The 72,089-nt window shown below is 37.2% G+C and overlaps 1 protein-coding gene across 1 annotated transcript; it reads right to left on the bottom strand.

Annotated features, from left to right (window-relative positions):
• Nucleotides 1-19,157: 19,157 nt before the first annotated feature.
• LOC149831651 (indole-3-pyruvate monooxygenase YUCCA1-like) lies at nucleotides 19,158-65,388 on the bottom strand. The gene is made up of 6 exons (XM_090013058.1): nucleotides 64,636-65,388; nucleotides 63,498-63,746; nucleotides 62,986-63,108; nucleotides 62,210-62,415; nucleotides 19,321-19,597; nucleotides 19,158-19,232 (listed from the first exon to the last, which is right to left on the bottom strand). Exons 1-6 carry the CDS (start codon nucleotides 65,386-65,388, stop codon nucleotides 19,158-19,160), a joined length of 1,683 nt encoding a protein of 560 aa, XP_089869184.1.
• Nucleotides 65,389-72,089: the final 6,701 nt, after the last annotated feature.

The raw sequence follows: 72,089 nt of genomic DNA, 5'->3' as shown, positions 1-72,089 counted from the left end.
TACGACCGAATCTCAATCAAGATCCAAAAATCTAGTTAGAGAGTTTAAAAGATCTAAAGTGTATTTTAGACCCAACTCAAATTTGAGATCTGAATCTCAACCCGATTGCAATTAGATCCCTATGGATCCAAATATCTTGTGGTCCCTATTTGAAAACCGAAGAACAATTAATAAAGATATCGGGGCAATTGTGATCGTCACTACAGACAGTGCCATGAGACCATATCTTCTTTGGATGTCCTGAAGAACTTTGACTTTAAATTCATTAATTGTATCATTTATGATTGTATTATTTCAAACAAGACTTTAATGCACCTAATGAGATTGAGTTTGTGTTATCACCTGTAACCGGCCCAAATTATTTGATCAAGGGATTAATAAAATATTTTCATTGTGGTTTTAAAAAAAATTTATTTCAAAAATTTTGAGTTAAATATTTGGGGTGTTACAGTTATGGTATTAGAGTAGGACAAGAATATATGGTTCATGACCTTTTCAGCGATCCTGCAAGAGCTCTGTAAGTACATAGTATTTGAATTTTGTTTTTATTGCCTGAAGAAATTGATTTATTGTATGAAAATCGAGAACCTAGATATATTGCTATGAACATCATTCGATATACATTGTGATCAAGATAAGCGAGAGACGTATGCTATTTTGTTGTTCGACTAGATAGCTTGGGAAGCTAGGTATGATGATCTCTTAGATTCATTGAACGACTTATCTAGGGTTATCTAGGGTTGTGTCACGACAAGCAACCATATTGTCAAGTCGGGATGAATGACGAAGAATCTTTAAATAGTGAACTGGAATAAAAATGTAATTCAATAATTTTTGCTATTTATGTTCTTTAGAAATAAAGGTGAATGTTTTGGAATTGTATTTCAATTAGATGCTTATAAGTCTTAACACTTAGATTTGACTAATTTAAATTCTTATAATTTTATGCATTAATATCTAAGATTTGTCGGAGGTAGAATTCACTCATTCAACAATAAATCCTGAAACCAACACCAAACTTTAATCGAATCCTATCAGGAATATAGGATCTGACAAATCAAGATTAGATATGTGTTGTACACTGAATCATATTTGAGTCAATGAATATCTTTAAGTCATACATCACTTCCTATTAAATATAGCTTGTGCCACTATGGATTTAGAAAGGGATTTTTTATATATCCTGAATAGGACTCTATACATACTTTAAACACGATACAAGGTTCAAATTTTAATTTGTTTTGAAGTTTTCATTTGAAATAACATACATACTACGGTTCCTTGTATAGTGATAATGATACCACATGGATAAGCATTATAAGATTTTGCACAACGCATAAATGAGAATATTATTTATTAAAAAGACACATGCTTCTCTTCTTATAGTGTTTATAACTAACGATGAATAATAATAATAATAACATATAATAAAGCACATAGATTGGATCTTTGAAATTACTTGAGAGGTTTTCATTGAATAACATACGAGGAAAAACCAAATTTTTAAAATACAAGAAAGATACTCTAGTCTAGTTGTTTAGTCCTTGTAACGAATTTCGATGACAAGATTCCTTTTTAGGGGGAAAGGATGTAAAACTTGCAAAATTTTGGTAATTATCGAAATAAATAAATGTTAAAACTCTTTAAAATAAATACGATAGTATGATATGGATTTGATCTAAATGGATCTTGAATCCGAATAAGATCAAATGAATCCAGTAATTGGATTCAGTTAGGGTGAGTGGATTCAGATCCTTAATGGATCTGAAATTCAATTTGAATTCAATTGGATCTAAATGGATCCAAATACGATCGAATCTCAAACAAGATTCAAAAATCTAGTTAGAGAGTTCAGAAGATCTAAAGTGTATTTTAAATCCAACTCGAATTTGAGATCCGAATCCCAACCCAATTGTTATTGGATCTCGATGGATCCAAATATCTTGTGGTCCCTATTCGAGAACCGAAGAACAATTAATAAAGATATCAGGGCAATTGCGGTCTTCGCTGCAAACAGTGTCATGAGACCATATCTTCTTTGGATGTCCTGAGGAGCTCTAACTTTAAATTCATTAATTGTATTATTCATGATTGTATTATTTCAAGGCAAGACTTTAATGCGCTTAATGTGATTGAGTTTGTATTATCACTTGTAACCCGCTCAAATTATTTGATCGAGGAATTAAAAAAATATTTCTGTTATGGTTTTAGAAAAAAAAATTTATTCCAAAAATTTCGAGTTAAATATTTGAAGCGTTACATGACCCCTCTCCCCCAACTTTTTAAATAAACATCTTCTGCGTTTATGTTCTAACCGTAACATGGTGGTAGAGTGAAAATTATAGTTCTAACTGTTTTGTGCATCCATTGTATTCCGCATGTCTGTCGTGTCCAAGGTTTGTTACATCCCCACATCCCGAGCATGGAGATGGAGGATCAAGCAATCCCTTAAGAAACCCCTAATGAAAAGCTCTAAATTTTTTGAGGAAGTAGCAATCGATTTTCCGGGGCTATTTCTGTCCTAGCTTTATTATTTGGTGTGATCAACATGTTTGGTTTAGTAGGAAGTAGCAATCGATTTTTTAATCTGGTTTCGTGGTGCCCTTACCCGGCTTTCCTTAATAAAGAAAAAGGCTTTTTGAGTAGATTTTGTAGGGTTATAAAAAGCAACTGTACAAAATGTCTTGAAATTTTAACTTTCAAAAATTTATATTTTAACATTAAAAATACAATTAAAAAGCAAAGTCCCACGGTTTTGACCAATGTTGTCAGTATCGGTGCGATATTGGCCTGTATCGGCCTATACTTATCATATCAGCAGAAAATCGATAAGCTTTGCCCGCTACTTTCATTAAATATAAAATTATACTTAAAATTATTTTTTAATATTATTTTAATAGATTTAATACTTGTCATATTATGATTGGCATATAATATTTTAATTTTTTTTTGCCGATTCAAAACGATTTACGTGAGTATAGTATCGGTTGATTCACTTGGTCAAACGATACAGGGCAGATACTGATACCGAGAACATGAATTTTGACCACACTGATCATAAAGTCAGATTTAAATATTGTTCGGATGACACCCAAAACCAGGGTGAAAAGCTGGTTTTGGTCTAAAACCTGGTTTGTGCAAAACTTTATTTATAACAAAGTTTATTGGGAGAGTGATTCCAACCAAAGTTTTAGGCTCATCCATGATTGACTCGTGACTCATGAGCCAGGTCAATCCGGTGACTTGATCGGGTTATATATATATATATATATATATATATATATATATATATATATATATATATATATAGAGAGAGAGAGAGAGAGAGAGAGAGAGAGAGAGAGAGAGAGAGCAATGCCCCGGTGCTTTTCTCAATATGCCCTGATAGGCCCTTTAAAAATTCACAGTTTTTTGTGTTTTTTCTCGCATCTAATACCATAGATGTGATTTATAGGTTTTGATTAGTGGGAATTGACATTTGAATCACCTGAATTTCACCTGTATATAAGGTTTTTTGATAATCAAAATTCAATGTCTATGAAAACATCAATTTTTACCCGCTAATAAAATATATTTTTTGTCCAAAAAGCATGATCCAAGAGTTTATTCCCACTAAATCGAGAATGCTAAACACATCTAACGGTTCAGATCTATCATAAAACACTTAAAACAATGGGGCCTAACGAAACAAAATATCAAAATGAGGCCTAATATGTTCAGTTCTCATATATATATATATATATATATATATATATATATATATATATATATATATATATATATATATATATATATATATATATATATATATATAAACTTAGTCAAGTCATGCTAAAACTCGACTGACTCAATTGAATCAGCTCATGGGTCATCCAGTTTTGTTTATTTAAAGGTCATTCATTGGTTTGACCTAATAAATGACTAAGTCAACCAAGTCACTAGGTTGATTCAGCGACTTTTTAAACTATATTTCCAACACCCCCACCACTCTTCTTTCTCCACTATTTTGTCATCCCCTCCTGTACGTTGCAATATTATGCCTATTTTTTTTGCTAGAAATGGTAAAAAAAATTTACTTAAAAAAACCATGGTTAACTATCTACTATTTTTTATTTTATTTTTGGTTGGCTAAACATTTTCTGACTACTCAAGGACTGGGAAATGGTTGGCTATAGTTTCTTTTTTCTTTTCATTTTTTGAGCATTGAGGTCAAGCCACTTCCTATAATGTGGTTGGTGCTAATTGTATTTATTTTTTTAATTTTTGATAAAAAAACTTTCTTTTTTTTATATTTATATGGAGAAACAGCCCCAAGAACATAGACTTAGCAGCACGAGCTCTACCTGCCATACTTTTTTTTTGAAAGGTAAGCTGAGGTTAAGAAGACTCCCCACCAGTTATTATTAAGCATACAACTGGGGTTTGAACCTGCAACGTCTCACCACATGGAGACATGCACTGACAGCTCCTACCAACCACTCGAGCCCCCGTTCGTCTCTACCTGTCATACTTACGGTCACTGTCTTGGCAGCTTAAAACATGAAAACCAAAAACTCCAAGTTTTTGGTTAACCAAAAAATTCTAACGGTTGGTTTCTATTCTATAAAGCTAGTTTTTTGCTTTCCATCATCCAAACAGTCTTTAGTTAAAACAATTTCCTCATATGCGTTTCAAAATCAAGGGTTTTTTTTTACAAAAAGAGGGCAGCCAACAAAGAAAGACGCAGGGCAGGGTCTTCATTCGGGTTTTTTTTGTTTTGATAGGCAAGCTGGGTTAAGCAGACCCCTAACAGTTATACAACCATACCATTGGGTTTTGAACATGCAACATCCCAACACAAGGTGACGTTCCCTAGCTGCTCCTACCGTCCGTAAGTTTTTTTTTTTAATTGTGATCATTACGGTGGAGACGAAACGAAGTCGCACTTGACCACGTAAATGACCAAAATGCCCTTCTCACTTTTTTTTCAACATGCATCTGTTGTTGGAACGTACGCTGTACGAGAAGTCTCTAAAACCTGACGTGAAAATGGAGGACTTTTACGTCTTTGACCAAGAAACCGGTGGCCGAGAATTCAAGACCTTTTTTGTCTCTATGGTCGCAGTCAACGGATTGGCACTTGCCACCATCCATCGACGCGGTTTTCTTAATTAAATTCTCAACAGTAATCACACGCTCGTATCACGCGGTGGTGGACTCAACGCTGACGTGGATATCTGCCAGCCCAAAGATAATTTCATAAGATATTATTAAATAGATAAATAAATGAGTAAATCAAAGCTAAATAGAAGGATTTTTAAATTGATTGGTTGTAATATTTTATGTGACTTGTTAAGGCTATAAATATAATATTTGGCTACGGCAACTTGTTTGTAACCCAATCACACCTCACGGATGTGTTCCATCATGGTCTAAATTTTTTCCATGTAAAAATATGGTGTTTTGAGTCACCAATTTTTTGTATATTGTGGGACTGTTAAAATTTTTTAAATCATCGAGAGCCCTACTTATACTAATTGCATGATCTAAAACTCATTTTCTCACTAAATAAACCTTGTAAATCACATATGTGGGCCTAATATATATATATAAAAAAATAGCAATTTCTACCAACCTGACCAAATTATAGTCGCAAGAGATGGTGAACATTGACCGAGAAAACTTAGCATAGGAAGGAAAAGAAAAAAGAAAAGGAAAGAAAAGAAAACTTAGCATAGCAATTTTGCACATACCCATTCTCTCTCTCTCTCTCTCTCTATATATATATATATATATATATAAAATCTAACTTTATTAGTCTACCTAAAAAGAAAAATGAAAAAAAAAGATATATTAGTTGGGGACACAGAGTACGGTAGTCACACGTGACTTGGTCGAGCCTTCGATTCAGACGTTGCAGACTATGATCAGATATAAAATATTGAAATAGGATATGACCGGATTCCTTGAGGCATCTTTTTTTTTTAATTTTTTTGTGTGATTTAGATCTGTACTTCTTGTCAGATTTACATTCGGATCTTGATCGAAGTCAAACATTTTGCATCTTTTACATGTAAAACGCTGGTTTTCAACCTTTTTTTTTTGGATCCGACGCAAGCATAAAAAAATTCAGATGCTGTTGGATTCAGACTTGTTGTCCAATATTTGAATTTTATACCATGATTCGACCCTATGCATTAACATGGAATTTTCATATATAAGTGCAGGATTGATCAGTGTGGTACCTCTTGGCCCGTAACTGGATGTCTGAACCACAACGGTGGTTTCTTCTCGTTACTAAAAAAAGATTGATTATGGGGCTGTTAGTATGTAGGATTAAGCAGGTTAATTAGTAGCGTGTTAGAAATGATTGGATATGGACTAATTAATCTGATTTGAAATCAGATGGAGTAAATGTTGCCTAACCCGAATGCGATCGGTTTATATCCAGTGTCCAATTCGGATCCAAATTTGGATGATGTAAATGACAAAGATGAACCTTTGACCTGATTAACTAGTCAGATCTAAACAGGTTCAGGTGCTGTTGGATATAAGACACAAACCGGTACACACTTTACCAGCGCTATCAACTGGCACGTGAGATCCAAATCAGATCTGATCTGATCTGATCAGATCAATGTAATATAACCCGTTGGCACGTGATATCCAAGTAGCATGTGGGATGGACCAAGGTATCATTTTATAAAATTGTAAGGACTCTAACCCTCATTTGAAATAGGATGGGTTCCATCATAATTTAATCTTAACCATCCAATTAAGGGCTTGATGGTTAGGATTGAATCTAGAATCGGCGGTTGTGTTGTGGTTTTCCCAAGGCTCTCATACTCTCTTGCTGTTTGGGAGCAGTGATGTTGCTGAAACAATGCATTGGGACTGGTGTTGGCAGGCTAACACCACATTTCAACACATTTGACCAGAGGATGTTGGCAACTCCATCTCTCAACATCACACACATTGGCAAAAGGATATTTCGCCAACACCAAAACCGTGTTTGCATCCCATTGGGAGGCTTCCAAACATAGCTTAGTCACATTCACAAATCGCCACTAACTCACGGGCGAACATTGTTAGCAATAGTAACAAATTCATGTCTTCGTTAACATGAATATCCAAGATATAATACCAAACAATGCCAAACAACAAAGGTCAAGAAGTGTTGGCCTAGGATGCCCACGATCCATTTTTCACAATCAGGGATCTTACTCCAAATGATATGTTTATGAAAAAATAGTGATTTGATCACTGATGTGATGCAGAAATGGCACCAGGAATCCTCCAAGAAGCCCAATGTCACAAATCATGTTCTTAGTAGAATCTCAGTAGGGAATGTTCTGGCTATATTTGATTTTTTGATTCTTTTTTGGACACTGTCACACACACACACACACACACACACACACACACATATATATATATATATATATATATATATATATATATATATATATATATATATATGAAAAAGGTAAGTGTGTGACCCTTTTTGTGCCTACTGCGTGCTTACTAAGCCCAATGTAACGTTACAATTTCACCTCTCTTAAAAAAAGATTCATCCTGAATCTTATTCAAAAATAATTGAAGAAATTTTGCGCAGATGTTTGCATCATTCTTTCATGTAGCTTCATTCTTACTATGATGCTTCCATTTCACCAGGACCATCAGAATAACCTTATTACTCAGTTTATGCTTTTTGAATTCTAAGATCCCGGTTGGTTTTTTATGAATACTTAAGTCCTCTTAGATATCCAATACCGATTCTACCGTGTCCAGTATATGCGAAGGATCTGACACATACTTTCTTAACATGGATACATGAAACATTTTATGCATCTTAGAGAGTGATGGGGGTAATGCCAACCGATAGGCTATAGACCCTATCATTTTCAAAATTTTGAAGGGACCAATATATATTGGACTTAATTTGTCGTTCTTGCCGAACCTCATTACCCCTTTAAAAGGTGATATCTTCAAGAAAATGTGGTCACTTTGCTTAAATTTCAGCTCATGTCTTCTCTTATCTGCATAACTTTTTTGACAACTCTGAGTTGTTAGAAATCTTTCACAGATGAATCTGATATGCTCTTTCATTTGTCAAACCAATTTAGATCCTAAGGTTTTCCTTTCACCTAGCTGGACCCAATATAGAGGCGTTCTATAATGTCTCTCGTATAAAGCTTCGTAAGGAGCCATACCAATGCTGGCTTGAAAACTGTTGTTATAAGCAAATTTCATTAATAGTAGAATCTCATGCCAAGAGTTGTGATACTCTAATATACAAGCTTGCAACATATCCTCCAACATTTGGATGGTCCTTTTCGACTGTCGACCTGTCAAAAGATGAAAGGTTGTGCTCATCTTCAATTGAGTCCCTATTGTTTCTTTCAAGCTTTGCCAAAACTTGAAGATAAAATTCGAATCTCTGTTGGATACAATGGAGTCTGGCACTCCGTGCAATCTCACTATTTCTCTAATAAAAAGATGAGCCAATGGCTTGAAGGAATACATTGTCTTGCACGCGAAAAAATATGCAGACTTTGTTAATCTATTGATAATCACCCAGATTGCATTCAACAATTCCTTGGTATTAGAAAATCTTGTGACAAAATCCATTGTTATATCCACCCACTTTCATATAGGGATAGGTAGTGGTTGCAAGAGTCTACCCAGCCTCTAATATTCAATCTTTATTGGTTGACATAAAAGGCATGTACTAACAAAATCAATAACATCCCTCTTCATTTCATTCCACCAGATGCCATTTAAGTACCTATACGTCTTCGTACTGCCAAGGTGAATGGAGTACCTGGAATGATGTGCTACGTTAAGAAGATGTTTCCTAAGTTCCTCATCCTTAGGAATACATACTCGATCTCGAAATCTCAAAATGCCTTGGTCATTCACTTTGAAATCTGGATCTTCACCTTTAAATATTGTTGATCTTATTCTTTCTAATTCTTGTTCTAAGAGTTGTTTCTCCTTAATTTTGTTTCCAAATTTCATACCCTAAGGTTGTCTAGACAAACATTAACCGACCTGGAAAACATTGCACTTTTGATTTTTGCTCTACAATGCTAACCAACAGGTTTGACATAGATAGCCTCATGGCGGACTCTGCTTTCTGACTAAGTGCATTAGCTATTACATTGGCTTTCCCTAGATGATACTTTAATTCAAAATCATAATATTTGAGTAACTCAAGCCATTGCCTTTATCTTATATTTAATTTCTTCTGAGAAAACAAATATTTTAAACTTTGATGGTCAGTGTAGACTTTACATTGTTCTCTATATAAGTAATGTTGCCAAATTTTGAGTGCAAACACTACCACCACCAACTCCAGATCATGAGTTGGGTAATTCATCTCATGCACTTTTAGTTGTCGAGATACGTATATGATAACCCTGCCATGTTGCATCAAGATACAACCCAATCCTTTATGCGACACATCGCTATAAACGATAAGATCGTTAATGCCAGAAGGTAAAACTAACACTAGTGTCATGGTTAATCGCTTCTTGATCTCTTGAAAACTTTGCTCGCACTTCTTGTTCTACTCAAACTTTACATCTTTCATTGTCGGCTTAGTCATTAGGGTTGCCAATATTGAAAATCTTTTAATAAAGCGCCTATAATATCAAGCTAACCCCTAGAAACTTTGAATTTTCATGGCATTCTTGGGTGTAGTCCAGTTGGTCACCACTTCCACTTTTGCTGGGTCTACCATCACTCATTTTTTACTGATGATATGTCCCAAAAATGATACTTGATCTATCCATAATGCACACTTAGAGAACTGGACATATAGTTTATGCTATCTAAGTATTTGCAAAACTATTCTCAAGTGTTCTGCATGCTGTTCCTTATTGGCCGAATAGATGGGAATATCATCCACGAACACCCCCACGAACTTGTCCAAAAATGGTTTGAACACCCGATTCATTAAATCCATGAATGCAGTTTGGGCATTCATCGGACCGAAGTGCATGATAAAAAATTTATAATGCCCATATCTTGAGCAAAAAGCTGTCTTGGCCACATCCTCTTCTCGATTTTTTTACTGGTGACACCCAGAACGTAGATCCAACTTAGAAAAATAGGCTGCCCCTTGGAGTTGATCGAAAAAATCATCTATCCACGATAGTGGAGAACTGTTCTTTATTGTCACTGCATTCAATTTCATGAATTCAATGTACATACGCAGTGACCCATTCTTTTTCATGAACAAGATCGGTGCTCCCCAAGGTGTTACCGATGGTCGGATAAATCCAATATTCAATAACTCCTGCAACTGATCTTTGAGCTCTGCAAGTCTCATCCTATATGGTGAAATAGAGATAGGTACTGTGTTAGGAGCTAAATTGATCTGGAACACGACTTCCCTATCTGGTGGAAGTCCTGGAAGTTTTTTAGGGAAACCATCCATGAATTCTCGCACAATATCTACTTTCAAGACTGAGAGGTTATCATCAACTTTGGTCTTTGTATAAGCCAAATACCTAAGATAACCCTTCTGTAGGTAACAGTTGGCTTGAAGACATGAAATAATTGTCGGCCTTGCTAGTTTTCTAACAACCTGAAAGGTGAAAGTTGGGGCTTCGGGGTGTTGAAAACTAACCATTTTCTCCAACAATTGATCATCACATGATGGTTAGATAACCAATCCATGCCCAAGATAATGTCCGCTCCCTTAAATTCTAATATCAGGAGGCCTACCAACAATAGACGTTCTTCGATTTGTATTATGCATCCCTTGATAACATTATCTAAACAAACAATCTTTCCCACTAGTGTGTCTATTTGATATTTTTTGTCTAGAGATGCAAATGAAACGAGTAATAGTGCTGCAAAAGTAGGGGTAGTAAAGCTGTGTTGCACCCGAATAAAAAAGAACATAAGCACTAACACCATAAATCAGAAGTATACCTTCCACCACGTCTGGATTAGCCAGATCTTCCTACAGAGTTGCCACATAAACTCGGCTTGAAGCAACTAGTTTTTCTCTGAGTTTTGCTCTATCTCCTTGCACTGACTGGGGGCACTTCCTAGCGATGTGTCCCGTCTGTCCGCAATTATAGCACTTGATATTCTTCTCATCATAGCGGACTTCATGCCTGAAGCTGCAAGTCCTACAATTGTTGTTCTTGGAAGGTGGTCCTTGGTACCAGGGTTTCTTTGCTTCTTGTTGTTTCGGCTTCTTCCCTTGATGGTTATGGTTGCTTTCCCCACTGCTTTCATCACGGGCATTTAAAAATCTGCCATTGTTTTTCCTCTTCTTGAAGAAACTACGGGATGATGAACTGGACTGTCCTTACTGTACTTGCTTTGGTTTCTCTTCTGTCGTTGGCTTTGCAGTTCAGACATCCCAAAACTCATAACAAGATGCCATCTCCACCAATCTGACAAATTTCTAAATTTGCAGTGCTCCCACCATTCTCAGAATCTCGGGCTTTAGTCTGCGCTCATAGAACTTGCATTTCTGCTTCTCTGTATATACTAAAGCCGTATCAAATCAGGGCAATGAATTAAACTTGGCGATGTAGGCCGCCACACTCATACTTTCTTGTTTCAACTTTCTGAACTCTTCTTCTTTCTCCATTTTCTCAATCTTGGGAAAAAACTGTCGGTAAAACTTGTTCCTAAAAGTGATCAAAGAAGCAAACTCTCCATTACCCAGGACATCTCTAATGGATCACCACCAGTACTCAGCGTCTCCAACCAAGTTGGATGTTGCGACCCAAGCCTTTTGGTTCTCTAGGCACTGTATCGCACCCAGTGCCTTCTCAGCTTGTATTATCCATTTTTTGGCTACCTATCCTCCAGGAGTTCCGTCGAAGGTAGGCACTCACATGTTCTTGAACTTCTTAGCCCAAGAATTTCTTCTCGATGCTACCTGATTTTGGCTCTGTTGCAATAAATTTTGTAATAACTCGTACAAAATTCTCTCTGTAGTATAGTCGAGAGGCCCACTACTCTCCACCATAGCATGTTCTTGCTGGAGTGAAACTAGTGAAGCTCCTCTACCTTCTGCTACCATACTCCTTGGAGGCAGGCTACCTGATGCCTCTGGAGATCCAAGACCACTGGGGATTGCAATACCCCTTCTTACAGAAGCCTTATTTGCCTACCTCGCTTGAGAAGGGCCTACTTGACTCCTGCTTACTTAGGAGCCCCTTGATTGGTATGATATACCCTGATGAGTTCGCATACTGCAACATGAGTAGAGTGTATTATTGAATAGTTATACTTGTTTAGTCATTCATATTTACTCAAGTAGACACATTCACTATATAAAATTTATTATTTATTAAAAATACATCTTTACAATGTTTTCACGTATTCTTCCATAGCACAACCCATGAATTCTTAGTAACAACTAGGCTCCAACAGGCCTTTATTAACCAACTACAAGGCACTCAACAATTATCATAGAACTTATTTAAGGAGTAGGGGTACTTGAGGTGTATATTGGTTCTTCCTTGTCCTCGAAGTTTGAAGGAACCCTAATAGGTGTTAGTGCTTTTATGTTGCTAAAAGCACGTAAGTATGTGTGCCTTCATATGCCCTCTACCTCTTCTAGGTAGGGACATACCTCGAAGAGGTTGCGACAATCTTCTTGCTTGTTCCTCTTTTGAGATGACAATGCTCTTATCTTACTGTACTATTGTCCTCCTAACATCCTCATGACAGGATGTTCTGTGCTGCTCCTGACTTCTTCTCCCGCTACTGGTAGGTGTAGCATTGCTCGGCCATACCCCATAGTGGCCATAGCGGGTCCTACCACAACCTACACAACATGCTCTTGCACCCCTACCTCCACGGTTTACCATTGATCCTCTCCTGACATGACCATAGAGAGGATGTCCCCATGACACTGGCGATCCATGAAAGGGTGGTTGGGGGTTGTGCTACCCCTTCCGCTTTGAATTCTTGCCCCCGATTATTGATTATAACCACGACTAAAGCTAGGGGAGGAGTGGGAGATGTCATACTCCAGATTGCTCTGGTCACGTCTATAATGGCTGTCACAAAAAGCGAGAGGACAACGACCATTTGGTCTATGTGAATGACCTCAAAATGCATTCGCCTTCGCATTTGCCTTCCTGTATCCCTATCACTCACTCAGTCACTTCCATTGCTATTACTACTATTAGCATACATACCTGCTAACATGCAACACTCAATAAATTCGGGATCTAACCAAGTACGTGGACTTTCCTATGACTTATTGTCACTTATTCATTTGGATGGTTCAAATTATCCTTCTCATAGGACTTTATAATCTTGATAATCCTCAATCCACGATATTCCTTTTTCATAATTTTTTCTTTTTAAAAATCTGACTTTTTTCTAAAATCTGGCTTTGATACCAATTCTAACGACCCAACTGAGGCCTCTTGAGCCCAGGTTCGTAGACCTTAGTTTTTAGAAAAAAATTACCAAAATAACCCCAAAACCATGCCATTTTTTTTCATAATAACTGAATTAAAGGTCCATGCATGCATTAATAATAATTGCTACCATCTAATTAATGTCACAAGTACATAAGCAGAATAAATACAAAATATAAACTCAATAATACTTCAAGTGTGATAAATTCTGATGACAGTTGAGTCACAAGTCTACTATTAGTTCCTTCTATTGGTAGCAGTCCCTGAACCTACAATTGCAACCAAGAGAGGGGTGAGTCTACAACTCAATAAGTTTTTATTTACAAATTTGACTCGACCATTACAACTGTAGTGAGTTCTAAGCTCCTAATCTTAGTTTAGTTTGCTAACTAAGCATACATATTGTTTATAGACTTTTACCTCCTTTATCGTTCTCTATATCATCATTCTCAAAGTAGACATTCATATTCTACTCTAATCAGCTATTCCCAAAATAACCTCCTTGGGTGTAGCAACTCGTGTAGACAACTCAGAGTCTACGGTGTTGATAAACCATTCACAACAACATAGTCTAAACTGACTCAGACTATAGACACAAGTACTGCAAGTGCTCATTGGGAGCCACAAAGTACTCATCAGTAGCTAGCCGAAGAGCTCAGGCAGCTATACCTGCCCTCAAGGTACTCAAGGAACTATACCTGCCCCCAAGGTACTCAAGGAACTATACCTGCCCCCAAGGTACTCAAGGAACTATACCTGCCCCTAAGGTGTCAAGAAGTTATACTTGCTCCCAAGGTTTTGTGATCCATGCTACATCCTACATGTGTCTAGTGGGCAATGTTTTAACCCCTAAGGGTCACCTAGGAATTTTTAAGAAAATTCTAAAGTACACACGAGGTACACACCTCCAACAATGCTCTAAACCATGCCTCACCTAGTAGAGTTCTTTATCACGCTCTGTTGTGTTATCGTATACATATTATTTTTTCAACTTTCATTTCTTAAAGTTAGTGCCTTATACAATCAACAATGTATGTCCACTAACTACTTTTAACATGTATTCACATGTTATATATTTAAGGATAACGACTCACCACAGAGTCTATTTATTAATCATGACACTTACAATGCTCCTCCCAAGACATAAGTGTGATATTCTCAAAACAACTCATATCTCGGAACTCTGAAACTCTACACTCATGTCTCAAAATCATACATCAATCTTTTACATGCAGTAATGTCATGATTATCTCTACACAAAATACATTTATAATTTAAATCATATCATAATTCAACAAACATGTAACATGTATCATCTCATTTAAGCATTATACATAACATCAAGGTTATGATATCCTAAACATGCTAAACAATTGTTCAATTCAAAATAAAATAAAACTAGCACACTAAAAACATATGGAATCATAATGCATAATGCCCATACTAATCATCATGTATATTATTTAACTAAGGAGGAATTTGTGAATGTTAACTTACTTGAAATGCTTAAATTCTAACTCTAAGGAATAACCTTAGCCTTCTCTCAAATTTTGATATGAAATAGACGAATATTCAGTATCATCATTTAAAGTCTCATTTTTTATGAAAAAATATGAAAATACCCCTGGGTTTAATGCCAAACTCTAACTTCATTCTTTTAGGGCTTGTCATTACATCCCATGCTAATGGACCCTACTTGAAGAGAAAAATCCAAGGATCCAAAAATCACTTGAATCCGACATTGGGGTGCAAAATTATGCCTCGTTTACTAATTGAGCATATTGAGGGCAAAATGGTCTTTTTACTCTTCAACCACCCCTAGGTTCCTATAATTTTTTTCTGATTTGTTTCGTCTTTACACCACACCTAATTCACATCCATTACAGTTCAGATCTAGATCTTTTGATTGAATTTCGAATCCAGATCCACTCTTATTCCAAAGCGGATCATTTTAAGTTTCAACTATAACTGTGAGTCTGTGACTAGATCTTTAATCCGATGAGCCCGATCCAAACATTTTCGTGATGGTTTGACACAAGTATGACATCAATGTTGGAAAAGACTTGGATTTGGACTAACTCAACTATATCCAACTAGTTTTAGATCCACTTTAGGTATACGTGATTTAATTTGAGTTTGGATCCAACTTGGATACAAACCCAGATTTGAGTTGTATTGAGAAAATTGAGGTTTTCGCCGTCTCAATTTTCACTCTGCTCTATGTGCTCGTCCAATTTCATTTACGCATATATATATATATATATACATTTTCTAAAAACCTGACCGAGTCTGTCTATCTCAAGAGTGAATCCGACTCGGTCTATCCAGACCGAGTCAGTCTACTTAAACTATAGGTCAGGCTCGGTTTATCCAAATCGAGCCAGTCAACCGAGAAAACATGTTTGACTCGGTTTATTCAAACTGAGTCGGTCTATACAATCAGACCTGACTCGGTCTATTCAAACCAAGTCAGTCTGTCAAAACTTGAGTTGGTCTATTGAGACCGAGTTGGTCTGTCTACACCACTCAGACCCGACTCGGCCTGTCATTATATAGGCCTGACTCAGTCTATCTAGACCAAGTCGGTCTGTCATGTTATTTTATTTTATTTTTCTGCTAACTCAGTCTGGACACACCCAGACCGAGTTATCTTGGTCGTTCACTAACTCGGCTCGGTCTAGGTCATGCCCAGACCAAGCGGCACGACCGACTCATTCTGCCACCATGTGCAGACCGAGTCTGCCTGCCCCCACCGGTTCGAGCTCTCTGTCTCCCCCTCTTCTATGTTGTGCTGCCTCTGGCAACCTCAAAGTTGTCTGTGGTTGTTGTAGTCCACCGTGAATGAGGTGGCACCATCGACAATTGCCGATTGCCGCCGGCTGCCTGCCCTTTGTTCTTTCTTTTTTTTTTGCCGATTATGATAACAGAGGGAACCCCTCTGTTTTCACCACCCATATGAGTGGCAGAGACAGGGTCCTTCCTGTCCCTGCGCCTCTATAAATTGTTGGCAACTGCGCTATTGTCGACGTCCTTTTTTTTTAATCAAAATGGAAAAGGGAACATGGACTTACCTGGCCGACGGTGGCGTCTCTCTCTCAGGGTTTGCCGAAAATGATAGAAAAGGGAGAGGAGAACCCATGACTTTTATACGGTAACCGTTACCCCCCCTCACCCCTCTGTTTCCTTTATTGGGGAGACGTTTCCCTCCTCCCTCTCTCCACTTTCCATTTCGAGGGAGAGGGGTAACACTCCCCCTCTTCCCGTAACAGCCCCAAGATGGCGGCAGCGTTACAGTTTCGCTCTGGAAAAAGTTGTGTGAAATTTTTTCGGAGGTTTTGTTTCTCCTTCGTGTTCGGGCGTTCTGAGCGATTAGGGTGGCCGTAGGGTTGTTCTGCGCATGGGGCGGTGGCTTGTGTTGATTCTAGGGTTCAGGGGTTGGAGATAGGAAGGAATTTGATCGTGAGGGTGATTTTAGGGTATCAATTCAGAATGGGTTATTACAACTTAAATTGGGGATGCAGCTAGGATGATTCACTTTGGAGATGCAGATGTCATGGTTGCTGGAGGAACCAAGTCCAGTATAGATGCTCTTTCAGTAGCTGGATTCTGTAGGTATTATATTAACTTCTAGACAGCAATTAAAGGGTTTTTTCTTTCTCAAGGTGCAAAAAGTTACCTCTGAATTTTACTTCCATCCAGATGATAATGGTTATTTGGCAATATAGATTTCATTTTCTAAGCACATTACACACACATACATAGGGTAGTAATGTCATTTCTGTAAAATTATTGGCAATGAGATTTCTCTAATGTGTAACTTATTTAGGTCTGGTTGTATTGTTAAGGTAATACCGACATTTGTGTAAAGGGCCTTAAAGCACCTTGTACTGTGATTTCATTGTTAGGCGAGTAACAATTTGCACATTCCATGTTCCCATAATTAAAATAGAAATATGTTGAAAAGCTAGGCCATGAACTAGCTGTTTAGTTTGGAAAATAAATCCAACAGATGGCAACTGCCAAATCGGAAGTCGTGCTAATCTTCTTGCTAAAATCTTCTCATTCTTTGTGTTAATTATGAAAATACACTGTTGAGGTTCTTAGCTCATTAATAAAAAAGGTGAAGGGAGTTTAACTAAAAAAAATCTCATGCAGCTTTACCCAAACAGAAAGAGAGTTGTGTTTGAATCGGGCCCTCTTAGTTGCAACCTGCTTATCCATGTGATATGAATCAGCTCCAAGTAATCGCAAGTGACATCCACATTGAACTTCATAAACCTTCACGATATTAAAGTCAGGCACATATAGCTGGATCCTTGTGTTGTCACATATGGGCTTACTATCGTTTGTTTTGAATGGGTCATATATAAATAAATTTGGATCAACGTAGAAGAACCCTAGAGGATATAGGTGAGTTTGAAGCTGTGTCCAATTGAATCTAGGTAAATTTACATAATATTAGCTCCTAGAATTTACTGGATTTGATATTACCCTATATTTTTTTGAGAGGGAAGAAAACAGATACTTGAAAATGGGAAAGCTTCATCCATTGATGAACTAAGAATCTTCTCTCTAATTTTATAATTCTGATTGTTTTAATGATTTGCAGTGTATCCTTGTCTTTGCTTCTGTCATGGCAACCTTTGGGTTTGCAAATAATTTTAGAGTTTGTTATCACCCTAAATGACATGACGGTTGCCAATTGTCAAGTTGATATAGTAAAGCTTAGGAGTTTGGCCATTTTCTCTTTTCCTTTGTGACTTGTAGACTTTGCTACAGGCTTTAACATGCATGTTCTTACCAACTTTAATGAAGGGCAACTTAATTGAGATTGAGGCTTGTTGCTTACATATCAAACACTGAGTTGCATTTGTGACTGGTCGCTTTCCTTGCACATTTGAATGTCTATATGCATATGGGCTAGTGGTCTCGGCATTAACACCTCATTTCTAATAGTGCTCCATTATTTGTTGGCTTGCTTGCCTTTTAGGCATTCACCTTTTGGCTTTTTGCTTGTGGTGTGTGTTGGACATTATGGGTTACGGGTCCAACCCGCAGTCTGACCCGGTTTGACACCATGTTAGTGGGTCACGTAAGTGACTGGATGATGGAGGTAGTGGGTGGGAGTTACGTGAATGTGGAGAGACCACATTCACGTAACTGCCCAATTCTCCATTATAAATATGGGATTAGGGGCTATGAAGATGATGAGAGTTCATAGCCATATCCTGCCCAAACTCACTTATGCATTCAAGCTTAAAGCAGAATAGGGTCCTGCTCACCGTCGACATAAGGCCTGGGCTCATTGTGGGCGTCGACCGGCTGAGGAGAACGCCAAATCACCTACACGATCAATGGCGAATCAAGGTACGCTCCCTGTCTATTTGTTTTCACAGGGTGATCGCCAACATTGGGTTATGGGCCCACTGCCACGCATTTCCGCTGCGCGTGGCCGTGTAGGGCGATTTGGCATCGGTAGAGTCGCCGTGGGGCGACAACCACCGATTTGCTGCAGACTGTCACCGTGGGGCGACAGTCTGTCTTCACCGGCAAATGTCACTGAAAAGGGCGACATTACATTCCCGGTTTCATGGTTTCAGGCAAAACTCATAAAAAAAATGTACGTTTTTATACATGTGGTCGGTTTTGCCGTCGTCGGGAATATCGCCGGAGCCGTCGCCTGATTCTGTAACCGGCAGATGTAGAAAAAGGGTTTAAAAACCCACTTTTTTCTCTGTTTTTCCTTTTTCGTCATCGGGCGAGAGGCTTTTACCGGAAAACAGCAGAGCTGTCATCGGCGGTCTTGCCGGCGCCCTGGATACCCCACCTCATCGCCGGAGTTACCTGCGAAACCGACGACAATAAAAAAAAAAAATTTAAAACCCTTACCTGTCGCCGGGAAGGGGGTGGGTAGTCGCCGTGGGTTTTCGACGTGGAGGGGCAGCCACTGGCCGACGGCATCCTTGCTGATGTCGTCGGGGCTGCCGCCGGACTGGCAGGCGCTGCCGTGCTCTTCAGCCATCGGATGGCAGCCACCATCGTCGCCGTGGGGCGACATCTTCTGTCGGGGAGGTTGACGCCGCACCGGCGTCACTGTGGGGTGACGCAGGTCGCCGGCATTTGCGCCGATCGTCGTGACGGCGACGTGGTTCGCCGTGGAACCGGAAAAAGGGGGAAACCAAAAAAACCCCTTTTCTGTTTTCTTAAAACTGAAACAGAAACCATCGGGTTTTTGTTTAAGTTTTAAAATCGGACCGGATCGGGTCCAATCCGGACCCATTTTGGATAGGGTCCGATCCGGGGCCATTAAGGACCGGGTTGGACTCGGATCCGGTTTTTATCCGGGTCGTACACGGGGTCCTTTTCGGACCGGGTCGAACCCGGTATCCGGTTTGGACCGGGTCATACCCGGGTCCATGGAGGACCGGGTCATACCCGGGTCCATGGTGGACCGGGTCATACCCGGGTCCATGGAGGACCGGGTCATACCCGGGTCCATATAGGACCGGGTAATACCCGGGTCCATGTTGGACCGGGTCGAACCCGGTATCCGGTCTGAACCGGGTCGTACCCAGGTCCATGATGGACCGGGTCGAACCCGGTATCCATTTTGGACCGGGTCCGACCCAGGCCTATTTCGGATCAGGTCTAACCCGGGTTTTGGTTTGGGCCGGGTCTGACCCGTATTAAGTATGGGTCGGGTCAGACCCGGATCCCATTTGATACTGGGTTGGATCCATAAAACAGGATCCAAACACTATTGAGACTGAATCGGATCAGGACTCTGATCCGACCCCTTCCGGAACCGGTTCGGAGCCGTTTTTGACCGGTTCTTTCCAGTTTTTCACCGGTTCTGGGATGCTGAGACCCTGTTTTCATAGATCTAAAAAAATATAGGGATTTTGGTATACGGTTATAGGGTTTTATGGAACTTTTGTTCATATTAAGTATCGATTTATAAGGTTCAGAACCGGTTCGGACCCTTAGATGACCGGTTCGGGGCGGTTTCAGACCGGTTCTGAGTGTTTTTAGACCGGTTCCTACATGATGACCCTGAGTTTTACCCATATGAGCATACTTTTGTTATTTTTCATGCTTTATAAATTTTTTATTTTGAATAATGCATGACTTATGCATGTTAATTCATGTATTTAGCGTTGGTTAAGTTATGCATGATGATTTTAAGCATGAATTATGACTAAATTTATGATAATTAGTTTATGCATTTTTGTTGTAGTATAAAGTGATATTATGTCATGAATATACATGCATTAAAATGTGTGCATGGGTGTGCTCCATAATACGAATAAATTTTTTGGTAAAAGATTTTGATTAACCGATTCATGTAATCACCAAAGTGATCTGAGTCGTGTTAATTGAGGATTCTTTGAACCGTATTAAGATTCGTAATTATGATTGTGTGTGAATTTATGAAACATCGATTCTACCCAAAGGTAGGTCGTTGTGTTCCAAATTTACACAGGATGTGATAGTAGATATGCATTCCAGCCCATGAAGCATGTTCGTACCCAAATGTACAGTGCTGAATTGCCTCTGGATTCATGATCTACTAGTTTCACCAACTGAAGTCAATTCCTTGGGAATTGAAGAGACAGAGCAATCATGAGTATTATCGTTTTCACCAAAGTGAAACGATAATGGCTCAACTATGCTTGTCTCAGAAAAGGTGAAAATAAAGGGTCTCACTTTTACCTTTTCAACACGAGTCTCGTTTGAGCAATAATAGTAACATCTTTCCGTTTTTCGTTCCTTTTATCAGGTTCCTTCCATATCGACGGTTCTAGTAGTATCCCTATCTTAGACGGATCGAATTTTTCTGATTGGAAAGAAATTGTGTTGTTCACTTTGGGCTATATGGATTTAGATCTGGCCCTTAGAATTGACGAACCTCCCACTCTTACAGAGCAGAGTACAACTGATCAGAAGGCTGCCTCTGAGAAGTGGGAGCGCTCGAACAGACTTAGCCTGTTGTTTTTGCAATCTCGGGTGGCTAAGAACATTCGAGGCGCAATTCCTCACTGTAGGACTGTGAAGGAATTTCTGGGAGCCATTGAGGCTCAGTTCGTCACTTCTAATAAGGCAAGGGTCAGTACCCTCATGTCCAAATTAGTGTATATGAAATATGCTGGTGATAGTCACATCCGACAGCATATTTTGGAAATGAGGAATATTGCGACTCAACTGAATGACATGAAGTTCGCCATCTCTGACTCGTTTTTAGTCCATCTGATCTTAACCTCGTTACCTACTGAGTATGAACCCTTTAAAATCTCCTACAACACACATAATGATGAGTGGTTTTTTAATGACCTCTTGAGTAAGTGTGTTGAGGAAGAGGAGAGATTGAAGGGTGAGAGGGTGCCAAGTGCACATATGGCCTCTCATAAAGATAAACAGAGGTCGAGGCTAAAGAAAAGCTCCTTCAAAAAGAAGAATCAGAAGAGAGCCATTGGGGAGAGTTCAAACTCTCAGGCGAAAGCCAAATCCCAGTTTGGTGGCCCTTCTATAAAGTGTTTCTTCTGCAAAAAGAAAGGGCATAAGAAGGTGGACTGCTTGAAGTTCAAGAAGTGGCTCGAAAATAAAGGCATTTCTGAACAAAAGGGAACCAACGGAGCATGAAAGAAGCATCTTCTCAGGAAATAAGATGCGTTCACATGTCAAGAGAGTTGGGACCTGCAGAATTGTGTTGGAGTCGGGATTCATGTTGGATTTGGTCGATACATTTTATGTTTCATCTTATAGTCGGAGCCTAATTTCAATTTCAAAACTTGATAAGTTTGATTTTGTGTTTAAATTTGAAAAATCTGAACTTATTATTATGAAAAATTCAATGAATATAGGTTCTGGATATATGTGTGATGGTTTGTATCGATTAAGAACCAAACTCCAAATTCAGGAATCTCACTCCATTGAGAACACAATGATTGGCAATAAACGTGGTCTAAAGGATGATCAATCCTATTTGCTTTGGCATCGGAGGTTAGGACATATCTCGAAAGAGAGAGTCCAAAGACTCATGAAAGAGGGAATCCTTGGATCCCTTGATTTTACGAATATAGAGCCATGTGTTGACTGCATAAAGGCTAAGCAGTCTAACACATACAAGAAAGATGCCAAACGCAGCAATGGAAAGTTAGAAATAGTGCATACGGATGTCTGCGGCCCTTTTTCACCGTGTTATACGGGTGAAAAGTATTTTGTCACCTTTATAGACGATTACTCACGGTATATGTATCTCTACTTATTATCTGAAAAATCAGAAGTCTTTCAGGTTTTTAAGGACTTCAAGAAAGAAGTAGAGAAACAAACCGGTGAAGTTATTAAGGTTGTCAGGTCAGATAGAGGTGGCGAATATTATGGTCGTTTCACTGAGATGGGACAAAAGTAAGGTCCATTAACGCGGTTTCTAAAAGAGGAAGGCATTGTACCTCAGTATACCATGCCTGATAGTGCTTATCAGAATGGTGTAGCTGAAAGAAGAAACCGTACGCTTAAAGAAATGGTTCGAGCGATGTTGAATCACTCAAATCTTCTTTTGACCTTGTGGGGTGAAGCTCTTAGGACTGCAGTGCATATTTTGAATAAGGTTCCTACGAAGGCTGTTCAAAAGACTCCTTACGAGTTATGGACAGGTAGAAAACCTTCTTTGTCATATATGCACATATGGGGATGTCCAGCAGAAGCTAAATTGTATAACCCACATATAAAAGCTTTTGATCCTAGGACAACTAGTGGTTTCTTCATTGGTTATCCAGAAAGATCGAAAGGCTTTAGGTTTTATTGTCTATCTCATACACCACAGATAGTGGAAACACATAAAGCAAGATTTCTTGAAAATGGTTCTGTTGGGATAGATGCATCTCAAAATATTAATTTTGAGGAAATGCAGGATTCAGGTTTCTCACCTGCTAAGGATAATGACCCGACTTTATCTATCATTGTTCCTTCGAGTAATATAAGAGAAAGTCCAGTCAATGAACATCAATCCCAACTAGATCCGGTTGTTGATGAGGATATACAACAACAACAGGATACATAGGTTCATTTTAACCCACCTGTAGCACCTGTATAGAGGTCCACCAGAATTAGGAAATCTGCTATCCATCCAGACTATGTGGTGTATTTACAAGAGTCAAATGATTTCATAGACATTGATGAAGATCCCTTCACATTCGCAGAAGCCATTGAAAGTGAAAGATCAACACATTGGATTAATGCCATGAAAGAAGAGCTTTACTCTATGGCAAAGAACCAAGTGTGGGATCTTGTACCTCGACCTGATGGAGTTAGACCTGTTGGTTGTAAATGGGTTTACAAAACCAAAACAGACTCTAAAGGTCATGTGGAGAGGTACAAGGCTAGGCTTGTTGCAAAAGGTTTCACACAGATAGAGGACATTGATTATAATGAGACTTTTTCTCCTGTCTCAACTAAAGATTCATTAAGAATAATCATGGCCCTCATAGCTCATTTTGATTTAGAGCTGCATCAGATGGATATGAAAACTGCCTTCCTGAATGGGGATCTGGATGAGGAGGTATACATGCAACAACCTCCTGGTTTTCAATATAGATGACTCAAATAACTTAGTTTGCAAATTGAATAAGTCAATTTATGGACTTAAACAGGCCTCCCGCCAGTGGTATAAGAAGTTCAATCAGGTAATAATGAACTTTGGATTCACTGAAAACATTGTTGATTAGTGTATTTACATTAAGACTAGTGGGAGTAAGTTCATAATTTTGGTTTTATATGTTGACGATATTCTTCTTGCAACTGATGATTTGAGTCTTTTACATGAAACAAAAGACTTTCTTTCCTCTCATTTCGATATGAAAGACATGGGTGAGGCCACTTATGTCCTTGGAATCGAGATCCGTCGTAACAGAACTAAAGGTGTCCTTGGCCTATCTCAGAAATCCTATATCCTTAAGGTTCTTAAAAGATATGGGATGGAGAATTGTTCTCCTAGTTCGACACCTATAGTGAAAGGGGATAAATTGAGCTTGAAGGACTGTCCTCAGGATGATATTGCGAAGGCTCAGATGGATGCTGTCCCATATGCTTCAGCAGTTGGGAGTTTACAGTACGCGCAGACCTGCACTCGACCTGATATAACATTTGTTGTGGGAATGCTTAGTAGATATCAGTCAAATCCAGGCATTGCGCACTGGAAGGCAACAAAGAAGGTCATGCGCTATTTACAAGGAACGAAAGACTATATGTTGATCTACAGGAAAGCTGACCACCTAGAGGTCGTTGGATACTCTGATGCGGACTTAGGAGGGTGTATTGACAGTAGAAAATCCACTACTGGATACATTTTCCTTCTAGCGGGTGGTGTTGTCTCATGGAGAAGCGGAAAGCAGTCTACCACTGCTGCTCATACCATGGAGGCGGAATTTATTGCTCTATATGAGACTTCGTCACAGGCCATTTGGATAAGGAACTTCATTATGGGTCTTGGTATAGTGGACTCTATTGAGAGACCACTAAAGATTTTTTGTGATAATGAAGCAACCGTGTCCTTTTCAAATAACAACAAGAGCTCAACATCGTGTCGACACATGGAGTTAAAATATTTTGTTGTTAAAGAAAGGACTGAGAATCATCTGGTATGTATTGATACAATTGGGACGAAGGAAATGACTGCGGATCCCCTTACTAAAGGGCTAGCACCGGGATTGTATTCCCAACATGTAAAGGGGATGGGTCTTTTTGATTCCTTCTGATGTATGACAATACATTATGTAATCACATTTGTGTTTATGTTTTGATTCTCTAAAGTTTTGTGTTATTGTTGATTTTGCATAAAGAATCTCTCATATGGGTTAGAGAGAATAGCAGAATAACAATATTAAAGGACCAATAGAATAGGTGAGAGACCAACCTATTCATAAAGATAATTTCTTTACATGCCTAAGCACTGAAGGTGAATTGTAGTGTAGTACAAGAAAATATGACATTTCATAAAGGGGTGTTCATATCCTTGACTCATACGATTCATCCTTGTGATAAAGGGTGGCATGTGAACCCACATGAAGAATTAAATCGAGATAACGGTATACACCTCGATTTAGTACACTTTTAGTGTCAATGGGTCAAGTGGGAGAATGTTGGACATTATGGGTTACGGGTCCAACCCGCAGTCTGACCCGGTTTGACACCATGTTAGTGGGTCACGTAAGTGACTGGATGATGGAGGTAGTGGGTGGGAGTTACGTGAATGTGGAGAGACCACATTCACGTAACTGCCCAATTCTCCATTATAAATATGGGATTAGGGGCTATGAAGATGATGAGAGTTCATAGCCATATCCTGCCCAAACTCACTTCTGCATTCAAGCTTAAAGCAGAATAGGGTCCTGCTCACCGTCGACATAAGGCCTGGGCTCATTGTGGGCGTCGACCGGCTGAGGAGAACGCCGAATCACCTACACGATCAATGGCGAATCAAGGTACACTCCCTGTCTATTTGTTTTCACAGGGTGATCGCCAACAGTGTGTCCTATACTCCTATTAAGCAGTCACATGCATTTTTAAGCATTGTGGAAGTGATTATGTACTTAATGACTACAAATTGGATTATGTGTTTCTTGAGTTGGGTTCATCTTGTACTTCAGCCATATTTGCAGCTGGTATATTCCCTTGTGTTCGAACAGTCAGAAGGTACATGGTTTTTAGTGGGTCAAGCTTCTCACCTATAGGAAGAAAATAACCTGTATGGATTTAGTGGTATATAACATATACATAGTGAGTTGATGCCACTAGCAGGTCTTTGCAGAGTGCTGAGCCTGCAGGTGTTATCATAATCAAATCATTTGTTAGTGCCATCTTATGTCATTCTCCTAGCTCTTTCCCTTCATTCCTTTCTCATGGCTTGCCACTTCATGCACAAGCACGGGTGAATTGTATTTTCTATTTTAGATAGAAAATTTTGGTCATTAGTGGGTGCGATGGAAAGTTGATTCTTGGTTGTTTTTTCAGTAGCATTCATGCATCTCTGTTTCATGAGGTATTAATGGCTAGCTTTCATATCAAAGCTCTTGTTAAGGCTGAATTGAGTTAAAGGAATTTTCTGTTTCAGGGGCTGTTTATTATGTTGTTTGTTAGATGGTTCTTATGCTGTCAGAAACTAGGTCTTAATTAATTTAGCTTGCATATCAGAGCTTTTGTTGTTTTCTGAACATGTTAAATCTAGATACATAAGAACTGAGTATAGTATTTGCATTGAGAATAGCTTGTACATTTTCTCCCTTGGGACTGATATTTTGTAAATGGTGCTGTGTGTTCCACTTTGTAGATTCTAATGTAATGGTTATTTAACTGCATGCTTTGCTACATGGTTATTTATTTGTTTTTTTTACCATTAACTACGGCCATGGGCCGTAATTAATAATAGTATTAGCATGGTACTATCCACTACGAGCATTGGCCGTAGTTAAAAAGTATTTACTACAATTTTTTTAGCATTAACCACAGTTAATAGTACAGAATTTTGTAGTGTTGAAAAATTGTGAATCTTATTCGGAGCTTGGCTTGGACCTTTGTCTGGTATGAAATTTCATAATCCATACCCAGCTCTGTATCGTAATCATGTAACCTGAATTCTAAACTGGCCCCTCCATTTTTATTATTAAACCCGTATTCTATCGAATCTATGTGGAACGGGATCTGATCATGCATCTAACAATTAACATGCAGCTCGCATAGATATTAGTCATGTCCGAGATATTGACATTGCATACTTTATATATATATATATATATATATATATTAATATGTAACGTATAATTAACTAGCTTCTAGGAATGCTTGACACCATAAGATAGAAAAAGTTTTCAGGTGGTTGTTGAAGTGCATCCGAGGGTATATTTGGTAGGAACTGCTGGAATCCAGATGGCCACAAACTTGGTTGACGTTTTTTTACATGGCTTGATAAGGGGACCATGCTGGTGTTCATCCTTTTTTTAATGGCAAGGTTCCCGATACGCAATCCCTTACAGAGCCCATTGATAGACGAGATCCGCACACTCGAGAAAAACCTGAGACGAAGAGGTCAGCAGCTTCTCCCCAGGCCTGCTGCCACTCAGATGACATGTGCAGGGGACCATGTTGGTGTTCATCTTATGTCCACACCATAGTTATCAGAAGCTTCTTCTTACATAGACAAGCTCGCTTCGAAAGCGGAAAACTCCTCGTTTCTCTGAAAGGAGGGAAAGCTTTGGGAAAGTCACTCTTGAAATATGAGAAACTCGATTCTTTTTAGTAGGAAGATCACTTCCTTCTCATTTCCCAAATCGATTATCTTTTACTTCTTTAATGTTTTCCTCTCTGCTTGTCACTTTTCACTTGCTTTCCTTTCACTTTATATGTTTTTCATATTTAAAAATAATATATTTTTTATAACAAGCTTGAATATTGATTTTTATATCATTTTTATACTTGGGTTCATGTCATTTCTTATTTGCTTATGCTTGGACTTCATATCGCTTCTTATTTGTTTTCTTTTTTGTTTTTCATGCGCATGATAGCTTCACAATCGCTTTCAACTTCTCGCTTTATATTACTTGTTAACACTTGCTTCTCACTTCTCCTTCTTGCATCCATTTCGTTTTCTGGTAAATATGGTCATGTTGAAAAATATGGTAGGTCAAGGTATGTACTAAAAATAACTTATAAACTTTATAAATTTTAAATACTATAATAAATATTCTAAATCAATTTTACATATTTACAAATGATTGCAATTAAGTATAGAAATTTATTACTTTGTTTTATGAAAAACAATCATATCTATTTTTTTATCTAAAATAATTATAGTAATGAGATGAGTTATACACTTTGTATATGATCCATATGACACATCACATTAAATATACAAATGAAATCTTCATGATCAAATCAATATTCTAAATTAATATATGAGATAATAAATAATTAACTGAATTATCTAAACATAACTGGATGAATCAAGTTTCAAATAATTTATATTTATAATTAGAAATAAACATGTAATTATAATAAAGATCAATTTTATTTAAATAAGAAATTGATTCTAGTAAAACAGAAACCATTTGTTTGTCATGCAATTTCAAACATAAAAGAGAAGGAATTTTTTTTGCTTAAAAAAATAGATAATTGAATAAGCTTTAATCATAGAATTCTGATATAAAATTGCAATGTTATGGCTTTCGCAAATTGGCTGTGTCAAATGCTATTCGATTTTGGGTTATAATCTAACCCAAATATAGGTATAAGATCCACACAAATATTTTAAGAAATAATATATAAATTGATAATAACATCAAAAGAGAAAGAAAGAGAAGGCATACCTTGCCACCAACCAAAGCTCACAAATGCATGTTGATTGAAAAAAAAAAGCAGAAAGCTAGATTAACTTACTTTAACTTGAATCACCGTACAAAAAGAATTGAACTCAAACTTTTTTATTCACCATAGATTTATGAGCACACCAAATGGGGCAGACTTGGGCTTGCCTCTTAGTTATTTATATAGATTTTTTCATTGCTTCTCCTTAGGTTGAGACTCTTTATTTATAGAGCACGAGACTTCAGTCTTTCATTAAAAAATGAACTCAAATTACAAAAAACTTATTTTTGCAAATCATAACTTTGACTCAATTTATGCACATTTAGTAGTGTACTAACTAGAACCACATTGAAAGATATATTAGAGGCTTGACTTTAATATAATCAGCTCACGCTAGTTATCATTATGTGCATAAAAAAAGTTTTGCTCAACACGTACATAGACATACAATACAAATATAGGTCACATTTATTATCTAAGACCAAAGTTCTCATAGTCAATCATATCTCAAAGACTACCAACATGTGTGATTATCAATCATTCTCTTAATAGTGGTACCTGCCTGCCACACATATCAATTTGCCTAATTGATAGAGAAACAATATCGGGTCTACTGCAAGCATTTATACCACATGCTTCACTATTTTCTATCGAGTCCTTGGGCGATATCTCCATATTGTCATGTAGGTCAATCTTCTAAAGTCTTCATCTTTAGAAAACTCTACTTCTGAGAAAACAAAAGATGACAAACAACTAAGGGTGAAGCCAATTAAAAGCCCACCCTTACTTTGAAAATCCCCAATAAGTAGGGATGGCAGTGGACCGGAGGAAAGCGGGGCCCCACCCCGCCTCGCCCCGTTTGGACCGGGGATGAAGGGTATGAAACGGGGATGGAGGTGGGGACGAAGGTTAAAATCCATCCCCGTTCAGGGATGGAGGCGGGGATGGACGTACCCTTTTCCCTGCCCCGCCCCGTCCCTGCCTCATCCCCGTCCCGCCCTGTCCCTGCCACTTTTCCCCTCCTCATCCCCGCCCCGCCCCGCCTCATCCCTGTTTGAACCGGGGATGGAGGACATGAAATGGGGATGAAGGCGGGAGTGGAGGTTAAAATCCATCCCCGCACGGATGGAGGCGGGGATGGAGGTTCTAATCTTGAGGCGGGGCGGGGGTGGAGACCTTGTCCCCCGCCCCGCCCGCCCCACTGCCATCCCTACCAATAAGGGTTTCGGGTCATGCTGGGCATTGCCCACCTTGAACCAAAATGCCTTTGACCAACTTCTCCTCACTCTTGACGGACCACTGCCCGCCGTTCCCTACATATGGTGAATGTTCGCTTCAAGCACATACAAGTAATCAAGTGTTTCACTTATAGACCAAGCGATTGAGCCATGCTGCCAACCATAAAGGGCGTTTTTGAAAACTGACAACATAATCACTGGAGGAAGGATAAATAGTAGATAGGAAGCTGATCTCTCTCTCTCTCTCTCATGGAATTGGACGGACCAATGGACTATAAGGCACGAGTCTCTGCCCACTAGACACTACCCTGACTTCTTTTTCTTTTTATTTTTTAAATTAATAATTTCCATGAATATGGATGCTTGATAGGGTTTAGATTTTAGAGGTTTTGTTTGTTTTCTTTTTCAATTACCATAATGTATGATATTTGTTAGGGTTTTGATTTAGTTTTTTTTAATGGTATAAATGTTTATTTGTGGTTTTTATGTTTTTTTAATTAACATTAGCATGGCACTATGAATAATGAATGCTTGACTTTAGTTAGAATATTAAGAGTTTATTTTTTCAATTAAAGTAATTTTATGATTTTTTAGGATTTAGGACATTGATTTGGATTTTTCTAAATGACATGAATGTTTAATTAGGGGTTTAAGGTTTTTTTGTGCTCTTTTTTTTAATTATCATTAAGCTTGATTCCATTAATAAATGCTTAATTTTAGTTAATAAATTCCCAAATCAAAATGATGAAATCAATTATAAAACGTACACTTTAGAATACCTATTTGATTTTTAAAGCATATTGTTAGTATATATTAGTAATCATAGCTTTGCCTGCAAACATCATCACCCCAACTTACTCAAGATTTACCCCTAGCTTATGTGTGAGGCATCAAAAGCAGTGTGTCCAAATTTTTAAGGTTGGATTTTTTTGTTTTTTCATGTCGAAATTAACATAACTTATATAAGTTTTTAGAAAAGCTCATCCTACAACAAAAATTGGTAAAAGCTAAGATAAGATCTTGCATCACCCATAGTTGCATTCAATACCAAAACTAACATAATGGATGTCATGTTAGAATATAAGTAGATTTTATTAAAAATTTATACAAGGCCAAATAAAATATCCGAACAGGTCCACACTCCTTGCCCTATTTCACCTCTACTATCTCTTGTTATGTAATTTTAATGGCATAAACTAATTTTATATTCCTGCATTTAATAAAATTTGATTTTTCAATTCAAGTAGCTGGCAAACAATACGAGCCACCAGTAGTTCAGCTAAATGTTCAACTTGTAAAGAGCTTGTTCGAAATCGTAAAATAAATTTGGCAAACCTGAACACGGACACCAGGTGATCGGCTCAACTCGGTGGGTCCAGGCTCATTAACTAGTAATAAACATATTCTAGATATAATTTATACCACAATCTAAAACCTTTGGTACCAGTTCCATGCTTTTCTTCCATTTTCAAAACTTTTCTTTTTCTTGAGCCATACCCACTAAAATCTCTCATCATTTCATATCATATAAAATGTCAAGTACACTTTTTCGCTAAGTAAAACCATGCACATTAATGTCCAATCGTGCCTTGTGCTATATATATATATATATATATATATATATATATATATATATATATATATATATAGAGAGAGAGAGAGAGAGAGAGAGAGAGAGAGAGAGAGAGAGTCCTCTAATTGGAAAACGTTTTTGACCCAAACCCACTCCCTCGTGCTTGGCTCCTTACCTATGGGCCCTTTTTAGTGGAGAGGGAGAGAGCATAAGGTAAAGGGCACGCTCACTTTTTTTAGATTTGCAGGGAGAAACCAACCCAGGCTCAGAAACTTAGCCGCACCGACTTTGACTGCTATAATTACGAAAGTTGTCCTGACAGCGTAAAACTATGCTGGCTTACCCTTTGCTCCCAGGGAAAAAACATGCCCACTGGTTAGCAGACTTTTTAACTCAAAAACGTTCATTGCTTGATCCTTTAGTTATTAAGGGTATGTTTGATGGCTTGTCCAAGGTTGGACGAAATGAACAAAAAGAACGGAACAGAACATTGGTTCTGTTTGTTCTGTGACAACTGTTCTAAGTTCAACGTTTGTTTTGATTGTACTCAAATGCTATGTTTCAAATGTTTGTTGTTTGATGACGACGTGCAGACAACTTGAACAATCATGAATAATGAGCCGAATTACTTTATTTTGGATTGTATGACCCGATCCATCCACCACTTTACATGTTTTAACAAGTTTATTATGGTTTTTTGCCCAAATATGGATCAAATTACGAAATTATATCTAAAATCATGATTTTTTGCCTTGAATATGGATTTGAAATTGGATTTTTGCCCCCAAATATGGATCTCAAATGAGTTATTTGCCCCGAATATGAATTTTTGCTCCAAATAAGGATCTCAAATAGGATTTTTGCCCCGAATATAGATCTTGAAGCGTATTTTTGCCTCAAATGTTAAAATGTGTCTAGGAGTCAGACTAATAAAAGAAAATAAGTTAATGTTATTTAAGATGGTTTCAACACAAAGATTTAATATGAATCTTGTGCAAAAGGTTGTTATGATACAAGTAGAAGAAACTAGAAAAGGAAGAAGGCCATTGTAGACTTGTATAAAGGCAGTAAAAAATGATATGAATAGAGAAATAAGATCCGCAAAGCCGACCTCATGTAGTTGGGATAAAGCTTGACGATGACGATGAATATTTTTGCAAGATTTTTTCTCACTGCAAGATTTTCTCTCGTGGTAAAAATTCTGGTACCAACATGTGACATTGCTCAAACCAGGTGACCCAGATGGATGTGTGAACTTGTTTGCTGAATAATTTTTATATAAAAAAACATCAACTTTTTTCACAACATTCATGGCCGATATTATATAAAAGAACATTAATCCTGAAATCTTATACGTGAGAGATAGAACTGCTATGAATCTTCCTAACAAAAAGGTCTACAGCAGAGAATGGCGCTTTAAGGACAAATAGCCAAACACAGCTCGATATCATGAAAACTCAAAAAGCATGACCAACCCGGATATTGTAGTGATACTTCCATTTACCAAGATAAGCATTATTTTTTACTTAACAAGGACTTGTTTGCTAAATACATTGTTCTCCATTACAAATACCAGGAACATGTGCATTCCCAAACACACTCAGACTGCAGAAGAACAAGCAGTATGCAGTTTGAAATAAAGTTACTAAGCTTATGGCCTGAAGGATAATTGCTTGCACATCATCTACACTTTGTCGTCATGGAACCACCATCTTGTCTCCTTTGGTGATCTACTATTGTGGCAGTTCTTCACATAGGGGTCATTGTCCACGGGGCATTTCTATATAAAAAATGAGAAACCTTACAGTTAGGAAAGAAAAAGAGTATTGAGACTTTTATGGCTATAGAGAATACAATTGAGTAGAACCTTTGCAGGAGAGCTTGAGAGCATGGAAAGAATGCTGATACAGATGGAACTCACAGTCATGGCTGGAGACCATAAATCATACAGAATATCTGATTAACAAAAATATCTAGTTCATTACTACAATCCACATAAAACATCTACACATACTTTTACCAAATTATAAAATCCACAAAACATGACAGAAAATCCTGTACATAGGTTTGATTCCAGTGATTCAAAAGCCACTTCCTACTAAAAAGAGGATGCAGATCACATCCATGGTGTCAGTTCCATAAAGAAAAAAACAGTTTGCTAAGTCATTTGTACATACAAACAATTATCACTAACTTTAACCCGGCATAACACTAATAAATGACAGCACCTAGAAGCAATCAATGCAAGTACCCCAATAACTACCAGCAAAACTGGTAAGTAGGCGATTTGAAAAAATTGTTTCACGGAATTGTAATATCCAACATATTGACAATAAGCTTTTTCATTGTAAAAAAATGGAGCAGGCAGATAGTGTCAGCTCTTCAGTCCTAATGATTTATATGACTCAAATCAGACTAACATCATGGAAGATTAATCTTGAAGATCAGTGATTTCACTTCAATTCTTGAATTAAATCTTGCCCTTTTTTAGTGAAAAATCTCACCTTCATAAAAAGAAACACAAAAAAAGGCTGATCATCTGTGGGTTAACCAATATAACATACTAAAATTCGTCAGTTTTTTAATATCAGAACAAAAAAATGGAGTACTAAATAGAGTAAAAGATCGGAAAGTGCACAAAAATGAGGCATCTGATGCAGGTAACTACAACCAATGAGCGGTCATTGTTATGAGTATGGCATGCTTATCATTACACAGAACAAGCTATCCAATGGGGTCAACCATATTGGTGGGTGACTATTGTTAGGTGTAACAAAGAAGGGAGAGAAATTCAAAGAAGAACAACCCCTTTGTTGTTCAGGTGACTATTGCTCCCTGTTGCTGTTTCGGTCGTCTGTTAATCATGCTATTTACACTGCTGAATTTCTTTATTTATTTCGTGTTTTATATCATGATGACGATTGTGAACCTGTGTGATCCGAAAAATGATCCAACAACTATGTCACATGAATACTCCATTTTGACTCCTGTTCTGTATCCCCTTATATACAAATCATATTAGAAAAATCATCTCCAATGGCTGGGCATACATGTGAGAGTTAAGAAGGCTGATGAACCAATGGGTGGATGCATGAATGGGTGCCATCTAGACGAAGACGACTGATAGGGAAGATTGTGACCTGCTGATGGCTGTTTCTGTATGCAAAGACCCTTAACACATGGATGAAAAAATTCAACAGAAAATCGGGAAAGAAAAAAAAAATACAGACGATGGATAGATAATGGTGTACGCACAATTACACTGTATATTGGATGCGGCGGACGCACAAAACGCCGTCTGCCCGGTCTAATGTTTGTTAAAAAAAATGTTCTAAACGTCTATTTCATCCAGTGCAACGCACAGGACGAGCCATCAAACATGCCCTAAGGGTATGTTTGATGGCTTGAGACAGATTGGAAGGAACCAATGAACAAAACAGATAGAACACACGTTTTCTATCAGTTTTGTAACTGTACTCCATCCAGCATTTGTTTTGACCATTCACAAAAGTGTTTCTTTTGTTTGTTTGATTTACATTGTACAGACAACATGGACACACATGGATAAGGGGTCTGGTAACTTCATTTTGTATCATACAACCTGATTTGTCACATCATTATCCATGTTTTAACATGTTTATTATAGATTTTAGCGCTGGATATAGATCTAAAATTGGATCTAAATACTAAAAAATATAAGTAATTTGAGAAAAATAAAAATTGATATTTTTTTGATATATAAATGCTTTAATCGGTGTCATATTGGATCTAATGATGAAAGTTTATCAAAAAGTTGTGGATTTTAGCCCAAATATGGATCTCAAACTGGATCCAAGTAAGAAGAAAATGTTAAAATTTGGGTAATTTGAGAAAAAAAATAAAAATTCTTAAATTTTTATATACAAATGCAAAAAACATAAATAAGTTATAGACCCCTAAAATGCAAAAAAAAAACATAAATAAACCAAAAATTCCTAAACTACAAGAAAAATAAACTATAAATCAGCCATAAAATCAAAGAAAACATAAATAAATCATAATAAAAAATGTAAAAAACTCTAATTCAAACCTTAATAAAAGAAAATCAAAGAAAAACAACCCTCATCAAATACTAGAAAAGCCTTAATAAAATTAACTATAAAAAGTCATAAATAAACTAAAAAACCCTAAATTACAAGAAAACTCTAATCAAAGATATTCAAAGAAAAACAGTCACGATCAAATACACGAAAAGTCATAATTAAATTAACTATAAGAATCTCTAATCAAAGAAATTTGATTCAAGCCCTAATCAAAGGAAAAACCCCTAATAAAAATTTTATTTGATTTAGAGCCCTAATCAAAGCTCCAACGAGGGAGAGAATAAGAAGAAGAAGAGAGGAACGAAGAAGATGGGGCAGAAAGAGATAAGATGAGTTGCGACTTTTGGAATGAACACCAAAACAAGAGGTCTTAAACTAAGGATGTGTGTGGGGTTCCATCAGATTAGCAATTGGGGCTGCAAGATGGGCGTCCATATGCTTGGATACATGGAGACTCTATTTGATGGGCTTATGCTGCTGCTAACCTAGAACATGACTATGGTAGGCCACACTTCACTTTATGCACAGAAGATGAGTTGCCTTATTTCAAATGAAAAATGCAATCAGATGTTTCGGATAGTATATATAAGTGATCAAGAATAGTAACCCATATCATGGGGGCTGTTATACACAACAAGGTTGTTTGATTGTATGTAATCACTTTCCAATTCAAGCATCTTATTAAAGTTAAATGCATATCGTCGGAAGGAAATCAAGTTTGGTTTTATTCCATTGTTACTTCTAAGGCGTTTAGTTTTTTTTTCCGTCACCCCAGGTTTATTCTTAATGTACAATGCAATTTCAGTAGTAATATTTCATTTAAGTTGAAAAATGTAATCAAGAGTATTAATTCATTACCGGCCTCGAGGTTGTTTAATTGCATGTAAGCACTTTCTAAAGCACCTTATTAAAGTTAACGCGTATCATAATAAAGAAATCAAGTTTGATGATATTCTATTGTTACTTGTAAGGTGTACTCTTTTCCCTTTATTTTAAACAAGTTTAGGGGACTTCCTTTTTCTATAACAAACAAGTTATAGACTTAAATTTATTGCACCTTAGGTGCTTTCCAAGCAGTTTCTTAGTTGATTTGAAGTTCCACCAAATGAGTTTAAGTGAATATTTTAGGATTTTTTTTAGTATTGGAATCAGCTTTTGCATATTCTAAGCAAAGTTAATTGGGCAACTTAAAAGTTTTATTAAATTAACAACATGGAATCCACCTATGTTTCTTCCATATGGTTGGTAAGATATGATGTTTTGTTGGTTCTTGAATCTAGATGGGGCAAGGAGATCAAATAAATAAACTTGCCTTTGGCATTGAGGGTTAACAATCCGACCATATATCTTATTCAATAAGTGGAATGCATTAGTTGTCTATTTTTTCGTCGAGCAATCCCGGCCGACTGGAGAAGAGCAATTACTCATTCTTAAAATGTTTAAACTTGTTATTTTTTGCTAAGACAATCAAACAAAAGGATTCATTGCACACAAAGTCTCCCCCACCTACTTTCCTAGTTAATCATGTTTGAGTTTTTTGGCTTTTTATGTATTTTGCCCTCCCTAACAATTACTTTCTTTTTTTATTTTTAATTGTCACTAGCGACTCGTCACTGGACTCGTCCTTGAGTGACTTGTGACTCGGTCGGGTCATGTTAACTTTATATTTTATATAAATATAAATATATGTATATGCTATCTATATTTTATAGTATTTTATTAATATATTATATATAATATACATTATATGATATTTTTTACAATATATTTAATATATAATTTTATTAATGCATGTATAACCATATTTTTATATAATATATATATAATATTTATATTATATTTCATAATATATATATATATATATATATATATATATATATACACACATGACTTGGCCAAGTTTTATAAAAACCGAGTTCAACCAGGTCACTGGGTTGACCGGGAGACTTTTTAAACTATGCTCACAAGGGCTCCTCTCATCTAGTAGAGGTGACTTGTAAACCTCAACAAGTTCAAGGGATGTCGCAAGTGTGAAACCCACAGAGGGTATCCCTTACCGCAAGGCGGAAGCTGGGTGTACTCCCCAGTGGGCTTGGGGACTTCAAAGGTTTTACCAACCAATGTCCTCCCAATGTGCAGTTGGTGGAGGAGTTCTACCTTAGCCTAGCCCCCACCCCACCCACCCACACACACACACACAAAAAAAAAAAACCGGGTTCAATTTTAACAAATTGATCTGGTTTCATGCATGAAGTAGAACTCCAAATGGATTGAACACAAGCCAGATCATGTCTAGTCCTAATCCAAATTTTGTGCACTTGGTCAGAATCCAAAAAATTCTAATATGCTATGATTGAATCCTACTCCGAACTAAATGTGGCTTTATTGGATCTGGCAAAAGATACCTTAAAGACGTGCTCCTTACATGTAAAACAAATGCAATTGGACCAAATTTTGATATGAATATGAAGTGGATCCACCCTAAAACTGATCAGATTAAGTGAGTCTGAGTCTGATCTGAATGAACATTTGGATCGTATTTGAGGGAACCACATTTGGAAATAATATGCCAGATTCGGATTGGATATCTGACTTCATCTGATACATTTTCACCCCTAGCATCAAGTTTGGCAAATTTATTAATAAAAGAAGGAACTTGTTTGAGAAAATTGAGTGTATAAGAAAAAAATAAGGATCTAGAGATAAACTACTTCTTGCTACATGCATGCCCTTATTCAGAGGCATGTTTGGATGCTGATGAGAAACCCGTAATTTCGGGATTTTTCAAGTTCATATTGGCAGATTTAAATCTCGGAACATTTTAAAAATTTGGCATCATCTCACTATAGCTATGCAAATGATCCAAAATTTTGTTGGAGTTTTGAAATTCTTATATGCAAACAGTTAAAACACAAGAACATTCTGGGCCTTTATTTGGAAACAAGACACGATCCAAATGTGGTTTTAGTTTGGGTTTGGAGTCTTTGGGCATGGAATACCAGGCAATTTTTGTATTTGGATTCATATCAATGATTTATGTTGTATTTATATTTAGAACCGAATCAACCAAATCTGCTCGCATATCCGTCCCCCAAACAAAGCCTAATTGGCCACTTTTATGGAATCTTTGCTTTAGTCACAAGTGGCGACAAACAATCCCAGCTGAGAAAATGAAATCTGTGATTGTTGGTAGCAAGGTCAATCTTGTGACCAACTTTCATAAGAGTGAAACAATCACAACTTGTACTTATGTTTCCCTAACCTTGAGAAAGTGTTGTGATTGTGATTTACAATCATAGGATCCTGAGAAAATAAAAAAATCACAGGGCATTGCAAACATGCTCTTAGTATATGACGACTTCCAATTTATCTAGTGATACTTGGTCTAATGATTTTATACATACCATAGCTAAACTTGGAATAACAACTCAATTATTGTGACTGGTTTGGTGATAAGAAGGAAAGGTTTGACCACAGAGGTGGTATCCCATGTGGTAAGCGGGGTCCTGTGTGAACCTGAAGGCCCAGGATCAAATCCCTCTGCCGCATGGGGCGGGTGTTGTTCTGGTAGGGGTCTGCCTAATCCCAGCTTGACTTTCCAAAAGAAAGAAAAAAAAGAAGGAAAGGTTTGGAATATGGCTGTATCTAGTTTTAAATTAGACATCAGCCTAGTCTATATTATCTTATGACCTAAAATAATAACCGCCATCTCATGCAAAGAATTGGCATAAAAATATTTATACCATTTGTACTCAAATTCAAAATACATATAATATAAGATTTGGTATGTAATTAGAACTATCAGTAAATCATGTATTACTGTAATTCCTAAGATATTTTTAGTGCCTTGTCCCACTATGCTTTCCAACATACCCCTCAAAAATTAGCCTAAGGAGAAGCATCAAGGAACTGATACACAAACTGGGTCAGGTCCATTGAAGCCCAGGCTGCACTATTTGGATCAGCTTGAGTGGGCCCAAGGGATTCTTAGTTTGGTCCATAGAACCTGAGTTCTAGTAAATCCCTTCTTAGTTATTTCTTATTTGATCCCCTGACTGAAGATTCAACACCATGCCCATTTCTGTGAAAATAAAAGAAATTTCACCCGGATCAGTCTTGTTTTGGAAATATCTTGTTGGTAGGGGTGCAAATGGATCAGACAAGGCAAGACCACGGTTGATCTAAATCCAAATTGTGATCAAATATGATTTGTATCTGAAATTGATCCAATGAAGTAGTTTCGAAACTGGACCCAAATAAGATGTTTCACAAATAAGGGATCTCAAATCTACGGTTTTGAGATCCCGATATCCCTTGGTGAACAATAACCATGAGTAGATGCATGAGGAAGTGGGCCCTGCACTATTGGATCTTGGCCCTATAAATGGATCCAAATGTCAAGTTGGATCAAGCACATGTTGATCTAATCCCAGTTCTATCCTTGCCTAACCCGAAGGTTCTCCATATAACTAAATAGAAACCTATAAGAGGTGATAACTGTAACACCCCAAAAATTTTTATCTAAAAAATTGTATAATTTTTTTCCAAAGGGTTTTAAAAATTATAGCAAAAATTCGAAACAAGATAAAAGTTTTGGCATATTAGATATCCATTCTATGATTCATACATAAAATTTAAATTCTAACATCCACAATTAATAAATGTTGATTACAAACTTTTAATTAAATAATATAAGTCTTTGAACAATTATAAATGTTCGCAATCCAAAACACTAGCAAAAAGAGAAAAGATTTGGCTCGATTCTCGCCGCCACCTCCCGTCATCGCATGATCCTCTATTCGCTACCTAAAAAATATTTGAATAATAAGGTCAGACTAACAAGTCCTCAGTAAAAAAATATCATTCAATACACATAAATTAAAATAAACATGCAATAACATATTTCAATACTCACACGTACAAATGATCATAACAATTAAATGCATCCAAACATTTACATTACTTACATACATTATTCATTTCAATATCAGTGTTCATAAACAATTAAGCATCCATATTTAATCACAATTAGGGCTCTTTTCGTCTAGTTCATTAGCAAATGACAACAAAGGTCAATTAGTGCATAAACACTTCATTCAGTTCGTGCTCTATATTGGACACGCAATCTCTGCATAAAAATTATTTTAACAGTGCATATACAACGTTATACAATTTGCATAAAACAAAGTCGAATGCCTTAAAAATTATCACATGTATTGCTAACTAGCCCCTTAGCCGGTCCGGGATCCGTCGGAACCCAAATCTATATGACTGTTATGACTGTCATAAAGAAGTGTATAGTCTACAAACATAGCCTAAATTTTGACAGGTTATAGAAAATTTCGTCAGCTTTTAAGTTTAGTGCATGCTTGTACTTTTCTATTCCAACTGTACCAGTCCAGTCAAAGAATAAAGCTTAAAATTTCACAAATTATGTAAAATTTTGTTAGCTTTCGAACACAATAAATCATTCTTAAAACCGCTTTCAAATGAGGGCGATACAAACGATTAACGGTCGGGCATCAGGCCAAAAATACGAAATAGCAGAAAATATGCATTCGGGTGAGCAAAAATATGCCACCCGAATTGATATTTTTAATTTTTTTCATCAACAATGAATCCAATATTATTTAAAAAATTTCAATTCGTGATATCACATATTTCATTACAGACAAATCCCATTTTCGCAGTCGTTAGTCCAAAAAATCGATCCGTCTTCCTGAAAACTATTTTCTTAGAAGAGTTTTCAGTGTTTTCTCATATTCAAGCATAGAGTTATATTTTTTTGCAGTAAAAATAGTAAAATCTCAGTTAACAACATACAACATGAATGAGAATATGAAATCAAGCAATCTAACTAATTTTTTCACAAAAAATCAATATATGTTACTCTATTATATTTCAAAAATGATTTTTATTTCTGAAAAAAATCCATAACATACGACTTGCATCAAATCTCATACGACTTGCATCAAATCTTATGTTTTTATTTCAAAAAAAATATTTTCTCTAGGGATTGAACCGATTTTCCTTAAAGAAAATCAGATCAAACCTTGGAAATGCTTGGGAGAGAAAGGTTTAGAATGGTTGACAAATCTTTTTAACTTGATTTGGCGAACAAATAAGATGCCTAATGAGTGGAGGAAGAGTACTTTGGTGCCTTTATATAAGAATAAGGGTGATATACAAGATTGCACAAACTATCGTGGTATAAAACTCATGAGTCATACTATGAAACTTTGGGAGAGGGTGATTGAGTCTAGGTTGAGGAAGGTTGTCATGATATCGGAGAATCAATTTGGTTTTATGCCTGGAAGATCAACTATGGAAGCTATACATCTTCTTAGACAACTTATTGAAAGATATAGAGAGAGGAACAAAGATTTGCATATGGTTTTTATTGATTTAGAGAAGGCATACGATAGAGTACCTAGGGACGTTCTCTGGTGGACAATGATGAAGAAAGGTGTTTCTCTCAAGTACATTAGTATAATTAAAGATATGTATGAAGGAGTAGTAACCAATGTCCGCACTTGTGGAGGGGTGACAACCAATTTTTCGATAACGGTTGGGTTACATCAAGGATCTGCTTTAAGCCCTTTCCTATTTGCGATAGTGATGGATGAGCTTACGAGATCAATTCAAGAAAATGTACCGTGGTGTATGTTGTTTGCTGATGATATTGTTTTGATTGATGAGTCTAGAGCTGGGGTTAATGCTAAGTTAGAATTATGGAGACAGACATTGGAAGCTAGAGGTTTTAAGTTGAGTAAGAGTAAGACTGAATATATGGAATGTCGGTTTAGTAAGCAACGAAGTAGTGATGGGAGTGTAGTGAAGCTTGGTGAGCAAGATATACCGGTGAATGATTATTTCAAATATTTGGGATCCATCATTCAAAAGTATGGAGAAATTGATGGAGATGTAAATCATAGGATAAAGGTTGGGTGGATGAAATGGAAAAGTGCTACTGGAGTGCTGTGCGATCGTAGAATGCCATTGCGGTTGAAGGGAAAGTTTTATCGGACGACTATTAGACCCGCTTTACTATATGGTACGGAATGTTGGGCTGCCAAGAGACATCATATTCAAAAAATGAGTGTAGCTGAGATGCGGATGCTTAGATGGATGTGTGGAAATACAATAAAAGATAAGATTCGGAACGAAGAGATACGTAAGAAGGTAGGTGTTGCACCCATTGAAAATAAGATGCGAGAGAATCGTTTACGGTGGTTTGGACATATTCGGCGAAGGCCTAATGATGCTCCAGTTAGAAGGTTGGAGAAATGGGAAAATATATTAGTTAAAAGAGGTCGGGGTAGGCCTAGGAAGACTTGGATGGAGATGATAGGAAAGGATATGAATGCTTTGAACCTCACCGAGGACATGGCGTTGGATAGAAATGATTGGAGGAAAATGATTCATGTGGAAGACCCAAAATGAATTTCTTTTTTGGTTCATATCGCTGACCCCAATTGTTTTGGGATGAAGGCGTAGTTGTTGTTGTTGTTGTTGTTGTAAAATCAGATCAAACCTTGCTTCACTAATACACTTCATGGTTTACGAAGGGTATTCATTTGAACAACCGAATCTGGGCTAATCGGCTAGGTCTGATTTGCTTGTATTTGAACTCAATACACGTTATATATATATATATATATATATATATATATATATATATATATATATATATATATTGTTAGGGCTTAAATCAGAGTCTTCCTTACACGTATATACATGTGTACAAGGTTGTTAAATGCGATGAGGCGAAGCGAGGCGTTGAGTCTGCGCTTCGCCTCTGAGGCATACGCCTCTCACAACACTGCATGTGTATACTTCTAATTCAGAGTGTATGCACACATATTAGTGTTATAACCTAATTTTAATTAAGATCCAAGAAACTCGATTTAGCAAAAAACGATATTTGAGAAGGTTTTTCTTCATAAAACCCTCTCTATTTTAATTTTGACAAATCCGACGCTGAATCCTTGTGTGGGAGGTTCAGTACAGGACTCATCTAATTAGAAATCGAAATAAACTCGTGCATACGAGTTTCGATCTATGTGTAGAGAATAAGACCCCCCTACCTTTTTCAAGAAAATGCTCTTTCTAGTAGAAAAACCAGATTTTTCAACCGAATTGTCTCTTTCACTTCGTGTGATGGCTGTGACTCGATGCTCAACCTCCTTCTTCAATTTATGTGAGTTCACCTCTTGGTTGTGTAAGAGAAAAATTTAAAAAAAAAAAGAAAGAGGAAGAAGAAGAATGAGGAAGCGGAAAGAGAATGGAGAGAGAACTTAAAAATTCAAAAGGGGGCCAAATAAGGGGGGAGTGAGCTCCTCCTTTTTTATAATGAATGGAGCTAGATTAAGTGGCTGGGGCAATTCTCAGCCCTTGATCTAAGCCTCTCTAATCTTTTCTTTCTTCTAATTTTGTTTTTTTAAGTTTTTTATTTTAATTTTTTGTGCCTTATATATATATATATATATAGTTAGCTTAAGTTATTACATTATATAGCATACTATAAGGTTTAACAAACATAGGATGGGTGACACCCCTTATGGGGTTTTCCCTTTCTAACTTACCAATTGGGTCAAACTTGCTTGCTTGGCAAGCAAGTTTGATTTAGTCTATTTTTTTTCCTCCATTCTTTCTTTATTTTTGTTTTTGTTTTTCCTTCTTTGATACTCAACCCATCCTCGAAGGTTTTAGGAATCCCCCACCCCCCCCAACCCCCTTGGGGAGGGTTTCCATGCAATTAGGAACCTTTGACTTATTTCTTAAACATTGGTTTTCGGTAACTTTTAAAAAGTTTTCAATTTAAAGTTTTAAATTCAATTTTTTTAACTAAACTATGAGGTGCTATATAGGATGGGCCTCATAGGGGACGAACCACCTATGGACCTCTAGCATTTTATGGATTGTAGTTAAATCCAAATTTTCATTCCATATTTTCTTTATTTTATAAATTGGTTTTATTTAATATTTTGGATTTTAAGATTTTCAAAACTACATTTCAAATTTAAATGAAATGACTCTATGTATAAATCAAATTATTTTCAAATGCATATTAAATATTTTTAAACACTAATTTATCTAAATTATTTAAATTCTTTTCTAAAAATATAATTTTCTCAAAAAATAAACTTCGAAAGCGATTTCCACTAGAGTCGACAGGACTTTGTTTTTTAAAGATATAATCTAAGACCTAATCTGTTTATATTTTATAACATATATTATCATCATTCAATTATCATTTATAGAAATATTCATGAAAAATTTACAAAAATTTGCGGGCATTACAAAAACCATTTACTGCAGTTGGTTCGGCCCACCAAGACCCGTGCTTGACTTGGATCCAATTTAGAGGGATCCAAATCTTTTTTTGGTCCACAATTTGACCATGGAAGATCAAAAGAGGGTATTAAGCTGTCCTTGTTGCCAATAGGTTGGGTCTAAATAGTTGGATCAGGACACGGCTCCTATTTGCAACTGATCCAACTCCAGCCTTAAGTATATACTATAAATATGGGGGGAAATGGGGTTTCGTTGATAAAATCCGTCCTGGTTAGGGATGCAAACGGTTTGGATTTGGTTCATATTACCAGAGCCAACCTAATCAAACCTGGCTTAATCTGTTTTAGAGCTAGATTTAGATTCGGATGAAAGAGCTAGTTACCAACCCAGATCCAATTACCTATTAAAGCTTCTTGGATATGCTTTTTACATGTATTCAGATACAGATGTTACTCAAGATTCAGATTCAGATTCAGATTTAGATTAAAACATTAAACCCAAACCATTTATCTAACCGGATCTGAAATGGTCTACTAAATCCAATTTAACAGTAATTTGTCCGTTTGATATCCGAATCAAGCACGAACGATCCCCTCACGAGGCATTGGACCTTGACATGCATTTTTCTGTTACAGATCTGGTTGGTCTAGACCTTGGGCCCTGATGACTTAGCCCCTCAAATCAGACCCAGAACAGACTAGTTGGATCTAATGCATTTTTGCTGTGGTTTTCAACCCCGTGGATCTTGACTCTGGGACAGCAACTGAGACAATACCAGACAACTTAGCTAGCCTGCTGCCTGAGTGGATCGGCTCAGGTAGCATAAAGTGTGTTTGGACCCTGGGATGTAGGGATGTCAATGAATCAGATTTTATTAGATATCTGACCGAATTTGATTCTGTTGTCCAGAGAAAAACATATTCCGGTTATAATCATATGTGGATATGGGTTCGACTTTTTGTTACTGAATCTGACAAATATTTGAATTTGACGGATTTCCGAATCTGTTTATAATTAAAAAACCAGATCTGGTATGAGCTTTTCACCATCCAAATCCGAATTTGAATTCGAATCCATTTTTCCAACATCCGACTAGTCAGATATGGTATTGGCTACATCCGATCCGAATCTGATCCCTACTGCGATGCAAAACCTAACCTGACATGTCTAGGTAAGGGTGGCATGTAGATGGATTGGATTCAACTCTGATTTCAGGATCCCTTGACTGATCCAGATCTGATTAGCTTCATGCTACGTGATAAAATAACCTAATGATATTCAGCTCTTCTTGGGAGTTGGATACCTGGGAACCGGATTTGGATCTGAGAATCTCATAGCTGAACCAACCATTTTTTTATACGGATCTGACAGTGCATTTTCCAGCACCACCAAAGTGATTTGGTTTGGTCAGATATTTGATGCCTAAGGCAGGCATGGGGAAGAAGTGCGTTTGCAATTTAATGACCAGAATGGACCTGGATCATGTCGCATCAGGTCTGCGTCTGGAGTCGATGTTGAACTGCTGACTGTAGGAAGGGATGTCAAGTGATTGGATTTGGGTAAGATATCGTTCAATTTGTCTGGTTCAGTAGTGCAAACAACATCCGATTAATGATCCGATTGGGATTTAGTTTGTAATCTTGCATGTAAATCAGTATCCGATGGATAATTCAAACCAATTAATAGAATATATCCAGTTAGCTAGTTGGTTCCGGATTCGATATGGCTTTTTAACGTGACCCTTAATCCCAATAAGTATCTAATTAGTCCATATCTGATTAGGTTAGACCAGCAGTATCGATGCAAATCATGCCTGAATCTGTTGATTGGTATTGTATCCATAGTGACAAATATCGCGAGAAATAGTCTGAAAGTTTAAAGTGGCAATTTCTTCTTAGATTTTCAAAGTGTCGCGAGATTTACGAAAATTAAAACATAAATACCAGGATTTAAATGTGATATTTATGTTTTAAACGGCTAGTTATTGTAAAAAAAATGTGTTTTTATTTTTAAATATTTTTTTTATTAATATTTTCTTATAAAAATATTTTTATATTTATTTAATTTTTTTATTGATGAGATTTTGCCAAAAATGTGAGATTTATGAAAAATTTTCAAATTCTTGCGAGTTTTTGGAAAATGATATTTTTGCCCTTTTTAACTTTTGTCACTATGATAGTATATATGATATGGGCCGATTCAGCCGGCAGCTGATTTTTAATATTTTAATATATTTTAAAACATGTTAATATTTAAATATTTTTTATTAATTTGTAATGATTTTCTATATTAAAAAGTAAATATGGTTTATTCAACTCGATTTGGCTCAGAGTCGGTCGATTCTCTAAATCATTCTGAAAATCGATTCAAGACCGATATTGATTTTGACAAGATTGGTTTTGATTCAGTACCATCCACATCTAAACTGGATCTGACCCGTTCAAGTTCAGAAGCTGCCTTGCATGGTCAGGACCTAGGGATGGTAGTGGACCGGAGAGGGTGCAGGGACAAGCTCTCCACTCCTGACCCGTCTCAAAATTTTACCCTCCATCCCTAGTTCATATATCCCCTTGGTGAGAGAGCTTTGGACCTCCATCCTCAGTCCATTCCTCGTTTCATGTCCTGATCCACTCTTATTATGACGAATCTCCGTTTTCTCTCAATCCATTGTCATCCAAATTTCACAAATTATCACCACGAAAACAACAATGCAACAACAGAAAACCCTAATTTTCTTCATTTGCTATGATCAAAATTCTATGTAACAAGGTCCCACCATATAAGTAAGAAAACCCTAAAAAAACAGAAAAACCCAATTTTAGCATACCCCAACTTGATATGACATAATTCACCCTCAACCTCATAAAGAACCCCCCCCCCCCCCAATTGGATGGATACACCCACAAAATAAAAACATAAAAAAAAAAGAGAAACCTTAAATTTAAAAATCGATATATATATATATATATATATATATATATATATAGAGAGAGAGAGAGAGAGAGAGAGAGGCAATGAGAAAAAGAAGTAAAAAAGACCACTCAATTCCTCCGTCACCTTCTTTTATCAAATCAAAATAAAAAATCAAAATCAAAATCGAAATCGAGACTGAAAATCTGATTGGGGGGAACATTGTATTCGTCTTTGGAGATGCCATACTTCTCCTGTATGCGGACGAGGTCCTCCTTCTTCTAGTTCAGACGGATTCCCCTTTCTTACCGGTCCACTGCCACCCCTATCAGGACCAATGTCATAATTCACAAATTAGAATGTTATTCTAAATTATAATTTTATATTTTCTCATGAAAATCTCAAAAAGATGTCGTTCAACACAAGATTTAATAATGTTTTACGAACATATATAAAAAGTTTAAAGAACAATAATGGAAAAATGTTAGTATGCAGATAATATCATAATAAAAGCTAAAATATTTTGGAAATATCATTATCAGTGTTGTCCAGTATTGTTGCGAACCTGCCTCAATCGTTAGATTCGTTTTGCATCAGTAAAAAATCAATACGAAACAAGTTGATTCAGAATATTTTTAGATAATTTTAAAAAACCGGTTTAGATATTTTTTAATATTTTAAATATTATTTTTAGTATATCCCCGGCATATGTCATCTGATAGTTAAAAATCGGCCAATTCAAAAGGGGTTCATCGTGTAAAATGGCACACCCGTCGATGCAAATCTGTGATGTCATGTTTATGTCAGCAATTTGAGCTCCCGCAAAATCGCACGCCCGTCGATGGGTTTCCCACGAAAAACCTGAATTTTCTGTGACACCCAAACGCCCACTTATAGCAAACAACAATCAAAACATTCAAGGAAATATTCCGGAAGATGAAAATGGAATTCTCTCCATCCTGAAAGTTTTTTCAGTTCCTTCAGCGCTAAATTCACCAGAAAAAAACGCCTCCTGGAACTGTGAGAGAGAGCAGCGAAGGCCCTGTAAGAAGGAGACCTGCACCTACAACCATCGCAAACAGAGAGCAGATCAGGTGATCTTTCAAATCACTTTTAAAAAAAATGATTTGGCATCTTCACCGTCCATTGCTTCATCCCCCATGAACGGTGACGATGACGATGGCACACATGCCAAGCGAGAAAAGACCAAGACGCGGAAAAGATGCACCGGAAGAACGGACAAGACGAAAAGAGGCTTTTGTCTCATTAAATACCATCAACCCTTCCATGTTCACAGCTCCCAAACAGAGACTTAGAAAATCTGATGATTCTAATTATGAACTGAATTGATCAATTTTTAATTAGAAGATGACACTTGTCAAAAATATTAAAATCAAAATTCAAAACATTTTAAATTATTTTTTTTTTAAAATAATTAAAAATCAGACAAATCAGTTCGATTTCAATCTTTTGCCGACACGACACCGACAAGATTCATCTGATATTTTTTTGGTGTATATTGTCGCTGTCAAAACGAACCCGGGTCAGCTCATAACCTGTCCAGGTCCTGTCTGACTCAGGGACTCTATAGCATAGTGACAAACGTTTTTATCGGCAATTTCTCGTTTTTCAAAAACTTGCAAGAAATTGAAAAAATTCATAAAACTTGTGTTTTTTTTTTTTTGCAAAATCTCAGCAATAAAAAATTTTCATTAAAAAAAATTTTGTTAGAAAATATTAAAAAAAAATATTTAAAAATAAAAATTTACAATTTTTTTTGCGATAATTAGCCGTTTAAAACATAAATATCGCGTTTATATCACGGTATTTATGTTTTTTATAAATCTTGCGATATTTTGTAAATCTCGCAAGAAATTGCCGTTTTAAACTTTCATGCAATTTCTCGCGATATTATCGCGAGATTTTCATAAATCTCGCGATATTTGTCACACTGCTCTATAGATGTTGACGTCCCTACCCAGTGAGTGGCTGCGGCGCTACGCAACAAAAAATCGGCCACAAAACCCCGTACGGATGTCACGGCGCCCCCCACGTCAGAAAACGCGTCATCCGGGCCCATCCGTACGCGGGGCCCTCCACAAGCGCACACCACCAATCATCGCGGGTCCCACAAAGAACGATGCGTCACGTCCATCCTGTTCTCCGTTCGCCACGTCAACTGAGGCTGATATAGGCTGGACGCCACGTGACCAGATACCGTCAGCAACGCTCGGGCGCGTGACTGGACGAACAAGGGGCGTTTTGGTCATTTACGGAGCACGAAGCTGGAGCTGCGATAGCGTTGGATATAGATCCCACCTTTTTCACATTCGATTATGAATCCAAACCGCGCTCAAAAGATTTGGTTAGAATCTGGATCTGAATGATATCCAGTAAAGTGTATTTTCCATGAAAAAAATGTGATTTTTGAATGTTTGAATATTTATAAATATTACGAGTCATTGATTTTAAAGTCTTAAAAAAATATCATTTATGTATCAAAATCGGATAATTCAAAAGCGGGTTCTTACAAAACCAAATAATGTTTAGATGTAGAAGAAAAGAATTAAAAAAAATTATGAAAATTACAGTTCATACATCTTATTTTCAGTTCTCATGTTCTAGTGATTATATATATATTAAATATGTTTATTGGTATGAACTAAGATTTTCATAGGTCCTTTTTACTTTTTTTTTTAGTTTTACTATAAGGATGTGATCTAATTAGAAGCTTGTTTTTATAATAATAGATTTTTTGATCATCCAATTACTACGTATAAGAAGAATCTTTTAACAGTTAAAAATCAACTGCTTAGAATTTTTATAAATATTCAAGCATAAAAAAACATATTTCTTGATCCCATTATGATGATCCAAGACTCTATTTCTAGCAAATAGTAAGTGTACTACACCGAATACATTTATTTACAGACTTAGATTTGCAAAAAAACTACAAAAATCTCTATTCATACCAGAAATCATATTTGATTGGTAAACATATTCGAGTTTCTATATATCATAAATTTTGGATCAAAATTCGAATATAATAAAATCTGCTCTGTATCCGGTCCGCTTACAGTCGTATCATTTCTAGGATTTAGAGTTTTCAAAATTGCCTGCAGGGGAAACGGTGGATCTGCGCCATAAATGCAACATCTTTTTGTGATCGACGGCGAATCTTTAGCGTCGCGGACTACGCTTCAAATGAGTGTACGAGTCAACGCGCGTGCACCAAGGAATTACAGAGGGAGTACGAAACTGTGGTAAGGTGCAGAAAGTTGTTTGGTTTTACGTTACCTCTGCACACATTCCAAATCGGTGCGTCATACGTAATATCACTATTGACAAAGTACACTCACCAACCCACCTTTCTCTTTCCCTCTCTTGTTTCTGGTCTTCACGTGTGTACTCTTAACTTACCCAACCACCGATGACTGATGAGGCTGCCAGCTGTAAGTGGATCCGATACATATTATTTTTAAAGAAACTGATGCAATCTAAACGAAAATACATGTTATTTTTATTTTTAAAATGTCACCTATTTTAAGAATGCAGTGTTTTGTCCTGTCGTTAGTTCATTAATAACATATTGTCTTTATATATATACACTAAGAATACTTCTTTGTAATAGCCATTGAATCTTTTGAGATCCAACGGCTATCATGGACGTTAAATATGTACGTATAGGACATGCATGTTTCAAATTTTTCATTAAAAAAAATTAATGGGGGCATATTTCAAAGATGAACATAAGATTGACTTACTTAAACATTGCGTATATCTCTCACACATGCATACGTGGATAGACATGCATGATCTCTTTCTCACACATGCATATTTGGATAAACAGCATGATTACACATGCATCCATGCCCTTTCGTGTTGGACACGGTTGTTAGATATGAATGCATGTGTGAGCATGCCATCATCCATGGATTCATGTGTGAGCATGATGACATGCTCCCATGCATCTATCTCCAATGTGGTTGAACATGGATGCATGTGTAGGGATGTCGGAGGAACGGGGGGAACGCATACTAGTGTTCAAAAGATGAATATCAACCTTGGATCCGATTTATTTGTTTTTTTTTTTTGTTCTTAAAAAAACTATTCATTTAAAGAAATAAAAATGACGTCAGTGAATTTTGTAGACTAATAGGGGCTTTGTTTAGGGATCTGAGCTGGCCTAGGGCTAAGGCATCTTAGCTAAGCTACGGCTAAATGCCGTTATATTTTTGCGTATCCCCCTGGGGAAGAGAGAGAGATCCCAGAAGCTTTGAAGTTTGGAGCTTTCTCTTTTCAGGCGGGCCCACCGTAACAATTCCTAGCTCGGTTTTGGATGCACTAGATCACCACGGGTCCGAATCCAAATCTAAATATCGGACAGAAAGTCAAAATTTGGATCTGAACTTAAATGTCCTGATATAAATCTCAATGTTAAATGCAGTGGCTGAGTCACATGCTCATGAGCCCACCCTAACCCGAATGTTGTGCCTTCCCCACCCGAAACCCTCTACGCACCTAAGCATTTTATACACACACATATCGATGCATACATTTGTGTCCACCCCAATTTCTATTTCTGGCTCCTCATCTGGTTAAACAAAGGGTCTTTCATGCAAAAACAACACATCACATTAGAAAAATGTGATCGTTCAAGCCCGAATCTAATATAAACATCAATTTGGATCTTCTTTTCGAGATCCAAATCTTAAAATACTGTGTCAGATGTGAATTGGAGTGAGAAAGAGAGAGCCCAATTACTAGTGATTTTAGCACCATTTTGTAAATACTACTAAAAAGTTGGGGTGCTTGTTATGCAACAAATTGATGAGCATTTTTGCAAGAAATTGCAGTTTAAAAGGTTTGGTCAGCAGATAATAAATTTTGAGTATCGTCACGCAAAAAGAGTCCATATCAAGCCAAGATCCTGTTTGGAATCATACTCACGGATATCAATCACGGATATCAATCACGGATATCAAAGTTCTTTTCTTGAATTTTATAAAAAGGATCTACAATATCACAAAAAAAAAAGGCTTCAAATAAGATTATTTTGTTCATATCACAATAACATCGTAAAATTATAAAAAAACTTATTTACTTATTTTTTGATATTTTTTCAAATTTACTACATTTTCTCTAAAAAATCTATATATTTTTTTACATTTATCATAAAATACTTAGTTTAAAATTTTCCTTTGGTATGATTACAAGATCGATAAATTGTGGCTGCGGAATCCCAACCACAAAAGAATTGGTTCGTTCCGTATAAAATCCGCTCAAAACTGATCTTAATTGTATTTGTACGGGCGAGGACAAAGATGCCATATTATAAGGGTTAAAGGACACAACAGACATTCACCACATCTCAATATTGGATAATCCGACTCTCGTGATTGATTGCCTGTCTACGTCCAGGAGTACGGACGTACGCCAATGGCAAGAAGGTCGTTTGTAAACTCCGGTGGAGGGAGAAAAAGACAAAAAAGGACTGCAGATTCTGAGGGAGGACGAAAGTAACGTTTGCTTCTCTAAACGACGAGCCGTTCCACCTGACTTTGAGGTGCTGTGCTGGTACCAGATCCGGACCTAAGTCCAATCGGGTCTACCATAAAAAAAAAAACATATCATGGAGGATTACGTGAACCAGACATGACTGAATAGAATTTTTTTAACTATTTTACATTGAAAAATCAAGGATCTTAATTGAAACTCGGTCAGAACAGGGTTTGGTAAGAAATTTCACAAACTATACCCAACTTTATACACTAATCAAATCGGTTGGGTCCAACCCGGATTCTAATTGAGCCTCCTTTTTTATTACCAATTCTAATCCTATAGGGTTTGGTACAGGTCAGGTTTGGTCAAGCCAGAGCCATTGATACTAGGTGTGTCAAAACGTGTTGGGTTTACCTGGACCCGACCCGATCCGAACCAAACCCTATAGGGTCCGGGTATGTCCATAAACAAGAAGACCTGTTTAAGACCCAGGCCCAGACCCAAAGGTTCGATTAATACATGGACCCGGGTATAGTTTGTGAATTTTTATACCAGACACCAGTGTGACCCGAGTTCCGATTATGACCCACAATTTTTCAATATAAAAATGATAAAAATATAGTTTTATTGGGTATATGGACTGGGTCTGGTTCATGTAGTTCTTATCAGGTTTGGGTATTTCTCTTATGGTGGGTCCGATTAGACTCAGGTCCAGACCCAAAACCATACCTGAAAATCGAGGCCAGGTGTGGTTCCACCTAAGTTCAAACCAAACCCAACCCGTTGACAACCCTAACTGAAATATTACCTATAGGGGTGTCAATGGATCAGGTTTGGTTCAGACCTAGGTGTAACCAGATTTTCGTTTATGGTACTCGATCGAGTCTAATTGGGTCTACTATAAGAGAAACAACGCTCGGACCTGATAAAAACTACATGAACCAGACCCGAACCATACCTGGTAAAATAATATTTTTTATCAGATTTACATCGAAAAATTATGGGTCTTAGTCGGAACTCGAGTCAGGCCTAGGTCTGGTATAAAATTTCACAAACTATACCCGGGTCCATGTATTAATTGGACATTCGGGTCCCAACCCAAGTTTTAATCAGGTTTTCTTATTTGTCACCATACCCAACCCAATGCTTGTTGGGCTGGGTCCTTCTCGTGCACAGTGACAAAAACACTTAAATTAAATGCCAAATATCTGGGCAGCCAAATTTTCTTGAGAAATTAAGTATTTTTTATTTGGTCACTTTTATTGGAAAAATATAGGCAACAATAAGTGAATTAAAAACTGAAAAGATAAGTTTTTATGTTAAGCAATAAAAATATAAAAATAAACCACGTTTTTTAAAATAGCCATTGAAAATATAAATATCATGATAAAATTTTGATATTTTATAATTTAGTGAATATATAATGATATTGTGAAAATATTGCGAGAAATTACTGCTTGAAACATTTGCTCAATGTATCATGTTTTTTTTTTTAATAAAATTTTGGAAAAAATGGTTTGTCCCACTTCTTTCTCAAACCGAAATGCTGTTGAAAGTATCCACCACAGATATCATAAATGTAAATCTATTTTACATATAATGCAACCTATTTCTAATGGATATCTGATAGTACAATGCAGAACTTGGATTCAAATAAACCGCAGTGGGGCCAAACCGGTTGGAAACCCAAAGTGAGGCGAAAGCAGATGATCAGGTCATGCTGAACATGAGCTTTTTTGCTCATGCCAACATCGTGGCCGTCCGTTTTGTATTTTGAAAAGTAAAAGAGTCAATGGAACAGTTATATGTATCCTGCGTGGCATTCATCCAAAATGCAAACAGAAGGCCACGATGTTGGCATGAGCAAAAAGCTCATGTTCAGCATGACCTGATCATCTGCTTCGTCTTCTGACCTCTACAAATTTTCTTAACAAGTTTGTTGAAGCCACACCTCCATCAACTCCTAGTGTTAGTTAGCGTAGGGAGGGGAGCTCTTTAACTCCTCTCTACACTGTTTTGATAGAGAGAAACAAAAAAAAGATGACTTGGCATTTTCATTAATTTTGATGACTTCCATTTGGTCTACTAACTAGAAAAACAAATGAGAATCATGCTGCTATTTTTTTTGGTGTTTAATTATTGCTTACTTAGTTCTTTAGCTAAAGCATGTTCATGATTCAGCTATTGTTCCTTTGCAAATACGTAGTCATATTTCACATTGTTTGCAACTTAAGTATAGTTTTTTTGTTTCAATCATGAGTTCTTGTGTTCATTATTTTGATTCATTTTAAGCGCATCCGTGGCATTTCTAACCATGCATTTTTGCTTTATATATATATATATATATATATATATATATATATATATATATATATATATATATATATATATATATATATATATATATATATATATATATATATATATATATATATATGTGTTGTTTTGGTATTTAGAATTTCAGCATTTTTTTTCTTCTTCATAGATTTAAGTCCATTAAGTTGTAAACAGGGGTGTAGCAAAAAAAACATATTTGGTGTGATAGTCGGGGGTTCGGCGCCCCCTGTTTTTTTTTTTTTGAGATAAAAAAAATGGCTGCAATTATTAATAAAAATCTATTTCATATAGACAAATCAAACTATTTGCTGCAGTCAGGGCTGGGATGGGCTACAAAAATGGATAAAAATCTATTTCATATGGAATCAGGGCTGGGCTAGAGCTGGGATTTAAAAAAAAAAAAAAATTTAACTGTTTCGGGAGACAGGACTGCCCCCCCTCCCACCACCACCACAGCTGCGCCTTTGCTTTTAGTGTTGTTCTTGACTTCTTTGTTCATGTAAACTATGTTTTTGCTTGTAAGCTCATGTACGAGCTTTGGGTTTGTTAAGAATCCTGGAGGTGCTTAAGGAAGCAACATACTTTAAGAGTACATGAATAAATTCACACATTTAAATTAATTTTTAGTCACCTTCACTGGAGGATAACTCATGTGGGTTAAAAGCGCTCGAGCATTTGAAATAGGTTGAGTACATATAATCACAACATAATGTGACGGTTGTCTCGAGAGGGTACTTAGGCTTCTAAGCTATGATTTATCTCATGGAACGAGGTACATGATGATGTAATAAATTACTTAATAAGAAGAAAACTTTGTAACCCATTCCCACATGGTCTACATGAAAAAAATAGATGGTACAACCTCAAATGATAATTGTGGCACATAGGTTCACCTACATGTCATATTTTATTATTGGGAGCAAGGTATCCCTTTTTGTTCTCCAGTCACTCAAAGTTAATAACGTCAGGGTTATCCATGAGTCCTAGGTGATATACCTCATCTATTGTAGTAGTTTTGGATGTCATCCTCGTTGTTTGGTCACCATTTGAGATTCTTTCAGTCACAACCACCCGTTTATGACCCGACGATTAGGTGGATGCTTTGGTTAATTAAAATACTTGGAATAATATAAACCAAAGTTATCTTTGCCGATTTGGAGAAGCTCAGATTTTCCAGGAAAGAAAAACTAAAGATTTATTGTGATAATTCTGAAATTGTTTTTGAGCGTTGATATTCATCATGTGTAAATCATGCTACAGATGTGTTCTTTGATGAATCGTGAATCTCAATGCATTTGTTGAAGCATGATATAAATGTTTTATGTTGAATTACAACATCATGAATAAAATAATTTTTTTATCCTATGAGATCTTTATGTTTGTGGTATTACCTTAGCTACTCAAAAGAGTCTGACCCTGTTCTATAGAGATGCAGGTAATCTATGATGGATGGTGCAATGGCGCAACGTGGTGGTGAGGCCGGCCGGTGAACCATGACTCTACATTTTAGCGATCTTAGAAATTTTGAAATTTTAAATCTTTTGGCTTTACATATTTTGAAATTTGTTAAATTATACATTGGTCATGATTGCCATTTACTTATCATTGGATGTACATATCATTTTAAACTTTTTCTTGTATGAGGAGTCAGTTTTCCCCCAAAGAATCTTGTGTGGTATGGACCTGGATCAAGTTCATAAAAAGAAAATGGATTCAATCCTTCTTTGTGTTTCCTTCCTGTGTGATTCACTCATAATTGCCTAACTTATTTCAAAACAATTTATGTTGTTTAATGATGGCCTTATTTGAGCTGTATATCGTACTTACAAAAAAAATCATAAATTTTTAAATTAAAAAATTTGGGGCCTTACACTAATCCACCAAAAAACAAGCCAAACCTATTGCTTTCAATGTGGAAAGAAAGAATCGGGTTGGATCGACTCCATGCCTTGCATCCAATCATGTCCGATCACCCACCTCAATAAGAATAGACTCCAAAACATATGTTTGAAATCTAAACCAGATTCCAAAATATACTATTGGAGTCCGATAATATGGGTCAACGCTCGTACTCAGCTGAATCCTTATAAACAAATCAAACGTAGACTGGATCATGTTTAACTCGAATCTGAATTTAGATTTTAAACAGCAAATCGTAACTCAAGTGCGACCCAATGGGCAGAGTTGAATCCAGATCCAAATTTTATATGGTGATACTGGAGGGTGAAAATTGATGGACGTACAGATTATACGTGCAATACGTACATATCGTTGCTAATTCTTCTCTAAATCAGATAAAATATAAAAGAATGATGTAAATCCAGATCCGAATCCCAAGGGTGTGTTTTTGAATGCTCTAGATCCCAAACTGAGATTCGAGATCCGAGCATTAGAGATACTGTGGATCTCTTATCCAACCCCTCCCGATTGGACAAAAGATCCTTGGATCTCTTTCCCTTTCCCTTTCCCTTCATATGAGAGATCTGAGATCTGTGGATCTCTCATCCAGCATTTGGGTGCCTCGGATTCTGGCATCGGGACCATCCCACATCGGCAAGCCCCATGCCACCTCATATCCATAGCAACAAAAGTAAAAAAACTGCAAGATCTCTGCAGCCAAAAACTCGAAAAATGTTTTTTTTTTTTAAATCTCGCAATTTTTTGCAAAACTTTGCAATAGAAAATAATCTAAAAATATAAAAAATACTATTTTATAAACAAACAAATAAAAACATGTATTTTTACGATAAATAGCCGATAAAAACATAAATACCAGTTTAAAACGTGATAAAAACATGTATTTTTGTACCAAACATCGCTTGTAGATCACATCTATAAGATCTGATTTTACAAAAGAAATCTAAAAAAAATAAAAAAAAAAGAGTGATTTATACTCAATAGTTTCTTACCTCCAATACCACCAAATATTGGCCCTATTTAGAGTATGTGCATTTAATTGAAAAAAAAATGCTTAGGTTGACCGATCTTTGACACAAACAGCCTTATTTTGTATGTAAGGTAGTTTTTAAAAATTCAATTTAAAAAAGTATAAAAAACATTAAAAAACATTAAAAAACGTATGTTCCTGTCATGGTACTGTTGTTTCACGTAGTTTTCAATAAAAATGCTACCCTAGAGGGTAGCATTTCCAATTATAGGAACTATTCCAATCATCAACCAGTCACGTCCGTCAACCGTGAGTTAAAACAAACTCTCAAGCATCATAGTGGAAAAGTGTGACCTAAACACAAGTGGACCATCATGTTTTCCGACACCTTCATCTTTTCACATGAAAAGTCTCATAGACTTCCTTTCATTGGAAGTCACTTTCATGGGAAAGTCATGCAGCCAAGACGTTGCAGAAAGTCGTGTCAAATCCCCGGGCAAGGGACTTCCCTTTCATGGAAAGGAAACAAACGGAGCCTAACCCTAAGTCTGACCCAAGTTCCAATTAAGATCGGCTATTTTACAAGATCTGACATACGTTATCTGGATAGATCTGATTCTGCGTATGCTTGCTTGGTTCAGTCGGACTCGGACCTGGACCCAACACGATACCTCAAAGTTGGACCTGGGTCCGGACCCACAGAGACCGCGCGCGGATCCGATCCGTTGGGACCTAGCTTCTCCTCTTGTTAATTACGAAATTACCCTTCCCTACTACGATGGTATTTCGGTGCTATAATGACGGTTGGCTCTTTACAGGAAGCAACGAGAGAAGTGAAAGGAAACAAGCAAAGGCATGCATGGGCTGGAGCGTTCTTGAACTTCAAACCCATTAAAAAATACCTCAGAAATGACACTCAATGTACCTGAATTTCATGGATGACCAAACTACCCCTAACCCTAGGCGGGCCCCACGGGAGGGTCATGTAAGGGTATAGAGGTCTAATGGAATTTATTATAGGGGTTTTAATGTCATTTTCGTCAATATTTTGAAACCCTAACCCAATCTTGTTCCGTAATGATTGACAAGGGGGGACAGAGACCCTGAAAGCCTGTGATTGATCGATCTTCTCCTCATTAAACTTCGCCTTTCACCATGCATACGCAATCTGTGTGGGCAATTAAGATCAACCAAATAAAGTTACATCAATACCCTTGATCTTTAACTAGAATTGCCAAAAAAGCCCTATCAACCTGAAGAGAAAGAAGTGGCATACCTGCTATGAGACAAGGGTATTTTAGTCATTTTCTGAAATAAAAAAGTGAAACCCTAGACTGCTGTGCTGCTTAGAACCCTCTTTACTGACCTAGCACGCTTAAGGCCTTGACTGGAACTGCAACGTCCTCAGTGGTACACTTTAGGCCATGTTGGTCATTCTAGAAAGTTCTGAAATGACCAAGTTTTAGGGCACATGTCCTCTTCTTTTAATATATGCATTTTGCTTTATGCCTTTTAACTATATCATAATAGTTACTTAGCAAAGATACTAATGATTCTTGGTTTGAAAGCATGTCGTATGTTGATTCACAAATTCAATGGTCATGATCCTATCAACTTTTTTCGGTATTCAACTCCAGAACTCTGCCCCCCACTACACACACACACACACACACACTTGTAAGTTTGGATCTAAACGAGTTTATCAAAGCTGCATGGATAGATATGCATTGGGGATTCACGTTAGATCACACACCTAGATACTGCACCTGATCTGCAGATAAACAAGATCCAACGGCCTAAGTTGATGGGAAAGCCAAGTTTGCATGATATCCAATAATCAGAATGACGATGACCTGTGCATGAGACCTAGAGTGACACTGCCAAATTTAGTTAAACTTGGAGACAGACATAAGTGGTCCAATATAGCACCCTAACCAACAAGAGAGAGAGAATTATGCCCACAATGGGCCATGGGCAAAATCTTAGTAGTACTAAATCATGCATGCTTTATTTTTAGTTTGGTCCTTGAAAAGGAATAATGAGTCGGTACTAAACCCATTTGGTGCTAAATGACGTGTTAAATGGTTTTTCTTTTTTTAATTCTGACCGTACAGATGTGATCTATGTACTTGATTTTATAGGGATCAGCTCTTGAAGGGTTTGATTCCAAACACATGGGTGGATTTTTATATATAAAGTTTGAAAAATCAACGGTCCAAAATCTTTGTAAATTTTTGAGACTCCAACCATCATTTTTTCATCGAAAACACATGATCCATGTGTGGATTCTTAGTAAACCGACAATGGCCAACACATTTATATGGCCGGAACAGCATAAAAAGCACCGGAGAAGCTGAAAAACCCATTCAGCACACGGTTTAGCACCAAATGGATTTAGCACGGACCCATTTTCCCCTTGAAAAGTACCAATAAGTCACTTTTACCAGTTTATTCCTTACACCTAAATATAGATATGAAGTGAATGCCAGAAATTTACATACAACAGTCTAAGATATGGCATTTTACATTTGTGCTATCTAAAATTATGAATAAAAATGAATATCTTATCCAGAATTTGCTCAAAGAGTCCAAAGGGCAGCCTTGCTTATGTCAATTAAATCAAAACTAATAATTAATTATCTCTATACAATTAAAAGTACGATAGTTTTGCCTTTTTTTATCTCTCTCTCTCTCTCTCCACCATAAAAAGCAGGGACAGGAGGTCTCTTCAAGCTCATCATGGGCAGTGCACTTAAAAACCCCGCGATGGTGCTCTCTCCCTCTCTCTCTCTTTGCAAAACTGTTATTTTTTAATTATGTACAAAAGACATAATTAAATGGACATAACTAATTAGCTCAAGCACTTACGTGAAGACTTTGTAGATGAGCCATTATTTTTACTTTTTAATAGTAGAGGTGGTTAGATTAAAAATTATCATACCTTAGGTGGCTATATGCAAATTTCTCAACACTTTTTGAATTTTTTCCAAGGGTTCAACGGCCCAAAACCCAACATGGTGCAGTCATACAGCCAGTTGATAAGAAAAGAACCATACTATGAAGTTTGTACCAGCAGAAAGTAGTAAATGAACACATATTGATTGTACGCAACAAGACCTTTTCTATGGTAAATGAACCCATATTAATTGTACGCAACAACAAGACCTTTCCTATGATTCGTCAGGCATCCTATCTATTGAAATTGAATGCACAACACAAGAAGAAATTGTACTACTGACACACACAAGGGTGGCCCGAGTGGTAGCAGACCCCATAGAAGGTGCTGACTCTTTGATTAATTTTAGGTTCGACTCCTACAGAGAGTGTGTAGATCCCTTTTACAGGTGGGCTGCATAAGGGCTCAAGTGTTGGTGACCCCACCTGGATATCACTCGAAAAAAACTACTAATGAGAATACAATTATCATCCCCATCCATGAAACTTTAACACTATTAAATGGGTGTATTAATTTGCCTTTATTTTGACACTCTTGGTGAATCACTAGGAAGCCAAGAGGGAACCCAATGGAAAAGAATTGTGAGATGTACAAGGGTAGGGTTCTCTCCACACACACACACAAAAGGAAGCACTGTTGACTATAAAAGGAGAAACTGTTCATTGCCCCTGTGATTCATGCATGCCTGGATTTGGTGTATACTGTGAAATGCTTGTTTTCAGGCAAGTTATTCCATTGCCCCCTTATGTCTTCTGCAGTTCTCTCGGCATCCATCCCAGCACCCTGCAGGCCTTTTCCAGCAAACCCCACAAAGTATATCCCATTCTCTCCTTTCCAACTACAAGGAAATGGTGATTTGAACTTGCCATTCTCTGATAAAGAATTGCAGTCCTATCCAAAACACACAATCCAAAATGATACATGAGATGGAGGATAGATTAGTAAAGAAAGCAATAATAAAACCACACACACACACACACACACACACACACACACACACATATATATATATATATATATATATATATATATATATATATATATATATATATATATATATATATATATATATATATATATATATATATATATATATATATATATATATATATTTGATGTTTAGATGCATTTTTGAAAGCCCCAAAAATCAATGGCCCACAATACTTTGTATTATAAAATTTTAAACTATTGTGAGCCATCGATTTTTCACGTTTCTAAAAACATGCATATATATCGGAAAGTCTTTGTGCAAAGCATATTTCCTACTAAATCAATTATAAATAAAAAATATGAGGTCTGATAGATGAGATGTTAAAGCATGGGACAAGGGGAGTCGTCCAATGGTCGTAGATTTTGAACCTTCTGTTGGTTATATATATATAAAGCCTTTTGCATGAAAGGGGAAAGTCTGAAAAGGGTAGTAATGATAATCATGAAATAGAATAACACTATTACACTAACCTTGAGCCAGGAGGAAAGGTTAGTTTTGTATCCAGTTGCTAGAATGATTGAATGGAATTCCAGTTCACTTCCATCGACAAATTTAGCTCCATTGCAAGTCAATGTATCAATTTCCGACATGATCTGTGTCATGAAAACAAATCCAAAGTCCATAAATCAATTAACAAAAATGAAAAGAAAAAAAAAGAATAAAGGACATGATCCCAAAAGCACCAACTAAAATACTGATTACAATGATTGGCTTGTGTGATTTTAAGTACCAAATAATAATACTTGAGTACAAAAGCGAATGAAATCATACGAAAAAGTTGGGGCATCAATTACTAGTATGCATCCACTACCTAGAGTAGAAGACAGTTTCTAGTGGTTTCCAATGGAGAAAACAACTTGAAGCCCTCCAAAAACAAAGAGAAACTAAAAAGAACAAATAAATAAATAAAAGAAGCTCCACTAGCAGCCGAGAGAGAGAGAGAGAGAGAGAGAGAGAGAGAGAGAGAGAGAGAGAGAGAGACCTTGATCTTCCCACTCTTTATCTTAGAGATAGCTCCAACATCTAAGACAGGAGTCTTTCCTGTTTTATTTTTCAACTCCAACGGCCCTATTTCTGGCCTTCTCAACCCGTATTTTTCAGTGTTACCCACCATCCTCCCTGCTAAGAACACCAAAATCATGTCCACTAATCTCAATGGCAACCATCTCAACAACCCCATTGTCACACTATAGGTTGAAATCCCAAACATGTCCCTTGGTAGCACATGCACCTGAATGACATCAAAGGAAAACCAGAGTTAGTCCCATCAAAAACAATAATTAATCAACATAACAAAGCCTATGATACATTTCATTGTAAAAATCCTGCATTGATTCAGAAAATAAAGATTTTTCCAATACTTTTTTCCTTAAAACACCGACAACAATCAAGGTATATAACATATTTTGAGCTCTTTTGCTGAAATTCAGATATTCAATTGTGGAGGTTGCTTTGAGGAGAGAAAAAAAAACTTTTGTAAAGATAAAGAAAAAAAAACACCAACAGCAGCAACCATCACAAGTACTAGAAGTAATAATAATAACAATCAAAGGCAACATTTTTAACGTTTTTTTCTTAAAATAAATCCAAATAAATCCCAACATCAGTACTTAAAAAAGGCACTTTTCCTCTTCCTTTTCACTTTAAATTTAATTAAAGGTACTCTCTTTCCTTCCAAAAAAATAACCCAACAAAAACAACTCTGGAACTGAAAGTACTTCAAGTTTTCAGATATCTATCGACCAAAAAACTCCAAGCCAACCCTCTTCTTTCTATTATACCACAAGAAGCAATGAAATTCCAACTAATAAACGACAAGAAAGAAACAATGGCAACAATCTTTTTCATTTCAAATCTAATCAAAAGTACTCCCATTTCTTCCAAACAAACAAAAACCAACAAAAGCAGTTGTGGAAGTACTTCCAAGTTTTCTGATCTCTTGATTCTCTTTTTCACCAAAAAAACTCCAAACAAACCCCAACTTCAATCTCCCTCCTAGTCCTAGGTCTCTCCCCTACCCTATAACAACAACCAATAAACAACAGCAAAGAAAACATTGACAACAAAACCAATCAACAATATAATTGACAAAAATGTCATTTTCTTCATAAAGCACTTACACCACTCCTGACTACCATATAAGGCTTGGCTCCATGCTCATACAGGTCCAGACACACTTCCATACCAGAATTGCCACACCCCACAACCAGAACACTCTTCCCCTGCAGCCCCTCCCCATTACTGTAGTTGCTGGAGTGCACCACCCTGCCACGGAAGGCTTCCCTGCCGGCGAAATCTGGGATGGCGGGCTCGGCGTTCTCACCGGTGGCGGCTACTACCCACCTACACAGGTACTCCAATTCGCCCGCCATGACCACCACCCGCCAGAGGCCGGCGGCGGCATCGAAGGACGCGGATTCGACGTGCTGACGGAAGCGCGGCCGGATGCGGAAGCGGCGGGCGTAGGCGTCTAGGTACGAGAGGAATTGGTGCCTGGTGGGGTAGGTGGGGAAATCGGCGGGGAAGGGCATGAAGGGGAGGTGGCAGTGGGTCTTGGGGAGGTGGAGCTTCAGGCGGTCGTAGGTGTGGTAGCGCCAGAGGGAGGCGGTGGAGGACTCCTTCTCGAGGAGGAGGAAGGGGAGGCCGTGGCGGCGGAGGCAGGCGGCGGTGGCGAGGCCGGAGGGGCCGGCGCCAACGATTATGGGGCCGTTTACGTAGACGCGGAGCGGCTGGCGATGGTGGTGGTTGGGGTAGGTTGGGAATTTGGAGAATGGTGGTGGGTTTTGTTGGGGAGACCCTGATGGGTGGTGGTGGTGCTCTTCTTGTGTGCCTTCTTCCTCCTTGGTGAGTTCTTCTCCACACTGGCACTCCATTTTTTTTCTCTCTCTAGAATCTAGTCAGTAAGATATTTAAAAGAGCTCAACTCTGTTTCAGTCTCTCTCTCTCTCTCCTAGTCTTTGTAAGATACCTTAAAGGAACTGAGCTCTGTTTCTGTCTCTCTAACGCCCTTTAAAAAGAATCCAATCTCTCTCTCTCTCTCTAAATTGTTGTGGGGGAGGAGGGAAGATGCATTGGGTGTGGGTGGAATGAGAGACTGGGAGTTCAATGAGGGATAAAACAGGAAAGTTTGATGATGATGAAGCTGCCCTTTGTAGTTTGGACTTGGGGCTGAAAATGCTTCGGGTTGTAACCATAGTATAAGGTCCGAAAATATTAGTCTGGGCTTGGATGGACCATGTTCACGGTTCTCGATGTGGGACTGACCCAGGTAGGTTGTGGTCTTCTATCATCTTTGAAGGATGTGGAAGCTGTAGCTTCCATCCGAATCAGTATTCGCACTAATTATATAAGAACATCGATGATTTAATAATAAGATAAGATAAATCAATTACTTAGCTTGGGAAACCAGAGATTCATTGGATCGGTTACTACATTCAAATGGATGGGATACGCTAGGTGATTAATTCATTTAATTAATTTAGTATCCAAAATATAAGGTGATTTTCAAATAACGGCCAAAGTTTTCCTTATATCTAATATAACCACCAAAACCATTTGGCTTTTCAAATAGCCACCAAAGAATTCTAACTGTTAAGCAAATGCACCCAACCGTCAACCACCCGTAGCTTAACCATGAGTCTCCATTTAACTCATGGTTTGAGATTACCCTTAATAAAAGAGTTGCAACGTATTGCATGCCCTTAATTTTTTCCTTTTGGATGACAAGGAACCCTTGCGAAAGAGAGGAAAATGGGTAGGGGCCCATGACCACCCTACCCTACCCGACCCATCTTTGAAAGCTATGGACACCCGTGCACCAATAGGGTTTGATTTGGTGTCTTCATCTCAGCACCCTCACAACCACCCCACTGGCCGCACGGGTGACCCCACACCCTTATCTTTTCACTCAACAAAAATTACTTTCGCAATCACCATTTATTGCCTAATTTACTAATTCACAATCACCCAGGTCCAAACCAGATTCAATTCACATCATCTTATTCGGATGGATAGTGATGGTTATGGGTCATAATGGGGTCAAACACGAGTCGTTTATCTTTTCTCTTAAAAATCAGTTTGTTTTATCCATTTTCTTGGATAAGTAATATATGGTCTCATTTTTTGATTGGATCTTGAGCTTTATTAATGTATGACTCAAGTTGGATTTAGATATGAAACCTAACCCACCTTTCAAAAGTTGGAACCGTTGTTGGATCTATCCTAACCTGAACCGTATTCATCATATTTTCAACTCCATTATATTTATGAGTCAGGTCTCATCAAACCCATACATAAATCAGGACTAAAAATCACACAAAAACCTATTCAATACGATTTGGGTTTGGGCTCGTCTTTGGTATGATTTTGAGTCTTTAACATATTTATTGGGTCAAGTTTTAATTAGACCCATTTTTCACATCGCATTTATAATTAGAACTAAACAAACCCGAACTCATATAAAGCAAGTTTAGAGGTTGGGTATTAGAAATGCTAAATGGGTCAGATTTCTTACCGGTTGAACCAAATTTGATCCACATTATAGATCCATATACTATATATCCAAATTCATATCGGATTGGAAAAAGTGCATATGGATGGGTATCGTTAAATCTTGGTCAGAGTTGGGTAAAATAAAATGTGATTTGATCTAATCTAACCTATTTTACCTTTTCCGCATAGAAATAGCTACATTTTACATATTTTCAATGGATCTAATACTATATTGACTCATATGATCGATGACTAGATCTTAGATGTTTGAATACAGTGCACTAGATCCATAATAGGATCTATTCTTCAAAAATCAGGCTCACTGTTATCAAGCTTGAGGTGTCAATGGGTTGGATCTGGTTTGGACCTAGGTGTGTTCAAATCCGGAACTGACTTTGAGGTGCTAATACCAGGTTCGATCTGATCCACTAAGAAAATCCATAATAAGGTCCTGTAAGGATTACATGAACCAAACCTGATCCATACTCAATATTTTTTAATCTTTTTAATATTGAAAATTCACGGATTTTAATCACAACACAAGTCAGGCCTGAGTCTGGAATGTAATTTCAAACCATACCCAACTCCATATACTAATCGGACATGTTGGATCTGAACCAGTTTCTAATCGGTTCTTTATCACCAAACCTAACCTTATAGGGTTTGCTACGGATTGCCCATGCCCAACCTATTTTGCAACCAATTTAGGGGAGAGAGAGAGAGAGGTCGTGCCAATGAGGACATGAAAATGATTAATTATAAATAGATAATTAACATAAGTTATAGAGGTAACTAACCTGAGTGTCATTTGCTTAACTCATGCAAAACCTTTGGTAGGAAGTTGAAAACTTCCAAACACATGATTTAGACCAAAAACTTTGGTGTTTATTTAAAAAAAAATCCTAAATATATGATTAAATTAGGCAGGAGATTAGAAAAAGAAATGGCACCCTTGCAGATGGATCCGGGTCCGGACCTGCTCTATGCTGTATCATATATGGGAATGTTCTAGTTGGTGGTGAGCTGATGACACAAGTTTACCTCTTCTTGAAATCACATCGTTTTCAGAAATTTTGCTAATTAGAGCAGTCAGACCTGGATCAGGAGTTGTGTCAGACGCGGGTCGGGTCAAGCTATGTCTGAACCAGTCTGGGTTGTGACGTAACTCAGAATGGCTAAAATTGGTTCGCTTCCTGTATGGTGCAGATCATGGTCATGAATCTCATTCCAGGAAAAGCATAGTGCGAAGAAAATCTTGGCTATTTTCAAAACTCATGTTTTTCTAGCAAAAATTTCAGAAAGAATAAGAATACATAAAAAATATAAAATATATATGACTATATTGTAAACATCGAAATGATATAAAAATTCTGCAGTAACGGTTGTAACATGTTAGTGATGTGTTAAAAATACAATATATTCGAAATTTATATATATTTTTTAAATATCATGTTGTTAACGTCAAAATAATGACAATTGAAATATCAAGTTAATTTCAAAACATACGTGATATTTGTGACTATGGTGCAAATCATGATACTTGGCCTAAATCATTTGTCTGTCTTTATCCAATCTCTTAATCCGTTTTAATTGTTCTTATTTAAAGTCCTAATCCTCTAAAAAAATATGAAAATAAACTGTGCCCTTAAATTTGAGGACAGTATAGATCTACTCTTACCACTTCTCCACTGGCTCTGTAACTTACCGCAGGTACTTAAATTCACGTTTAAGCCAAGCATCCTTCTTTTCCTTTCCTTTAATTAAATTTGAGTTAAGCCTTTGAGGGCCTTGCCTTCTTAATTAGGGGTGACCGTAGTTTGTGATTCTGACTGGGGATGATCGAGGTTCGAAACTCACTGGGGGCATCCCTTGCCACAAGGTTGAAACTGGGTCTGCTTTCTGCGTGGCAGGGGCCGGCTACCAATCGGAAGGTCTGCCAATACGTACCAACGGCTTGTCTGGTCAGAGAAGCTAGTGCACGTCACATTGTGTTGGGACTTTGCAAGTTCGAATCTCAATGGTATCATTGTATAACTGGTAGGGGTCTGACTAACCCAGCTAGACTATCGAAAAAATAAGGTATGCCAATATGGCAGTTAGTGATGGGGGAGGCTTTCAACTTGGCCTAGCCAAAAAGATTAATTTTATGCAAAGGCAACTATGGTTGACCCACCAAAAAAATTGAGATGTAGCATTTTGGAGGATGATATAACACCAACTTGTATTAGCTTTATGGATAAGTGGCAAACACTTTCTGATGAGCTAACCCATGAGGATTCTGCCTTCTTGCTTAGACGTGAATGTGGTTTGTCACTTGACATGGGATGATCGAGATTTGAAACTCCTGGAGTGCCTGTATATTTTTTGTGAGAGATGTAAGAGTTTTTAGATTTTACTAGGGGTGTCAACTGGTTGGGTTTACCCCGACCCGACCCATACCAAATCCTATAGGGTTCCGGTATGGTGATAAATAAAAAAACTCAAGTCCGGATCCAAAAATCCGATTAATACATGGAGCCGAGTATAGTTTGTGAAATTTTATACTAGACCAGGGCCCGACCCTGGTTCTGATTAAAACCTGTATTTTTTCAGTGTAAAAATGATAAAAATATTATTTTACCAGGTATGGCCCGGGTATGGTTCATGTAGTTCTTATCGGCTCCGGGTGTGGTTTCTCTTATGGTGGGTCCGATTAGACCCAGCTCGGCACCCGATAACATACCCGGAAAACGAGGCCAGGTTTATGACACCTCTAGTTTTTAACCAATCAAAGGCCAGATAATGTGCAGTAGTCAGTGATGGATTTTTTTCAACTGGGTCTAGCTAAAAATTTTAATTTTAAGCTAATTAAGGCAACTATTGTTGACCCACAAAAAAACCTGGGATAAATTAGGATACAGGAGGATAATATAATAAACCAACTTGTCTTAGCTTTATGGATAAGTGGCAAACACCATCTAATGAACTAAGCTTGTGAGGGCTCTGCTGTCTTGATTAGAGGTGACCATGGTTTTTTTTTTCTATATTTACACGGAGAAATCACCCCCAGAAGCGAAGATCTAGCCGCACTCGCTGCGCCTGTCTTACTTACGATCGCTATCCTGGCAGCGTAAAACACCATGAGCTTACCCCTTGATTCTATTGTCATCTAATATGGGATGATCAAGGTTCTAAACTCATTGAGAGCATCTCTTGCAGCAAGGTTGAAACTAGGTATAATTCCTGGCAGGCAAGGGGTACTTAAAAGTTTTTACCGGTATGTGCAGACAGTGATGAGGGGGGGGCGGGGGGGGGGGGGGGTTCAACTTGGCCTGACTAAAAAAAAAAAAATTTAATTCTAAGATCAACTATTATTGACCCACACACAAAAGAAAGGATAAATTAGGATATAGCACTTTGGAAGATAATGTAATAAATCAACGTGTCTTAGCTTTATGGATAAGTAGCAAATAGCATCTGATGAGCAAAGCCCATGAGAGGTTTGCCATCTTGATTAGGAGTGACCATGGTTTGTCACCTAATTAACAAAGGATGATCAAGGTTCAAAACTTATTGGGGGCATCCCTTGCCGCATGGTTGAAAACTGGATATACTTTGTGGTGGGTATAGAGACTTTAAGGAGCTGTTTGTTTCATTCCCACTAATAAGAAAAGACTTCGAAGAAAAGGTGTCCCGTGATGGAAAAGCCATCCCATGTGTGGAAAAATGAACATGGTCAATATGAAAAGAAACCCATGATAAGGGTGGTCTCCATAAGAAAATGTAGTTGGCATGTTTGTTTCCTATGTATAAAACAGAGGGGGTTCATATATAAACCCCATTTTTTGTGTAAATTGGGTGAAACAAAGAAAACCGGTAAGTGTTTTTTACCAATCAAAGGCCAGACAATGTACAGTCAGTGATGAGAGGTTTTTCAACTTTTTTTTTTTTTTGAAAGGCAAGCTGGGGTTTGTCAGACCCCCACCAGTTATTATTCAAAGTACCACTGGAGTTTGAACCTACAACATCCCACCACAAAGAGGCATGTACTGACAGCTCCTACCAAGAATGCGGAGCCCCATTGGTGAGATTTTCCAACTTTGCCTTGCCAAAAAAAGTTCAATTTTAAGTTATGGCAATGCTGACCTAACAACGGTAGCTCAGTTGTCTGGTAGGAGCAGTGAGTGCAGGTCACCTTGTGTTGTGACGTTGCAAGTTCTCAAATCCCAACGGTATAGTTGTATAAATAAAAAACGAAAACTATGGCTGACACATTTTTTTTTTGGATAAACTAGGATATGTAATACACCATCTTACCGTAGCTTATACATAATTGGCAAACACCATCTGGAACTCAAGGCCGAGCTATTTATATATGGTTTCATGCTCATGATGACTGTGAAACAACTTTAAAGACCTACTAGAGTGAAATTTATATATGATTTCATGCTCAGGATTGTGAATTTTTGGTGCATGTTTTTATTCACTTTCAAGACCTACTAGAGTTTCTAGACACCAAAATCTCTTAAATTTAGCCTCTTTTTTCCACACAATCAAATATGTGGGGTCAGATCCACAAAACATTTAAAGCAAACATTAGGAAACATTGCCCCAAGGGGTTTGGCATAGTGGGATGTGACCATACGGTTAGGCAGGTGGTCTAGGTTCAAATCTCATGAGTGTCACCCCTTAAGCAAGCAGCTGAAGAGTGACGATTTCTTGTGGGTGTTAAGATTGGTTTCCACGTTGTTAAGATTTGTTTCCTCATTTGACGGATGATGTCTAGAGGATCACGGATGATGGATCACGTCTAATTCTGTTTCCTCATTTCCTCAAGATAAGCTTAACTATATTTCCCATTGTAATTTTATTACTTTACCAGGTTGTCATCTGATTGTATATAAAAGGGGTTGTATATGCAAGATGTAAAATATATAAAAATATCTCATTCTCCCAATTGAGAGTTCCAATCATTCTTCTTCACAACGATTTCTTTCAATAGTTCTTCTTCACAACGATTTCTACAAATCGCTACTCGAGTCTAAGTGTAAATCGTCACATAGGTATTGCAGACTGAGTGCAAATCGTCACATGGTATCAAAGC

The sequence above is a fragment of the Nuphar pumila genome, chromosome 7 (genome assembly GCF_984573655.1).
Source record: "Nuphar pumila chromosome 7, dmNupPumi1.hap1.1, whole genome shotgun sequence".
NCBI lineage: Eukaryota > Viridiplantae > Streptophyta > Magnoliopsida > Nymphaeales > Nymphaeaceae > Nuphar > Nuphar pumila.
This window is presented reverse-complemented; position numbering and strand designations above follow the sequence as displayed.

What these genes read in the sequence shown, in the direction of transcription:
- LOC149831651 (XM_090013058.1), bottom strand. Translation starts at nt 65,388, where the DNA reads ATGGAGTGCCAGTGTGGAGAAGAACTCACCAAGGAGGAAGAAGGCACA. An exon ending in ACCTTTCCTCCTGGCTCAAG is followed by an intron (nt 62,416 to 62,985) that starts GTTAGTGTAATA and finishes TGTTTTGGATAG; the next exon opens with GACTGCAATTCTTTATCAGA. An exon ending in ACAGTATACACCAAATCCAG is followed by an intron (nt 19,598 to 62,209) that starts GCATGCATGAAT and finishes TTTCTGTTTCAG; the next exon opens with TTTTAAGAAAACAGAAAAGG.